Source organism: Nomascus leucogenys, chromosome 20 (genome assembly GCF_006542625.1).
Source record: "Nomascus leucogenys isolate Asia chromosome 20, Asia_NLE_v1, whole genome shotgun sequence".
Classification (NCBI taxonomy): Eukaryota; Metazoa; Chordata; class Mammalia; order Primates; family Hylobatidae; genus Nomascus; species Nomascus leucogenys.
This window is the reverse complement of record NC_044400.1, coordinates 47,726,682-47,798,770: the sequence shown is the minus strand read 5'-3', so window position 1 is coordinate 47,798,770 and position 72,089 is coordinate 47,726,682. Positions and strand designations below refer to the sequence as shown.

At 41.5% G+C, this 72,089-nt stretch overlaps 1 long non-coding RNA gene across 1 annotated transcript; it reads left to right on the top strand.

The window, feature by feature from the left end:
• The first annotated feature begins 38,344 nt into the window (after positions 1–38,344).
• LOC115831747 lies at positions 38,345–46,615 on the top strand. The gene is made up of 3 exons (XR_004027231.1): positions 38,345–38,524; positions 45,644–45,733; positions 46,120–46,615. It is a non-coding gene; the product is annotated as an uncharacterized LOC115831747 (long non-coding RNA).
• The last annotated feature ends 25,474 nt before the right edge of the window (positions 46,616–72,089 follow it).

Here is a 72,089-nt window from a genome sequence, read left to right as displayed (position 1 = left end):
GTACATAGTGAACTGTAACTAACTGGATGTGTAGACAGATCGTAACCTACTCTTGAGCCAAACACTGAATTTCAGCCAATCAAACTGTTCAAATTGTGTTCAAATAAGGCAAATGCTGACCTGTAACCAATCTGGCTGTTTCTGTACCTCACTTCCATTTTCTGTACATCACTGTCCTTTTTCTGTTCATAAATCTTCAACCACAAGGCAGCACTGGAATCTCTATGAACTTATTCTGGTTTGGGGGCTGCCCAATTCATGAATCATTCTTTGCTCAATTAAATTCTTTCAATTTGATTTGTCTGAGGTTTTTCTTTTAACACACTCAATCCATTGTGTGTAAGAGACAAGCCAGGCACCCACCAATCCATTTTCCTCTTCCTCCTGGACACACAACTAGACTACATTTCCCAGACTTCCTTGCAGTTAGCTTTATTTAGCCTTGTGCCTAAGTTCTGGTAATGGGATGTGAGTCAGAAGCCATGTTCACCAACTCCACGCCTGGCCAGGTGCCTCTCATGCAATCCACCATGACTTTTCTCTCTTTTCTCACCTACTAGCTAAATGCTGAGAATCCAGCAGAGGACTTCGAGGCTTAAGAGTATGGTGGAGGCCAGGTGCGGTGGCTCACACCTGTTAAACCCAGCACTTAGGGAGGCCGAGGTGGGTGGATCACCTGAGGTCAGGAGTTTAAAACAAGCCTGGCCAACATGGTGAAAACCTGTCTCTACTAAAAATACAAAAATTTAGCCAACCATGGTGGTGGGTCCCTGTAATCCCAGCTACTCAGGAGGCTGAGGCGGGAGAATCACCTGAACCTGGGAGGCAGAGGTTGCAGTGAGCCAAGATCGCTCCCAATCCAGCCTGGGCAACAAGAGCAAAACTCTGTCTCAAAAAAGTGGAGCTGCTAGGTAAAGGAGAAGACCCTCTGTCATATTGGACTGCAAGGTGAACAAGAGATAACTACTGGGCCAAGCCACTGAGATATGGGGCTAACACACACTGATCTCTTAGATTGCAAGTACAAGACACATCCAAAGCAAATTGATAGGCTATGTACACCAGGGCAGAACTCTGTTACCATCGATGTTACAAGATTGCTTCACCTCTTATATTTATTTAGGGACAAATTTAAGTTGTTCTTTCAAAGATTTCATTATTAGACTCTTTAATATCTTAGACTTGAAAAGTAAGAGTCTTTATGATGTTTAGAATAAACTATTATAAACAAACATGTCATCATATTATGAATAACAGTTACATATAGTAAACATAATTATAGTGTTGTTAAAGTCCAAAGAAAACATTTTATCTAATATCATGTAAGACAAAAGCACTAAATTTTATTGTACATCATCTTCTCTCAAACCTCTACACTTTCTCCTATGGGAATTTTCTGACTATCCATGACTTCAATTACAATCTATGTGTTGGTGACACTCAGATCTATATCTGCAGTCCAGATCTGTATCTCTAACCCAGATTTTTCTCAAGATTTGAACCATGTATCCAGTTGCTTCCTGGAAATTTTCACTTGGGTGCCCAGCGTAACAAGAATCCAAATGCATAAGTCATTGAACTACAAAGGACTAGTAGAAATTACCTTTATTGGATACTGTAGGTTATCTCCTTAGTACTAATTTCCCTTCACTTTTCCATTTTCTTCCTTCCAAAGAGAACACAGATTTGGTTCATGTATGTATGCCTCTCCACCCAACAATGTCCCTAGGGGAAGCTGACCCCACTCTCAACTCCAGGGGTGATCTGTTTAGGCTAAGGATAGTCTACTTGGTTCAGGACTGAACCAAATGTGCCAATGACATTTGTAGAGGGGTCTGCTGGAAGGGCTCTGGGAAAAGTTTCCTTACTCCTTAGAAAGAACTACAAGAAAAGACAGGAAAGTGGGGCAGGTGAAAGTGAAGAGGGGAAGCAACAAGGAAAAGCAGGCATAGAGTAGCGCCCAGAGATTCAGTGCACGTGTTCTTATGCTAGATTGCCTGGGTTTGAATCTACCACTTACAAATTATGTACCTTCAGCAAATTACTTAGTCTTTCAATGCCTCAGTTTTTTTCATTTGTAAAATGAGTTTTGAGGGAGAAAACAAATGAGTTAATGTATGCAATGTATATAAACTCACATAGTAAGCACCATATGACTCTTGCTAATTATTATGTTGCTCTGAATGTTGTTTGCTTACAACTGCTAGCATCATCTTGCTCTAAGCCTGAGGATTACATGAACTCCAAGGATGCAAGGAAATTTGAAGCAACGTTCTTAAAAAACCCACTGAAGCAAAAAAAAAAAAAAAAAAAAGACAAAAAGAAAAGAAAGAACCTGAGTTTTCAGTGACGTGGCTGTCAGGATCATTCAACCCTCTACCCTGCTATGCAGCCTGTCATATGGGATTAGAAACTCCCTTACTGTTTAAGCCTTACTGTTTAAGCCTTACTGTTTGGATTAAGTTTTCTGTTACTTGCAGCCAAATTCATCAACTTGACACATTAAAACTGGTACAGGGCTGTCAAAACTTTCTGAAACCATGGAATCTTTTTTTAAAAATTATTAATAACATGAGTAAAAAACTGAATTTTTCCTATTAAAGAATGAAAACATTTTAGATAAGGTTAAAGTCCTTTCTGATTAACCATCTCCAATTCTCATCCACTTCTTTCCCCATCCCCAGAGGTAACCGCAGTGTACATCTTTTGTGTGTGTTCTTCTTTTTTTTTTTTTTTTTTTTGAGACGGAGTCTTGCTCTGTCGCCCAGGCTGGAGTGCAGTGGCATGATCTCGGCTCACTGCAAGCTCCGCCTCCCGGGTTCATGCCATTCTCCTGCCTCAGCCTCCCGCGTAGCTGGGACTACAGGCGCCCGCCATCACACCCGGCTAATTTTTTGTATTTTTTAGTAGAGATGGGGTTTCACCATGTTAGCCAGGATGGTCTCAATCTCCTGACCTTGTGATCCGCCCGCCTCGGCCTCCCAAAGTGCTGGGATTACAGGCTTGAGCCACCGCGCCCGGCCTGTATGTGTTCTTTTATAATTTTTAATTTACATATATAGATATCTGTATCCAAGGAAAATACATAGCATTGTTTGTATGTGTGTTAATGTAAGTGGTTTTATATTGTTGTCAAGTTGCTTCTTCAGTCAACAATGCATTTTAGAGAGGTAGTTATATTAGTATATAGATCAACTTTGTTTTTTGTAACTGTTACAAAGTATTTCAAAGTGTTAGTATTCAACAGCTTATTTTAGCCAACCACCAACTGATGGGCTATTGTGTTTTTTCAGTTTTATCTTATCTTTTTTGTTTGTTTGCTTTTGTTTTGTTTTGTTTTGTTTTGTTTTGAGATGGAGTCTCGCTCTGCTGCCCAGGCTGGAGTGCAATAGCACAATCTCGGCTTACTGCAACCACTGCCTCCCAGATTCAAGCAATTTTCTTATCTCAGCCTCCTGAGTAGCTGGGACTACAGGTGTGCACCACCATGCCTGGCTAATTTTTTGTATTTTTGGTAGAGACGAGGTTTCACCATGTTGACTAGGCTGGTCTTGAACTTCTGACCTCAAGTGATCCTCCCCACTCAGCCTCCCAAAGTGCTGGGATTACAGGCATGAGCCACCATGCTCAGCCATATCTTTATGTTTTTTAATCCAATCTGACTGTATCTGATTTTCAATGCAGTTGTGTATCTTTTTAAAATATATTTTCTCCCAATTGTATGGCCTTGGTATAAGAAGAGGAGAGATACAGCAGGCACTCAATTCACCATCTTGAAACCAGAAGTTGTGTCAACCATGAAATCTTTGTATATTTAAATGTTTTAAGTTGTAATAATATGTGTGTGTATTAAAATGGTGCTAGAATACTCCAAAGTAAATGAATTATTCATGAAGCTAAACAGATAAGAACATTGGGGTGATAGCCTTGGAGGTTATAATAAGCTTTTCTCTTTTCTACAAAGATTTAATTTAAGGGTTAATAAAGCAAACTGCTAATTTCATTGACCATTAATGAAATTAAACCACTAATGAAATAAAACTATTCATCTAATTTACTAAACTTCATTCAGGTAAACTTACTAAAGTTGAAAAAAGTTTATTAAATTCAAATTGATGAGGTTAGGTTATTTCTGAACTCAGGTTCTATTTTCTTGTGTACTGTCAAATAGCATTCTTATATTCATTTGTTGCTAAGTCTACCCAAGTATAAGAAAAGCAATGATTAACATTTGTTTATCTTTTGGTAAATTCATTTGTCTAATTTACTATTTATTAGTAAATGATGAATAGTAAATTATTCATCTAATTTACTAAACTTCATTCAAGTTTAGTAAATTACTTCAATTTAGCAAATTCAGTAAATTCATCTAATTTACTAAATTTTATTCAAGTTTAGTAAATTTACTTGAATGAAGTTTAGTAAATTAGATGATTAGTTTACTATTCATCATTTACAAATGAATAGTAAATTAGATAAATGAATTTACCAAAAGATAAATAAATATTAGTCATTGCTTTTCCTATACTTGGATAGACTTAGTAACAAATGTACTACTAACAAATATAAGAGTGCTATTTGACAATACACAAGAAAATAGAACCTAAGTTCAGAAATAACCTAATCTCATCAATTTGAACCATGAAAAGAATTCAGCAATTTTACAAAATTTTCAAGGCCTAGATGTAATTTGGTAAAAGCCTCCAAGCACCCACAGCTTGTACAAAACAGTTAGGAAACTCACTCTCAGTTTTAATGATTTTCAAACTATTTTTAGCAGGGTCTCTGTGGCTCCTACAGTGACTTTGGAGCCACTTGAGAAGATAAGGAATGGAAAAGAGAAGAAATGTGGCTTCAGCCATGCCCTCAGCTCAACCAAACAACGTCACTTTTCATGAGTTCTATATAAGGTTTCACTTGAAAAACTAATTCGGCTACCAAAAAAAAAAAAAAAAAAAAAGAGATGATCTGTTCTACCATTTCTATCTCCAGTAAAGCTAATCCTAAATCCTTCACAGGCACATAACACCTATCTTCTTTCAAATGGCTTCAGAAAAGGGAATTTTTTCACATCTCAGAAATGCCCATATCTTCATTAGGAAATTCTTCAGTGTTTCCAGCCCAATTCCTTTAAGCTCAGCTTTCTCCAGTCATGCATCAATTTCATAGCAACCCTCATGTATTCGAAGATGATTATTTGGCTGCCCCTCAGCCTTCCCTGCTTCAGGCCAAATCAATCGTACTTCTTTTACTCCCTCTGTACAGATCCTACTTCCCAACATTTTTTGATCATCTCTGTGGGGTCCTCTTCTCTCTGAAACTTCTCCAAATGTCTTATATCTCTCTCCAATTACTGAAGCAAAAACCACATACTGTAAAGTTGAGCACAGTGGAAAAGAAAAGTCATCCTTCCACATAGCTCCTTTGGGCTTTAATTTGGTTCTTCTCCTGCCCTTCAAGATCGCTTTGATAACGGTGGTGAATTCAAGATGGCAACAAAGTCTTTGGCAATTCCCATCAAGAGATATGGTTAATTTCACCTGCTCTTCAATCATGGCTGGTCTGTGACCAACACACAATGGCAGAAGTAATACTATGCAAGATTTGGCCTTCACCTTTAACAGGACCGGCAACTTCCACCTTGGGTTCTTAGAACACTTGCTCTGGCAGAGGCCAGCCCGCATGTAAAAAAATCAGACCACCCTGAGATCTCCATGTTGTAAGAAAGCCCAAGCTAGCCATGTGGAGAGGCCACTATGGAGAGTGATGATCCACTAGCCTTCAGGTCTTCCAGCCATGTCAATCTTCAGAATCATGGGAGAATACTGAATGCTGTGTTATACCACTATGTTTTCAGGTGGTTTATTACACAAAACAACCAGAATGATGGGCCTTTTTGTTTTTCAGCTTTATGATTTGTTTTCCCTTCCCCCTTCCAGAGATCTTCCTGGACATTGGCCTTAAGGGTCCTAAAACTAAACAGGGGCAGCCTAAGTGTTCTACCATGAATTTAACCCTATCTTATCTACCAACAAAAGTGATGATTTCTCCTGTTTGCCCTCTAGTTTTTTTGCTTTGTGTCTTTTAAAAAATACTTTTACAAGAATATCTCAACAAATAGTTCCCATCAATGAGAATTTCTCTTGTATATATATTCTGCTTTCCTTAAAACAGTGTTTCTAAGATGGCCAAATAGGAACAGCTCCAGTCTACAGCCCCCAGTGTGAGCAATGCAGAAGACAGGTGATTTCTGCATTTCCAACTGAGGTAAAGGGTTCATCTCACTGGAGCTTGTCAGACAGTGGGTGCAGAGCAGTGAGTGCAGTGCACCAAGTGTGAGCCGAAGCAGGGTGAGGCATCGCCTCACCCGGGAAGCACAAGGGGTCAGGGAATTCCCTTTCATAGCCAAGCAAAGCTGTGACAGACGGCAGCTGGAAAATCGGGTCTCTCCCACTCTAATACTGCGCTTTTCCAATGGTCTTAGCAAACGGCACACCAGGAGATTATATTTCGTGCCTGGCTTAGAGGGTCCCCCTCCCACGGAGCCTCGCTCATTGCTAGCACAGCAATCTGAGATTGAACTCCAAGGTGGCAGCAAGGCTGGGGGAGGGGTGCCCACCATTGCTGAGGCTTCAGTAGGTAAACAAAGCATCCAGGAAGCTCGAACTGGGTGGAGCCCACCGCAGCTCAAGGAGGCCTGCCTGCCTCTGTAGACTCCACCTCTGGGGACAGGGCATAGCTGAACAAAAGGCAGCAGAAACCTCTGCAAACTTAAATGTCTCTGTCTGACAGCTTTGAAGAGAGTGGTGGTTCTTCCAGCACGGAGTTTGAGATCTGAGAACGGACAGACTGCCCCCTTAAGTGGGTCCCTGACCCCCGAGTAGCCTATCTGGGAGGCACCCCCCAGTAGGGGCAGACTGACACCTCACACGGCCGGGTACCCCTCTGAGACGAAACCTCCAGAGGAACAATCAGACAGCAACATTTGCTGTCCAGCAATATTCGCTGTTCTGCAGCCTCTGCTGCTGATACCCAGGCAAACAGGGTCTGGAGTGGACATCCAGCAAATGCCAACAAACCTGCAGCTGAGGGTCCTGACTGTTAGAAGGAAAACTAACAAACAGAAAGGACATCCACACCAAAACCTCATCCATACATCATCATCATCAAAGACCAAAGGTAGATAAAACCACAAAGATGGGGAAAAAACAGAGCAGAAAAACTGAAAATCCTAAAAATCAGAGCACCTCTCCTCCAAAGGAATGCAGCTCCTCACCAGCAATGGAACAAAGATGGACGGAGAATGACTTTGATAAGCTGAGGGAAGAAGGCTTCAGATGATCAAACTTCTCTGAGCTAAAGGAGGAAGTTCGAACCCATTGCAAAGATGGGATAAAAACCTTGAAAAAAGATTAGATGAATGGCTAACTAGAATAACCAATGCACAGAAGTCCTTCAAAGACCTGATGGAGCTGAAAACCATGGCATGAGAACTATGTGACAAATGCACAAGTTTTGGTAGCCAATTCGATCAACTGGAAGAAAGGGTATCAGTGATTGAAGATCAAATAAATGAAATTAAGCGAGAAGAGAAGTTTAGACAAAAAACAATAAAAAGAAATAAAAAAAGCCTCCAAGAAATATGGGACTATGTGAAAAGACCAAATCTACATCTGATTGGTGTACCTGAAAGTGACAGGGAGAATGGAACCAAGTTGGAAAACACTCTGCAGGATATTATCCAGGAGAACTTCCCCAATCTAGCAAGGCAGGCCAACATTCAAATTCAGGAAATAGAGAGACCACTACAAAGATACTTCTTGAGAAGAGCAACTCCAAGACACATAATTGTCAGATTCACCAAAGTTGAAATGAAGGAAAAAATGTTAAGAGCAGCCAGAGAGAAAGGTCAGGTTACCCACAAATGGAAGCCCATCAGACTAACAGCTGATCTCTCTGCAGAAACTCTACAAACCAGAAGAGAGTGGGGGCCAATATTCAACATTCTTAAAGAAAAGAATTTTCAACCTGGAACTTCATATCCAGCCAAACTAAGCTTCATAAGTGAAGGAGAAATAAAATACTTTACAGACAAGCAAATGCTGAGAGATTTTGTCACCACCAGGCCTGCCCTAAAAGAGCTCCTGAAGGAAGCACTAAACATGGAAAGGAACAACTGGTATCAGCCACTGCAAAAACATGCCAAATTGTAAAGACCATTGATGCTAGGAAGAAACTGCATCAACTAACGGGCAAAATAACCAGCTAACATCATAATGACACGATCAAATTCACACATAACAATATTAACCTTAAATGTAAATGGGCTAAATTCTCCAACTAAAAGACACAGACTGGCAAATTGGATAAAGAGTCAAGAACCATCTGTGTGCTGTATTCAGGAAACCCATCTCACCTGCAGAGACACACATAGGCTCAAAATAAAGGGATGGAGGAAGATCTACCAAGCAAATGGAAAACAAAAAAAGGCAGGGGTTGCAATCCGAGTCCCTGATAAAACAGACTTTAAACCAACAAAGATCAAAAGAGACAAAGAAGGCCATTGCATAATAGTAAAGGGATCAATTCAACAAGAAGAGCTAACTATCCTAAATATATATGCACCCAATACAGGAGCACCCAGATTCATAAAGCAAGTCCTTAGAGACCTACAAAGAGACTTAGACTCCCACACAATAATAATGGGAGACTTTAACACCCCACTGTCAACATTAGACAGATCAATGGGACACAAAGTTAACAAGGATATCCAGGAATTGAATTCAGCTCTGCACCAAGTGGACCTAATAGACATCTACAGAACTCTCCACCCCATATCAACAGAATATACATTATTCTCAGCACCACACTGCACTTATTCCAAAACTGATCACATAGTTGGAAGTAAAGCACTCCTCAGCAAATGTAAAAGAATAGAAATTATACAAAACTGTCTCTCAGACCACAGTGCAATCAAACTAGAACTCAGGATTAAGAAACTCACTCAAAACTGCTCAACTACATGGAAACTGAACAACCTGCTCGTGAATGACTACTGGGTACATAACAAAATGAAGGCAGAAATAAAGATGTTCTTTGAAACCAACGAGAACAAAGACACAACATACCAGAATCTCTGGGACACATTTAAAGCAGTGTGTCGAGGGAAATTTATAGAACTAAATGCCCACAAGAGAAAGCAGGAAAGATCTAAAATTGACACCTTAACATCACAATTAAAAGAACTAGAGAAGCAAGAGCAAACACATTCAAAAGCTAGCAGAAGGCAAGAAACAACTAAGATCAGAGCAGAACTGAAGGAGATAGAGATACAAAAAACCCTTCAAAAAATCAATGAATCCAGGAGCTGGTTTTTTGAAAGGATCAACAAAATTGATAGACCACTAGCAAGATTAATGAAGAAGAAAAGAGAGAAGAATCAAATAGATGCAATAAAAAGTGGTAAAGGGGATATCATCACCAATCCCACAGAAATACAAACTACCATCAGAGAATACTATAGACACCTCTACGCAAATAAACTAGAAAAACTAGAAGAAACGGATAAATTCCTCGACACATACACCCTCCCAAGACTAAACCAGGAAGAAGCTGAATCTCTGAATAGACCAATAACAGGCTCTGAAATTGAGGCAATAATTAATAGCTTACCAACCAAAAACAGTCCAGGACCAGAAGGATTCAGAGCCGAGTTCTACCAGAGGTACAACAAGGAGCTGGAACCATTCCTTCTGAAACTATTCCAACCAATAGAAAAAGAGGGAATCCTCCCTAACTCATTTTATGAGGCCAGCATCATCCTGATACCAAAGCCTGGCAGAGACACAATAAAAAAAGAGAATTTTAGACCAATATCCCTGATGAACATAGATGCAAAAATCCTCAATAAAATACTGGCAAACCGAATCCAGCAGCACAACAAAAAGCTTATCCACCATGATCAAGTGGGCTTCATCCCTGGGATGCAAGGCTGGTTCAACATGCTAAAATCAATAAACATAATCCAGCATATAAACCACATGATTATCTCAATAGATGCAGAAAAGGCCTTTGACAAAATTCAACAATGCTTCATGCTAAAAACTCTCAATAAATTAGGTATTAATGGGACGTATCTAAAAATAATAAGAGCTATTTATGACAAACCCACAGCCAATATCATATTGAATGGGCAAAAACTGGAAGCATTCCCTTTGAAAACTGGCACAAGACAGGGATGCCCTCTCTCACCACTCCTATTCAACATAGTGTTGGAAGTTCTAGCCAGGGCAATCAGGCAAGAGAAAGAAATAAAGGATATTCAATTAGGAAAAGAGGAAGTCAAATTGTCCCTGTTCGCAGATGACATGATTGTATATCTAGAGAACCCCATCGTCTCACCCCAAAATCTCCTCAAGCTGATAAGCAACTTCAACAAAGTCTCAGGATACAAAATCAATGTGTAAAAATCACAAGCATTCTTGTACACCAATCACAGACAAACAGAGAGCCAAATCATGAGTGAACTCCCATTCACAATTGTTTCAAAGAGAATAAAATACCTAGGAATCCAACTTACAAGGGATGTGAAGGACCTCTTCAAGGAGAACTACAAACCACTGCTCTGTGAAATAAAAGAGGACACAAACAAATGGAAGAACATTCCATGCTCATGGATAGGAAGAATCAATATTGTGAAAATGGCCATACTGCCCAAGGTAATTTATAGATTCAATGCCATCCCCATTAAGCTACCAATGACTTTCTTCACAGAATTGGAAAAAAACTACTTTAAAGTTCATATGGAGCCAAAAAAGAGCCCACATTGCCAAGTCAATCCTAATCCAAAAGAACAAAGCTGGAGGCATCACGCTACCTGACTTCAAACTATACTACAAGGCTACACTAACCAAAACAGCATGGTACTGGTACCAAAACAGAGATATAGACCAATGGAACAGAACAGAGCCCTCAGAAATAATACCACATATCTACAACCATCTGATCTTTGACAAACCTGACAAAAATAAGAAATGGGGAAAGGATTCCCTATGTAATAAATAGTGCTGGGAAAACCGGCTAGCCATATGTAGAAAGCTGAAACTGGATCCCTTCCTTACACCTTATACAAAAATTAATTCAAGATGGATTAAAGACTTAAATGTTAGACCTAAAACCATAAAAACCCTAGAAGAAAACCTATGCAATACCATTCAGGACATAGGCATGAGCAAGGACTTCATGTCTAAAACACCAAAAGCTATGGCAACAGAAGCCAAAATTGACAAATGAGATCTAATTAAACTAAAGAGCTTCTGCACAGCAAAAGAAACTACCATCAGAGTGAACAGGCAACCTACAGAATGGGAGAAAATTTTTGCAATCTATTCATCTGACAAAGGGCTAATATCCAGAATATACAAAGAACTCAAACAAATTTACAAGAAAAAAAACAAACAACCCCATCAAAAAGTGGGCAAAGGATATGAACAGACACTTCTGAAAAGAAGACATTTATGCAGCCAAAAAACACATGAAAAAATGCTCATCATCACTGGCCATCAGAGAAATGCAAATCAAAACCACAATGAGATACCATCTCACACCAGTTAGAATGGCCATCATTAAAGTCAGGAAACAACAGGTGCTGGAGAGGATGTGGAGAAATAGGAACACTTTTACACTGTTGGTGGGACTGTAAACTAGTTCAACCATTGTGGAAGTCAGTGTGGCGATTCCTCAGGGATCTAGAACTAGAAATACCATTTGACCCAACCATCCCATTACTGGGTATATACCCAAAGGACTATAAATCATGCTGCTATAAAGACACATGCACTCGTATGTTTATTGCGGCACTACTCACAATAGCAAATACTTGGAACCAACCCAAATGTCCAACAATGATAGACTGGATTATGAAAATGTGGCACATATACACCATGGAATACTATGCAGCCATACAAAAGGATGAGTTCATGTCCTTTGTAGGGACATGGATGAAGCTGGAAACCATCATTCTCAGCAAACTATTGCAAGGAGAATAAACCAAACACTGCATGTTCTCACTCATAGATGGGAACTGAACAATGAGAACACTTGGACATAGGAAGGGGAACATCACACACTGGAGCCTGTTGTGGGGTGGGGGGAAGGGGGAGGGATAGCATTAGGAGATATACCTAATGTAAATGACGAGTTAATGCGTGCAGCACACCAACATGGCACATGTATACATATGTAACAAACCTGCACTCTGTGCATATGTACCCTAGAACTTAAAGTATAATACAAAATAGATATATATATAAAAAATAAAATTAAAAAACAGTGGGAGGAAGGTTAAATAAACATGATACATCCACATGATCACATATTAAAAAAAAACAGTGTTTCTGTCTTCCGATTATAGCTTATTTCCTAAAGCTGACGAAGTACTGTGATGTAGACGAAGTCACAAATTCTAGCACATTTTTTAAGTAGAGCAACATACTTGTACTATTCAATATTAACAAGGATTTTTAATTCTATGAAGTACATCTATAACTTAGGGGCTTTCCTGGGTCATAAAGGAAATTATAGCTGGGGAATGATGTCGCCAGTTTAAAACCCAGGTGTTTTAATTAATTCACAGGTTAGAAGATAGTATCAACAACAGGGAATGTGGGCAATTTCTTTGAACTGAGTTCATTTAAACTACATATTTGTAGAGAATCATTCATTTGTGCAAGGAAGTATAATCATCCTTCCAACGGTGTGACCGGGAGCCAGGGACACACAGGAGATGAGGTCATCCTTCCCCACCAGGCAGTGGAGTTTTGTTGTTGTGCCCCAAGAATCACAAACAATAGAAAACAAATTTGTGTTTCAAAGTTCCCCTCACTATACATTACCTGAGAGTCCAATTTGACAATAACATATCATAGAAATAAGAAAAAGTTCAAAAACCAAGCACTTAACTTCCCCCAGCAGTCTTAAATCAGTCTAAATCAGCAGTCTAAAACAGACTGATTTAGGGGGTTGGTTGCTCAGATGGAGTAGGACATAAGACCCATGGGTTAATTGGTTCCCTGTCGCCTCATGGAAAAGGTTGTTTGGATCTGCCTACCTGAATAAAGTAACCGCAGAAAGAAAATAAATAAATGAGACATAGTGTTAGTATCAGCTATAGTGAGCAGCATCAAAAATATCTATTGTAAGTAATTGTTAAAAATATTGTAACTTTTAGGTTCAGAGGTACATATGTAGGTTTGTTATATGGGTAAACTCATGACTCAGGGGTTTGCTGTATAGATTAATTTATCACGTGGTTACTAAGCATAGTACCCAACAGGGGTGTTTGTTTGTTTGTTTTGTCTAAACCTCTCCCTCCTCCCACCTCCCACCCTCAAGGAGGACTCAGTGTCTGTTATTCCCCTCTTTCTGTCCATGTGTTCTCATCATTTAGCTTCCACTTATAAGTGAGAACATGTGGTATTTGGTTTTCTGTTCCTGAATTAGTTTGCTAAGGATAATGGCCTTCAGTTCCATCCAGGTTCCTGCAGAGGACGTGATCTTATTTTTTTTATGGCTGCATAGTATTCCATGGTATATATGCACCACATTTTCTTTATTCAGTCTACTGTTGTAGGGCATTTGGGTTAATTCCATGTTTATGCTATTGTAAATAGTGCTGCAGTGAATATATGCATGCATGTGTCTTTATGGTAGAATAATTTCTATTGTTTTGGATTTATATGCAGTAGTGGGATTGCTAGGTCAAATGGTAGTTCTGGTTTTAGTTCTTTGAGGAATCACCACGCTGCTTACCACAATGGTTGAACTAATTTACACTCCCATTAGCAGTGAATAAGCATTCCCTTTTCTCTGCAACCTCACCACCATCTGTTATTGTTTTGACTTTTGTAAAAATAGCCATTCTGACTGGTGTGAGATTGTATCTCATTGTGGTTTTTACTCGCATTTCTGTAATGATTAGTGATATTGAGCATTTTTCATATGTTTGTTGGCCACATGTAGGTCTTCTTTTGAAAAGTGTCTGTTTGTGTCATTTGCCCATTTTTTAATGGGGTTGTTTGGTTTTTGCTTCTATGTTTAAGTTCCTTGTAGATTCTGGATATTAGACCTTCATCAGATGTATATTTTACAAATATCTTCTCCCATTCTGTAGGTTGCCTTTTTTACTCTGTTGAAAGTTACTCTTGCTGTGCAGAAGCACTTTAGTTTAATTTGTCAATTTTTTCTTTTGTTGCAATTGCTTTTGGCATTTTCATCATGAAATCTTTGCCAGTTTCTATGTCCAAAATGGTATTTCCTAGGTTATCTTCCAGGTTTTTATAGTCTCAGGTTTTACATTTAGGTCTTTAATCCATCTTGAGTTGATTTTTGTATACTGTGAAAGGAAGAGGTCCAGCTTCAATCTTCTGCATATGGCCAGCCAGTTATCCCAGCACCATTTACTGAATAGAGAGTCCTTTCCCCATGCTTATTTTCGTCAGCTTTGTCAAAGATCAGATTGTTGTAGGTGTGTGGCTTTATTTCTGGGCTCTCACAGAATGAGAAAAAACTATTCTAAAATTCATATGGAACCAAAAAAGAGCCCAAACAGCCAAGGCAATCCTAAGCAAAAAGACCCAAGCTGGGGGAATCACACTGCCCAACTTCAAACTGCACTGCAAGGCTACTGTAACCAAAACAGCATGGTACTGATACAAAAACAGACATGTAGACCAATGTAAGTACTTTTTAAAGCCTATCATTTGCCTTATAATTTAGTTATTATACTTATATTTATTTATATATTGTATATTATTTATTATATGGTATATTAATATGTACATATATTTATATTTACAATTATTTTTTAACTTACGGAAGTTTTATTTATTCAGATACATAGATCCATCTTCTCCTTTAGGGTTTCCATCTTTGATATTGTTTAGACAGACAGTCACCAAATAAAAAGCCACCTTCCATAAAGTGCTTGTAGCCATGGTCTCTCTTCCTGGAGAAAGTCCATCCTTAAGGTGAGTAGATCTCACCCTAGGCTTCTCGGTTGACATTATCTGGGGCAGTGGGGACTACCTTAAAACCTCACTTATTTTATTGGCCAAGACAGGTATACATTCTCCTTTAATTTGGTTGCCTTTGGCAGACATGCCTTGTGCTTGGCCCTGGGCCCTCCCAGCCCCATTATTATTGTTATTATTATTATTTTATTTACTTATTTTTTGAGACAAAGTCTCGCTGTGTCGCCCAGGCTGGAGTGCAGTGGCGCGATCTGGGCTCACTGCAAGCTCCGCCTCCTGGGTTCACACCATTCTCCTGCCTCAGCCTCCCGAGTAGCTGGGACTGCAGGTGCCCGCTGCCATGCCCGGCTAATTTTTTTTGCATTTTCAGTAGAGACGGGGTTTCACCGTCTTAGCCAGGATGGTCTCGATCTCCTAACCTCATGATCCACCTGCCTCGGCCTCCCAAAGTGCTGGGATTACAGGCGTGAGCCACCGCACCCCGCCCCCAGCCCCGTTACTTTTGCACCTGGTCACTTCCCACTGAAGTTACCCACCTGGCCCTTGCAGGCATGTGCATAGGAAGCCTGGCTGCACAGGACCTCCTGACCAGAGAAGAAACAGAACTCAATCAGAAAAATCTGAGGGAAGTACTCTGACCCAGCTTAGGTAGCTACGGCTAGAAGGTTGGGGTCTGTTTCCAGAAGAAAGGGGAGAGAGAGAGGAAAAGGAGTGAGGCAAAGGAGAGCTATTGTATTGCTCCTGCTGATGGACCCTCCAAGTATGTCATGAGTCCAGCTCTGTAAGAGAGGACCTGATTGAGTGGACTAGCCACTATTATTCCAGAGAGGCAGAGACAGGTATAACTACATAAGCTATTGACCAGCTAAAGAATGAATATTCTTAGGTCCAATGCCCTCCCTCAGTCTAATCCTCAGAAGTCAACAGGGCAGGGCCTTGGAATACAAGCATGATGGCCTACACATGAGGAAGTGCTCAGAAGGGGCTGTGGGTATGGTAAGCATCCTTTGGCTTCGTCTGAGTGAGCATTGTAACTGGCATGCACCTGCTTAACAGGTCCAATATGTCACTTACAATCTGCCAAGAACTATACTAATCATACTGTTTTACTTAATTGTCTTAATAGCTTTTGAGGCGAGGCTCATTGTTCTCATCTTCTAAGACATATGAGAGCAAATATATATTTTAAACTATTAGGACAAGACTTTAGAATCTGGCTGGTATTGTAAGATCACAATAAGTACTGTTATCAACTCAATTCAGTGAGACAGAGTGATCTTAACTTTCTAGCAATGCACAATATTTTAACATTCAACCAACCCTAAACAAGGTCATAGCTAACAGCAGCACAAACACCCAGCAGATTCAGTACCAAAAGCAACATTGTGAGATTAAGTATCAAAGAGTTCCTAAGGGTGTCCTCTTAGTCCATTCAGGCTGCTAAAACAAAATGCCATAAACTAGGTGGCTTACAAACAACAGAAATTCATTTCTCACAGTTCTGGAAGCTGAAAAGTCCAAGATCGAGGTACTAGCAGATTCAGTGAAGGTCAATTTCTCACTGTGTTCTCAAATGATGGAAAGGAAGAACTCTGGTCTCTTCAGCCCCTTATAATATAAAGGTCCATCCTCATGACCTAATCATGTTCAAAAGGCCCCGCCTCCTAATACCATCACCTGGGGAGTTAGGATTTCAACATATGAATTTTTGTGAGGGAGACACAAACATTTAGACCATAACAGATTTTATGTTTAAAAATCCAAAAATTTGCAGTAGGAAGTATGGATTTTATTTTGAGGTAGTAGATTACCTTCATTAGGTAAAAATCTTTGTAAAATAAGTAATTCACTACCAAGTCCCCTACATTCGTCTCATCAGTAAAATGAGAATAATCAGTTATCGCCTCCTATAAACCCATTGTGTCATAAACCCTACAGCTTGGCCAGCCCCATGATTTAGCAAACTAAGGAGTCCATTTAATTTTGATAGTGTTATGGTTCATAACTAGTTCTAAAACTAGAAGACTGGAGAAAGACACATGACAAGAAGGAGGTTCCATGAAACTACTAAATATGGTAGAAATTGGTTATACCCTAAGGAGAACACAGAAATGCAGGAGCCAAAAAGCTGCTGTCTCTGAAAACATCTCATAAGCTTTTAGAAAAGCGGAGCCAGGGAGATTCATAGACAGTCTGAATTTCTTCTCTTTTTTTAAGAGACAGGGTCTCACTCTGTCACCGAGACTGTAGTGCAGTGGTGTGATCATGGCTCACTGCAGCCTCAAACTCCTAGGCTCAAATGACTTTCCCACTTCAGCCTCTGGAGTAGCTGCAGCTGTACGAGTGTACCACCATGGCTGGCTATTTTTAATTTTTTTTTTTTTTTTTTTTTGTAGAGATGTGGGTCTCACTGTGTTGCCCAGGCTAGTCTCGAACTCTTGGGCTCAAGTGATTCTCCTGCCTTGGCCCTCCAAATCCCTGGGATTACAGGCATGAGCCACCATGCCCGACCACAGTCTGAATCTCATAGAGGAAATATTTCTATCCAGAATAGGGCTTCTGGGACCTCTAACAACTTATGCAGCAAAATGTAGCCTCTCTAGACTGCAAGCCCACCCACACTAGTCAAAAAGTTAGCATCTGTCAGTTCTCTGCTGTCCATTCTGGGGAAGAATTATGCCACAGCAAATTCTTTTTTTAGTGTGTTCACCTTTTACATTATGAAAATGGTTCAAGTTACTGTAAGAAAATTTAGAAAATAATAGTAGAGAGAAGAATAAAAGAAATCACCTATAGTCCCACTACCCAGATAACTACTTTTTTTTTTTTTTTTTTTTTTCAGAGAAGGAGTTTCACCATGTTGCCCAGGCTGGTCTCAAACTCCTGAGCTCAGGCAATGTGCCTGCCTCAGCCTCTCAAAGTTCCAGGATTACAGGCATGAGCCACCGCACCTGGCCTCCACTACCCAGATAACTACTATTAAACTTTTTAATACAGGTTAAACATCCAAAATTCAAAAACCCAAAATGCAAATGCTCCCAAATCTGAAACTTTTGAAGCACTGATGTGGCACTCAAAGGAAATTCTCATTCTGAGTTTTTTGGATTTTGGATTTTTCCGTGATGCTCAGCGGGTCAGTATAATGTAAATATTCCAAAATTAAAAAAAAAATCCAAACTCCAAAACAGTTCTGATCCAAGCATTTGGATAAGGGTATTCAATCTGTAATACGGTCCTTTCTGATCTTTCTTCCACGTATATAAAGTTTTGGTTTATTGGTTTTGTTTGTTTTATACGTTGCAGTATCTAGCCAAAATATTCACTTAGCATGCTTCTTTATTTTTTCACTTAAAATCATATCACACGTGTCCCCCTATGTGGTTATATAAGCTTCCTAAACATTGTCTTGAATGGCTGCATAAATTCCTAATCCTGCTTCAGCTCCTCCCTGCAACCCCAGCCTTCCCAGGCCAGCTCCACCCAGAGTCAGCTGGTATGTGCTTAGAAAAGGCAAGCTCATTTTATCATAAAACAGCCCTGTCTGGGAAGGGAAATCTGCTGCCCCCAAACTCCTAATGCATTTCATTACCTTTGAATTATCAGTTTGGAATTATTCACATCACTGCCCTTAATTATCCACCTCACTGCCTTCTTCATTAGCATGGAGGGTGGATCCCTGGCTGGGCTGTATTCTCTTCAGAGCTTCAGTCACTTCTGATTAGTGAGTTGCTTAGAAAATGGCCTTAGCTCCAGCAGGCCACTGCCAGTTAGTGTCCTGCACCGGCAAAGTGTTTCATTTATATTCTGTCTCTGGGTCAGCAAGGATGCGATGGGTTAGTGGGGTGGGGGATGGGGGCAGGAAGGGACGGCCAGGCCTAGGGCTGCTCCCGCCCTTACCTTCCGCCTCTCCTTCTTCTACTCTGTTCTCCTTCCCTCTCCTCCCTGCCCCCAGAGCTAGTTCCTGCTTATGCGTTCTCTCTCTCTCTCTCTCTCTCTCTCTCTCTCTCTCTCTGTCCTGTCTCCCTCTCCAGCTTTCCCCTCAACAGAAGAAAATAGTTGGGCTCTGGAAGCTTAGAGTGTGATACAAAAGCAACCTACAATCCTATAATATTTGTCACTCCTCCACCTCCCTGGCCCTCTTGCCACTCAAGATGGCCCTGAACAAAAGGCCCCAATCTGACCCCCAAGACAGGCCAAAGCGGATTCAAAGCAGGGATTTGAATGCATTTAAGCTAAGCAAACCCAATGACCACAAACCAGCCACACTCAATTTACTAAGGTCTAAGTCAAGCAGAAACCTGAGTTTTCTTTTCCTTCTTTTTTTTAATAGGAGTCAAGTAAACTGGTTTCTCAGATGTATAGACAGTATTTCTAAAGGCTTGAAGCAGGACATAAACACAGCCTCCAAAGTAAAACAGAACCATAACAACACTCTACTATCATTCAGCATGAGTTCCTGTCAAAAGCACTTTATTTAGAAATGATACACCTTTGCAAACTCTCTACCACTTAAAAGGAATCCCTGATGGATAGACATGTTTTATTTTCTTAAACATTAGCCTGTAAATGCTATTGCTGAGTGTTGCTTTTTAAAAGGCTGGCAATCTCATAACTGATTGGTTGGTTCCCATCTATTGCTCAAAAATCTGTACGTGAAATATCCTGTCCCAGGACCAGGGCTTGTTGCTCACCAGCTGGGACAGTCAGAGGCTGTTTGCTCCCCAGTCCCAAGGCGAACAGAGGCTCCTTGTCTGGAAGGAGCCAGCCAGGAAGTGCCTGCTGCTCTAGTGTAAACGTGGACGTTCACTTAAGAAGTCAGGCTGTCTAGAGGATGAACGCTGATCAGACAGGATGGAATAATTAGGACAGAGAGCTGTGACAGTGACAAATAGGAAAGTTTGGGTCATATCTGAGCTGTAGGCTGCTTCTGGGGCCACCATTTGCCTAAAACTTCAGCCGGATTATTTTAGGGAATTTAAAGAAGTGACTGATTTGTACAATAGAATATTTTATCTTCAGGAAAAATGTTCTCAACTTTTCTGAGTCACCCCCTACTAATAGAAACTACTGAAAAACTGCTCAGTGGTCATTTCATAGACTAGCTTCCATTGATCCCACCAGTCAATGCACTTTTCCAATTGTCTCATTTATAGATTTACATACTTGCTTATTCATTTTTGTAATGAGATATTTATTAAGTATGAACTACATGCTAGGCATCTTAAGTGGGAAATAACTTGGGAAGATGCCCACTGGTCCTGGCACAGCCTTGGCATTCTCTTATCCTCTCTCTCTCTCTCCCTTTCTCTCTCTCACACATGCGCGCACACACACACACACACACACTATATGTTCTATCACTTTATCAAGCACTTACTAGGTAGCATGCATGCTGCCAAGTGCTTTATATACATTATCCTTTTATATACATTATCTTTTTTAATCCTCATGGCAACAACATGCAGTAGAAATTGTTTTCCTAATTTTCCTGTTGAGAAAATTCAAGTTCCGAGAGGTTACGTAGTTTGCCCAAGATTACACAACTCACAGGTGGCAAAGTTAGGATGCAAAACAAAGTCTGACTGATTCCAAAGTCTGTGCTTTTTGATCCGCTGCATGATAATAGCCTCTCTGTGCTCAGTAAACACAGGGTTGACCCCAGCAGCCAAAGATCTGGCTTCCGGTAATCTCCCACATGCTCACAAGGTGTGCCTTGAAAAAGTGGACACCCGAGACAGTGGGAAAGGCCAAAGGTGTTGATACAAAACTTCTTCAGAAAAATCATATTTTCATGCCAGATCCTAGAAAGTTCAAACTGGAGGGGACCTTGAAATTTCTCCATCCTGAACAACCTCAGACTCACCAGCAGAAGAACGGGCTACATCAAATGGTATATTCATTTAATGGAACATTATACAGAACAAACCAGAGCCACATGCATCAACATGAATTAACCTCAAAAATGTGATAGGAAGTTTTTAAAAGGTAAATTGAAGAATAATGTGAATAGTCATAACACTCATTTCAAGTGTAAAAACCAGTAAAATGGTGCTATACATTGTTTGTAAACAGGTATAGATATAACATAAAATATACACGGGAATGATAAACTCCGGTAATGATTAATGGATAATGATTATTTCTAGGGGTGAAGGAAAGAGAATAAAGTTAGGGAGGGGATTCAGAAGAGGCTTCCAAATTATCTTCAAATATATAAAGAAGCAATCATGGAAAAGTAATAGGATTTATTAGAGTGAGTGGTAGGTAAAATGTAATTGTTATATTATTCGCTATGATTTTTTCGGCTAGAAATATTTCAAAATTTTTAAACTAGTTTTACAAGAAAAGAAACAGAGGTGCAGAGAGGTTGTAAACTACTGGCCCAAGGTCACACAGCTAATGATGGAGGTAGCATTAAGACACAGGCCTCCCATGTTCTCCGTGGCTTCTGCTGTCAGTACCTAGTGCACTCCCTGGGGTTCCTGATCAAGCTCCACAATTTAAGACTTGTGAAGCCACTGCGTGTCTAATGGACTGGCCTGCTCTCTTCATGATTCATGTTTCTGGGCTCCCAGTTCTCAGTCCCCATGACCTAAGAACTACAGACATTTTAATACCTGGCGACCTTGAAACTGGAAGTTCAGAGAACCAAAAAGCCACCAGCCAAACGGGTAGAAGGATCATGAACCACAATTCTAACAGTTTGGTTAGCTGCTTCCCTAGATATTCTAAACATCATTAGACATTTCCAACTAGAATACAGGAGAGGAAGAGAGAGGACAAACAGCTCTCAGAGACAGGACAGCTGATAGGGACGACAGAGAAAGAAAAAAATTAAATAACAAATAAAAGCCTTATAGTCCTGGCTGTTCAGAAGTGGCGATCAATTCATTAAAAATAACTTAAATTTAAAATGTTTGGGGGCTGTGGATCTCAAACCTGGGTGTGCAGGAGAATCACTGGAGACGCTTTTTCCAAAAACATTCCTATCTGAGTCCCATTCTACCAAATTTCACTCAATTGTTGTGAGATTGAGCGAAGGAAAGTTCCAGCAATGTATACTTTTTTTAATTCATTTATTTGACAAATAAGTTAACTGTAATGACTCCAAGTTATCTTGATCAACAGCATTATTAGACATTAAGAATGACCAATTTAAGATTTGTGAATGATATACAAAATGAATTGGCCAGCTGTCTTATCCACAACCCATGAGTCTCGGCTTCTGGTTTTCAATCCTCTTGGCATAAAATCTACACACATTTCAAAGTCTGAAGTCCTGAAATGGAAGTTAACAGGCATGAGGATTCACTAGCCAAATAGCAAAAATCAAAAGCTATAGAACTTCTAAAACTATGACTGTGGACTATGAATTCCATAAACTTTTTCCTGAGCCTATTAAGTTAAAAAGCATAATAATAATAATAATTGTTATTATAACCAAAGTTGCCATTTATTGAGCACCTCCTCTGTGTGCTAGTACCATATACTGCGCTAAACAGATAAGATTACACCCATGTTACAGGAGAGAAAGCTGAGGTCATCTAACTTGCATCAAAACACTTACTTAATAATGCTGGAGTTAGAATTTTAGCTGTGCCTATCTGATTCACAAATCTATATTTTGCCTGTTATGTAGCAGCAATGCTCATTCATCATACCTATACAATTACACACACACACACACACACACACACACACACACACACAGAGACAGAGACAGAGACAGAGACATAGACTGCTATCTTCCTTCTTGATCATCTTTTCCAGGTCAATTTCACTGAATTTTTAAAATCCCAGAAAACAAGAGGTTCATTAAAGCTAGAAGAATAATACAAGGACACCTACCTTACTTTAAAAGGAAAAAAAAAGTTCCTGAAAAAACTGTAAAATCAATTTCTGCAAAACAAGTTAAATTTTTCCATTTGTGATTCCAGAGATGTATGCTTACAAAATGTTTTGACTTCAAGAAAAACTATGTAGTTTAAAATTGAAACATCCTTCGTCTCTGATAGGGAGTGAGAAGCTTGCCCCGTGTCATCGAGACACCATGCTCAGCCTGCCAAAATCTGAAGCATTCTTAACATCCTGTGTCCCACCCAACCCACCCCAGCTCTGCCCAGATCTGAAGGAGTCCTGGCACCTAAATCCATTTCTTCAACCAAGGTGATTACCTATAGCCCTTGCTGGTTTACTCTAAGGAACAAAACAGCAGATCTGTCAAAGATGGAGGATATTTATGATGTTTCCAGTCCTTCAGGGTGTTGGAGTCACACTCTAGCCCAGACCCCTTTCTTGCTGGAGTGATATCTTTGTGCAGTTCTAGCACTTGCAGATCAATCCGGCATCCGGTTGACTGACAGAAAGTCAACTGCATGGATGCTCTGATACAAATAACTTTCAAGACCTCAGGGGTTCTGGAGTCAGGGACTGTTCTCCCTGAGAAGAAAAGCAAATGAATCAGACTCTTCTTCTTATGTTCAAATCCTTTTAAGTCGGCCTTGTACAGTGGGACTTTCTCTACCAAATAAAATATGAAATCTATAGACATGCTTTTGGGTTTTTAACATAAACTATTAAGAAACACTTCCAAGCCTGGGCGCAGTGGCTCATGCCTGTAATCCCAACACTTTGGGATGCCGTGGCAGGCAGATCACGAGGTCAGGAGTTCGAGACCAGCCTGGCCAACATGGTGAAACCCCGTCTCTACCAAAAAATACAAAAATTAGCCAGGCATGGTGGTGCACGCCTGTAGTCCCAGGCTGGGCAACAGAGCAAGACTCCATCTCAAAAAAAAAAAAAAAAAGAAAAAGAAACACTTCCTTACACAAATAAAAGATCCTAATTAGTACTCTTATGTCATCTGAATAAAGTCCTCCTCTGATAAACAAAATTTTGAGTCTTCATTAAGTTGTAAAGTTGTATTAAAAGAAAGTGTTTGCAGTACTCCTCCATTGACCTTCCCTTAGCCCTGGAAGCACGTTGTGTCTGCCCAATCACAAGTATAGACAATAAATAAAATGCGACAGGGACCATAGAGATCTAGAACATGACAGGTATTTAATAAGTGTTTTGTGATTGATTGATTGATTATTCGAATTCCACATTCTGCCTTCTTTGATTCCGCCTCTGTGTTGGGTTTTTATGGCATTTACATCTCCCACAACTGTGCACATCCCCAAGACACCCACTGTCCCTATCTCCTCAGTTATTGTGACTTGTCTAGATGTGATTTGGAGGGTGTTTTTTGTTTTTGAGACGGAGTCTCACTCTGTTGCGCAGGTGCTATCTCAGCTCGCTGTAGCCTCCACCTCCCAGGTTCAAGCAATTCTTGTGCCTCAGCCTCCTGAGTAGCTGGGACCACAGGCGCATAACACCATGCCCAGCTAATTTTTGTATTTTCAGTAGAGACAGGGTTTCACCTTGTTGGCCAGGCTGGTCTCGAACTCCTGACCTCAAGTGATTTGCCTGCCTTGGCCTCCCACTGAATGCAGTTTTGGTGAACCTGTTCATTTCTGAACTAGATAATGAATCAGTTAAAGACCAAAAAAACTATAAAAAAAAATAACAAAAGCAACAATAACAAAAGACTCCAGGAATAAGCAAGACTTCAACAAAACAGTCCACTAACACTTGAAAGAGACAAGCAGGGTCTAACTCCACTCCCTCCCACCCCAGAATCACTGCAGCTCACAGTAGTCACTCAAAAGGACCACATGATCACTAACATTGAACTGCAATGGTCTCTGGCTTTGTATACCCACCTCCTGTGGGTATAACAGCATCATCTTTGAACCAGCGAGGTACCAGTGTGGGGTTACTTCTGAGTCATACCCCTGGAAAAGTGCCTCCAGTTCAGCCCTTGTGGTGGCCAGAGGGGAGAATCATTGCCTCCTCCACACTAAAGTCCGGTGAAGCCTCAGAAAAATGTGGAAACAGTTGCCAGATACCTGGAGCTGCGTGGCGACTGACAGCTCTGGAATTGCCAGGCTTTCATGGAAAGAGCCCCTTTGTTTTCATCAGCATGATTGGAATTCTAACCTAGTGCAGACCTAGCCCCACAGACTCAGCATTTCAGTTAGAGGAGCAGAACCCAACCTGGTTCCTCCCCACTGGAATGTGTTTTTGTAACCTGAGCGATCTGAGCACATGCACCCATTTTAAATTTTTCTGATGTTATTAAACAGAAAACTGAAAGATAATGTGATAATGTATATTTTTTAATTTTCTGGAAAATGTGGAATAATAGAATAGAGCAGGGGTTGGCAAACTATGGCCTGAGGTCCAAATCTGGCCTATGATGTGTTTTTATATGATTGATAAGCTATAAATGGTTTTCACATTTTTAAATAATGGGGAAAAAAGTCAAAAGAAGAATAATATTTCACAATATGTGAAATTATATATATTCAAATTTGTATTAATAAATAAAATTGTATTGGAACACAATACCCATTCATTATGTATGATCTAACTACTTTTTCATTGCAGTGGCAGAGCGGAATTGTTGCAACAGTCATTGTACGAACCACAAAGCACAAAATACTTGGCCCTTTACAGAAAAAGTTTGCTGACCTCTGGAATAAAGAAAGGAAAAAAAAAAAAGAAACCAAAGTTTGACTTTCCCAAAACAACATTATTTTCTACTTTTTTCTGGCTTGATTTCTACTGATAGAGAAGACCTTGCATTATTTTAATTTGTGTTTTTTAAAAAATAATGTATTTCTCTTAAAAAGAATATAACCTAATCACTGTAGAAATGGAAAGTAGCATAAAAGAATAAAGAACGTAAGCATTGACAATAATTAATCCTAACATTCAGAGAAACAAATGCTCACATTCTAGTATGTATCCTTTCAATTTTTTATATGTATTTTTCCAGCTTTTATAACATTTATTTTGTATTTTGTATTTTGCTTTCACTTAAATTTAAATTATGAGCATTTCTCGCAAACTTCTTGATATTAAAATCAATGAAAGTAAAACGTTTCTCACCATTCCTTGAATGATGCTGCTTTACTATTATTATTTTGCCACATCATATGGTCTTCTTTTTTTTCAAAATTACAAAGAAAATAGTTAAAGCCAATTTCTGTGAGCTTAGAAATTTTGCAGTTTTTTCAAGTTACCAGAACCTTTATGTTCTGCTCTGTACTTCTTTAAAGAAATATGACATTTTTTTCTTAATAAGCAAACGATTAAAAATGCATAGTGCCATAGTTCTCTAGGCTTTTGTTTTTTCAGTCTAACAGGAGAATGAGAGGCTTTCCAATTGGGGCTTTATTGGTTTCTATGTTATTAAGTGTAATGTTTCTGCATGTCTTGTTAAGTATAATATTTCTGCATATCTGTAATATCTTCCCTGTATCTATGTACAAATACTAATATGAAACATAATCACACTTGCAAAATTATGCCAATTTCTTCTACGAGAGTAATTGTTGAAAAGCATTACTAATTACTAGAGGGGTCATTTTATTCTATTATCAAAGGGCATATATGGGAAATAAAAACTGTTTTGAAACCCTACCTAGCAACAGGCTATGGTAACGCATAACTATTATATTTAACCCAATTTATTTCCTTAGGTTTCAGTGGCAAAGATTCAACATAAAAAGATTAAAGGATTTGAGTGGTTGGCAGGGGAACCTATGCTTCCTTGTGCTAACTTTTCTTGTTATCACAAAAGGAGACTCCCAAAGCTGTTGTTGGAAACAAGCTACATTGAAAACTAATGCCTTCAGTTCCACACATGGCTCTTGTTCTATGCAGAAACTGGAGTTGTCTTTGTTTTACATTACAACTTCTACTCCCCAGATGGAATTGAGGAACATTGAATCAATTTGAAAAACCAAAGTTTTTACTGTAAGTGATGCATGTCAAGGCACAGGACCTCATTGTGGATAACCAGAGTGTGGAGTTGAATTCATTTTGGTTCCCTTAACTGCGCAGAGGGCAACAAGTAAGTTTATTGTAGTAAGGACAAACTAGTGATTAGCTGTGATCTGTAAATCTTAGTTCACTGAAACCCTAAAACCTTTAGGCTGTTTATTGCAATCACAGTGGTTTACATCATCCAAAGACAGAAGGGAAGGAAAGAAAAATGGGGAGAAGGGAGGGAGGGAAGGAGGGAGGAAGAAGGAAGGGAGGGAGGGAGAGAGGGAGAGAGGGAGGGAAGAAGGAAGGGAGGGAGCAAAGGAGGGAAGCAACAAAGTAGAAAGGGAAAACGAAGGAGAGAAGGAAATAAGAGAAAGCTGTTGGTATATAAGAGCTTTTATTAGCATCTTTCTGTGTTAATAATGGAACCCTTGCAGCTGAGGAATTCTTTGATGATTTACAGCCAAAAACAAGAGTATCAAACTCCTGTTGATTTAAAATATATGCCTGTTTTCAACTACCATGGGCTTTCTCTTTTTGCTGCCAGATATAGTGATGAAGTTACAGATATAATTCTTTCCATGAGGAGGAATCAGGGCAAGAAAACACATCTTGAAATGCAGTAAGAATCACCCCAGAACTCTGAGGTTGAACTGTGCTACATGTCAGTTTGCTCATCCACAAAGCAGGCAGATAATGCCACTCTGAGAAGGTGGGAGAGCTAAGGGGTTTGGCACACAGTAGGCCTTCAACGAATGATTTCTGACTTTGAGTAGATGGTATTCAGCAAATCTGTGGCTCCCTGAAACAAAAGAATGTCTTTCAGGCCACACATAAGGAAAGAGCTGGTATTTTATAAACCACAGCATGAATTACCTCTCAGAGAGGCTAAGGTAACTTATGTTAATGGCAGATATTTTACAGGGTCTTTTAAAATGGATTGGCCACTTCATAGTGCAAATACATTCTTAACAAGTTCCTGAGACCTATGTATTTCTGGAAGGAAGAAGCGTCCTCTCATCTGACTTAGTACCTGCATTATTACCCAGCATCTGAAAACAAATCCAGCAAAAAGAAAACAGGGCAATTGTAAAAATTATTTTCTAATAATCATTCATTGCTAACTTCCATCTAAATGTGACTGGCTCCCGGGGTGGACTGGACAGGGGCCAGGCTGTGGAGAATGGAGACAGGCACCAGTGAAGAGCTGGCATACTTCAGCCTGAAACTGGAGCCCTGGGTTTTGGGGATGAAAGGTAAGCCTTGGGCATACCTGGGCAGCAAGAGATAAAGGCAAACTCTGCTCCTCATCTTCAACTGCCACCTCTATCCTTCATGAGCTGGTGGCTGGGGAAAGGAGTCATAGTCACTGCCAACTCTTTTTCTCTTGGGGACTATGTGGAATGGACCTTTTGCTTTCCGTTATTGGTAGGTAATTTTTTGGTAGCTAAATCCTAACCACAAAGGCCTTTAGAGCAAGCTTGTCTAACCCGCAGCCTGTGGGCCACACGTGACCCAGGACGGCTTTGAATGCAGCCCAACACAAATTTGCAAACTTTCTTAAAACATTATAAGATATTTTTGCAACTTGTTTTTTAGCTCATCAGCTATCATTAGTGTATTTTATGTGTGGCCCAAGACAATTTTTCTTCTTCCAATGTGCCCCAAGGAAGCCAAAATATTGGACAACTCTGCTTGAGAAGATTCAAACATGAGCCTACATAGAAGAGGAGTGACAAGCTTAGGGTCCTGGCATGCTGGGTAGATGGTTCTGGAAATGCTCCCAACCTCAATAAACCAATAATGATCGCAGCTGTCTCTGCTGAGTGTTTAGTAAGTACTTTGAATATTTTCCTCTTTAATCATCACACCAACACTGTGAGGTAGACTTTTATTATCCCATGTTACAGGGGCAGAAACTGAGACACAGAAGTTAATTAACCCAAAGTCACTCATCAGATCCCATAGTGATAGAACGTCTGATTTTGGATTAGGCACATGGCCCCTCGGAATAAAGACTACATTTCCCAGCTTCCCTTGCAGCCAGGTACAGACATGAGACTAAGATCTGGCCAATGGGATATAAAGTGAAATGGTAGAAAACTTTACATAGATTATTTGCAGTTAACATTCGGTGGCTTGCCAACTGCTACACCCTCCTATCCCTCCCAGAGGTAATCTCTCCCCTTGTCCTGGCACCCTGGCCCTTTCCTACTGACTCATCTTCTGCCAAAATAGAAAAGAATCTGACATCTGGAAACCATCATGATCTGTGACATCCCAGCTTCCTTTTTCCTATACCCTTTTTGCCTAGTCTGACTGTGCCAAGGAAGGTCCTCCTATTCCTAGGAGATGCCTCGGGTGGAAGTAACAATTTTCATTCCTTCATGAGGTATGCAGTAAAATCCAGGCTCTGCCACTTAATTAGCAGTGCTTACCAGCTGTGTAACTGCAGTCGAGTCTGTAAAAAACTAAAATAAGAATAATAACAGATATCACAGAGCGTTGGTTGAATAACACAAGATGACACCTGCAAATTGATCTGGCTTATAATGGACATTCAATAAATGGTCCTTCTCTGCATTTAATTGACTCTCCCCTTCCTTTCTTGCCCTTTTTCTTCTGAGCACATAAAGCACCATCTCTACATTCTAAGTCATAATTCCTCTTATTTCCCTACCCTCAACAACCTAGATAGGTTTTAGAAAATACCTTATGTCCCGTAATTGTATCTTACATTTTAAACATCTTAGCACATTAGTGATTCATTGGCCTGAAGGGATGTGGGGAATAGTGGTTATAGGCACCCAGAAAGTACTGTAACTATTGTTGTAGGAGAGACTGCCTCCAGAATTACAGGTCAGGGATGCTCGGCCTGTCAATGGAATACTACAGCATCCTCAGCCTTTTGTAGCTGTCTGGTGCAGATGGAACAGTAAACACTCCATAAATATGTGTTAAATAAGTAAATAAACTAAATAATAAATTGTACCCTTTTCCTACATTGATCACCATCACCCCCTGTAATTGCATCCAAAAATAAGTAGCCTAGTTCAGATTGTAGACTACAAAAACATACGCAGCTCAGATACCCTTAACCTCCCCATTCTTTAACAATTCCCAAATAGTCTGAATCATCACGTTGCTTAAACATTGGGGATGCCAGATTCTCTTCCCTGTGTCTTACCCTTGACCACTTCTTTCTGGGAGTCCCTGGAATTCCATATTCCACAGGCCTGTCCTGGTTGATGTTTGTCCCTTTGAGTGGCACATCCCTGTCTACCCTGGTATAAATCATTTAAAAGGGAATCACAATGTTGGGAACATGGACTTTGGCATCAGACAACTTAGGTTTGAAAGTGTATTTCATATTCCTGTGCCTCAGCCTTCTCATCAACAAGATAGGAATACCACATCATAGGGCCATTTGAGGAGTCTATGAATGCACATTGGTAAGGCACTTAGAAGGGTGCCTGGCAAATGGTGAGCACCACCTAAACGCTAGTCATCATTATTGTTGGTATCTGGTTCTGCCAAGTAGTCACACAAAGTAGCTCCTCCCCAACCAGTCTGTACCAAAAATAGATCACAGGCTCATCAGAAAGGCAGAAAGTACTTCTCAATCCTCCACAGGGCAGCTTTTCAGGTTGCAAAAAGTTAAGATCTTCTCCCCATCAGGCACCCTACTCTATCATAAAAACAAGAACACAGTTCAAGAGGCTTACTGATTTTAGTGAATGATTAACATTTAGAGAACTTTAAAGAAAAAAAATTTAGAGAATTTTAAAAGAGTAAAGGAAGACATTGGCCATCTGGCAACACTACTTCCCTTGATGTATCTATCAAAACCACTCTCCTTGACTCAACTAAAGTGTAGCAATGATTAGCAAATCATAGATGGAGTCCATGTAGATATTAGGGTTTTCATCCTCTAGCTTATTTATTTAACTAATGTCTCTCCTTCAGAGCAACTGAGAGAACATTAAAAGAGCAATTGTTGATCATGATAAAGTTTGCCAACATTTGTTCTATTCTTCCTGAGTCAAATTCATATAAGGTTTACTTTTTTCTTAGTGGCTTTTAGAAAACAGCACCCTTTTCAATAGGCAAACTATGATTGCAAACAGACATGTCAATGGGCGTAATCCCTTATAATACCAAAAACCAACTCACATTGGGCAGTTTACGGATGTACACTATCATACCTCCACCCAACTGCAACCAGCAGAGCATTGTACCATTAACATGGCATAGTGCACTAAAATAAAACCTTTCGCTGAGTTGAAAGCAAAGATGAACTTTGAAACTAGGACAGAAAACTAGTAGAAAACAACCTGTTTTATTACAATTGTGTTGGGTATTTTGTATGGAAAGAGAACAAATGGAGAATCATTTGTTAAAATGTGTCTTGTCTGGGCAATATAGTAAGACCTCATCTCTAAAAAAAAAAAAAATTAGCTGGGCATAGTGGCATGTGCCTGTGGTCCCAGCTACTCTCTGGAGGCTGAGGTGGGAGAATTGCTTGAGCCCAGGAGTTCCAGGCTGCAGTCAGCCATGATCACACCACTGCACTCCAGCCTGGGCAACAGAGTGAGCCCTCATCTCAATAAAAAGAAAATGATATGGTCACATCCTGTTTGGTTCAGAGAAAATAATATGAAATTAACACATATATTCCAATAGCTAATAAAATTTTATCCTTTCAAGCAGCAAGTCACTGTTAGCATTATTTTTTGTACCTCCAGAATCTTCAAACATCATATCACTGTTTGATATTGACAGAAAAACATTTTTTTTTTTTTTTGAGATGGATTTCCACTCTTGTTGCCCAGGCTGGAGTGCAATGGCATGATCTCGGCTTACCACAACCTCCGCCTCCCGGGTTCAAGTGATTCTCCTGCCTCAGCTTCCCTAGTAGCTGGGATTACAGGCATGTGCCACCATGACCAGCTAATTTATTTTTTTCTTTATTTTTAGTAGAGACAGGGTTTCTCCATGTTGGTCAGGCTGGTCTCAAACTCCCGATCTCGGGTCATCCGCCTGTCTTGGCCTCCCAAAGTGCTGGGATTACAGGCGTGAGCCACCATGTCCAGCCGACAGAAAAACTTTCTATCCCTGCAGTTGTCAATTATGTGACACATCTTCCAGAGGGAAGCCTGCCAAATAAAACCCAAGCTGAAGATGTCAATGGAGACACAGAAATCATGCTTGATTCACTCCATTGCTAGGTGTGAGGATCTCGATGCCTGGGTCTTCAAGAACTTTTAGCACAATGAATTTCAAAATGGACACTCCCAAGTTAATATAGTCACTAAAGATTTCACATTTAGTCAATTTCCCTTTGCTCTTAAAACCATATTTCCTTTCTGTACTTTTTTCTTATGTTACTCAAATCAGGAAGTATTCAGGTCACACAAAAACTTCCCCATCATTTCACTAAGAGGATAGGGTAGTAAGGAGAAATTGAAAGTAGGGAGGGGGAAATTGCCCCCGTTATGGTGGGGGCACCTCACCTGTCCCCTGGGGGGACAACCACAGTTTCAGTTTTTTATTTGCTATTTTACTTCTAGGAAGTCTCCATCTATAAATACCTCCTCTTTAATCCCCCAAATTCCAATGTCTCTGAACAGTTTCTTTCTTTCTTTCTTTCTTTCTTTCTTTCTTTCTTTCTTTCTTTCTTTCTTTCTTTCTTTCTTTCTTTCTTTTTCTTTCTCTCTCACCTTCTTCTTTGCTTTGAATGAATTTGTTACTTGTAAAACAAAATTATTCAAAGACAGTTTCTACAATTACTCTTTTTTTTCCTTAAGAAACAGCAGTAGCTGTCAGCAAACCACGTTGGCTTGATCTTCCAAGCAGACCTGAGACAAAAGGGTAGTTCCGTTTCTCTTACTAAGATTAGGAACCGAGGTGTCAAGGGTAGCAAGCAGTGATGTTCCCTCTGAAAGCATTTCAGCTCTTCTTAGACCACCTCACCATCTAATGCAAATTTAAACGGTCTTCATTAGGAAGTATTAGTTCCCTTTTTAACCTCAAGCATCAATGCCATTTTTCATAGGCAATTGCTGTAACTGGATCCTAGGCTGACAATACACCAATAAAGTAGGCAGTTGTTTCATGGGTGTAGTTATAAGGGGTATCCACCTCCTGAAAATCCCACTGATGAGGTACTTTCCTTGAATTAAGACATAGTTTTTCTTTAAATATGCAAATATGTATGTCAGAAAGCTTTATTAACCCATTATTTATCTACTGGATCTTCTTCAGTTCCTTTAACTAATTATGATTGAAATGAAGACACTTGAAGCTTCTATCTCCAACTCCAATTGCCCCAGTGAGGCCTCATCAGCCCTCACCACCGCAATGGATACCTCAATGATCTGCCAGCACTCAGGTCCTCAGGTCCTACTTGGTTTTTTTTTTTTTTTAGACAGAGTCTCACTCTGTCACCTGTTACCCAGGCTAAAGGGCAGTGGCATAATCTCTGCTCACTGCAACCTCCAGCTCCAGGTTCAATCAATTCTCCTGCCTCAGCCTCCCGAGTAGCTGGGACTACAAGTGTGCATCACCATGCCCAGCTAATTTTTTGTATTTTTAGTAGAGACAGCATTTCACCATGTTGGCCAGGCTGGTCTCGAACTCCTGGCCTCAAGTTATCTGCCCACCTCAGCCTCCCAAAGTGCTTGGATTACATGCCTAAGCCACCACACCTGGCCTAGGTTCTACTTCTTAAAGTTAGAGTTATTGCTCAAAGTAAAAAATGTGATCGTATCACTGCAGTATAATACCCAGGTTCCATATGTTTCCATTCAAGGCCTTCGTAACCCGCCTCTTACCTTTGCAGCCTTTACCTGCATCACACGTACCTACACTGGGATTATAGAAAACCATTTAACCCAAATCCCTTTGCTTTCATTTGCTTATGTGATTTCTTTCCCCAAGAATTTCCTTCACTACATTCTAACACTACAGCCAATCTTCCACTAGTCAAAATCCAACTGATTCTTCAGGACCAAGTCTAAATGCCATTTCCTTAATAAATCTGTCAGAGCCCCCTTTTTCCCCTCTCTCCCCATCATTTACTGATGAATCTGTTTTTAATCCAATAATACTGGATGATGTCCCCCTCCAAAGGACATTCAGCCGTGTCTAGGGACCTGTTTGGCTATTACAACTGGGGGTGGGAGCTACTGGCAGCTAGTGAGTAGAGTTCCAGATGCTGCTAAACATCCTACAATGCACAGAACAGCACCCCTTGACCCCCCAACAAAGAACCATCATCCCAAAATGTCAACAGTACCACAGTTGAGAAACACTGGGTTAAACAAATGCATTTACTACTGCTCCACCTCCAAGGCCCACTAAACTGAAAGGTATTAAAAAGGATCAAAATTTGAAAAAGACCAAAGTATAGGAGAAGAGACATCAGTGAGCCAGAGATGCACAAATTTTTGCATATGGAAAGCGATGGTGAAATTGATAACTGACTTAGAGTGAAGAAACCATTTAACCTAAATCACTTTGATTCCTATCTGTTCATGCTGTTTCTTTGACCTAGAATTTCCCTCTACATTCTAATATTCCAGCCAGTCTTTCAATAATCAAAATCCAAGGGGTTCTTCAAGACCAGTCAAAATATCAATTCCCTTGTAAATCTTTCAAAGCCCCCTTTTCTCCCTTCTCTCTATCATCCACTGATAAATTTATTTTTCTAGACATCCAATAAAAAATGACGAAGAAAATGAAAGTGAAAAGGTAAAGTGGGATCTTAGGGCAAGGAGAAGGTGTCAAAAAAGCAAGCCAACTCAGACGGCAGCACCCTGGAAAAGCTCCGAAACTGGAAGCCCCCCTTGGCAATTATGTAGTGAGGGTAGGACTGAATATCAGGATTGGTTCAAATTGTAATGAACAGTAGTCAGATCCTCAGATGCCTACCTTCACTCTAAAGAGTCAGGAAGCTCCCCCACTGGGTTTATTCTCCAGAGTAGCCAAACCAGAGGGTTCTGTGGAGGACAGAAGAAGGGAAGCAGGAGCACCTTGTTGAAGTCAAAAGGGTACCAAGTGCATACTGAACAATGAGACCCACAACTGCCTTCCCCCACTTCACAGAACTTACCATTTAAAAAAATAAATGTAGAAATACTGGCACTCAGGGTCCCATCTAGCCACATTTTGGTCCATCCCACAAATCAATAAATCCTGTGCAGATAGATACACAGAGCTTGTTTAGCTTTTTAGTGCCTCACTTTTAACTCTAAAAGGACAACCAGGCATTTGAGAAGCAAACATGAAAAATAGAGAACAAAAAACCAAGGAAACAAAGAAATGGGAAAGGAACTCAGAAAAGATAGACAATGTAGGTAGAAGGGACAAAAGAAAACTTGAAAATGACTCCAAGTTATATTCTCAAAGAGAATTTGTTTCCATTAAGAAAGGTTTATGTTTTCAAAGGAAGGAAGAAAAATGGAGAACAGCCAAAAAGAACTCTTAGAAATTATATACAAATATATGAACATTTAAAATGTAAGTGATTGGAAAATAACGTTGAAAAAATCTTCCAAGAAAGTAGCATAAAAAGATATAGTGGAAGAGAGAAAAGCTAAGAGACCCACAGGATCAAGAAAGGCGGTTCAACACCCAAGTAATATGAGTTCTAGCAAAAAAAGAACAGCAAAAAGAGGGGGAAGAAAATTATTAAGGCAATACTACAAGAATATTTTGCAGAACTAATATATTTAAAGAGGCTACTCAGTGCCTAACACAATAAATAACAACAACAACAAAAAAAACCCTACGAACATACATATCATTGTGAAATTTCAGTTTTGCGGGTAGAAAAAAAGATGTTAGAAATTATCAGAAAGGAAAACTTGGTCACATACAAAAGATAAAAAATTACTTTAGGGAGTTTCACTTCCTGTTAGAATGTAGTAAGTGGCAACACATGGTTACTCTTATACCAACAATGAGAAAAAGACAGGAAAACTACAAGACGATCATTTATTAGACCCACCCTAGAGCTGAGAATGCAAAGAAACCTAAATGAACTAAATTCCAGAAAGCAGTAAGTTTTTCATAATTTGCTTACATCCCAGGAGATCTGTCTTAGTCTGTTTGGGCTGCCATGACAAAATATCTTAGACTGGATAATTTGTGAACAACAGTATTTTTTTGTTTACAGTTCTGAAGGCTGGAAAGTCCAAGATCAAGATGCCAGCAGATATGGTGTCTGGTGAGGGCACCATCTGTTCTTCACATGATGGAAGGGCAAGAAGGGGCTAACATGCTCCTTCCAGTCTCTTTCATAAGGGCGCTAATGCCATTAGTAGAGCTCTGCGTTCATTACTTAATCACCTCCCAAAAACCTACCTCTTAATACATTGCCTTGGGAGTTAGGCTTCGATATATGAATTCTGAGGGGTTACGAGCATTCAGACCATTGTGGGATTGGTGAGAGGAGGAAGAATGTGCCATAGGCAGGAATGAGAAGAAATTAGCTGAATTGTCAGCAAACCTTGAACAGCTGCATATGGACTGTCAAGACAGCAGCATCCCCAGGATCTCAGCCTTACAGCAGAGCTGCACCTACCTGCCAGCTCCTTCCACATGAAGTGCATGGGGTTAGCACATCGACGTCTGGGGACAGGGCAGGAGAGCCGAGAGAGATTGTTCCTGTGGAGAAGCAGGGCAGGTGAACTGAAATAGACCTCTCCAAAGCCCTCTGAGCCTTCACCAATCTCTAAGCCTTCACCATCCTGTCTGCAGCAGGCTGAGATGGGACCAAAGAAATCTCTTCAGGGCACTGCTATACTCTCCCAAGTGCACCACAGCAACCCTCAGGGGCTGGGACAAGACGAAAGGTCTGAGAGAGACAGGTGTTTGAAGGCATGAACATCCAGGGGTAAGACTGACCAGCAAAGAGAATTCCGCAGCAGCCCCCAAAGCTGGCAGTCAGGTTATAAAGCAGAAAGAGGTCACTTGCAGTTTAGAAAGCTGACCAGTTAACTACAGAGCATAAAGGGATCCCTAGAGTCTCGTTGGCACTTAGAGATCTGCTGAAGGGGAAGTCCTCGTATTGTCTTAATGATATCGGAGGCCAGTGGCGACTTATATCTAACTGAAGTTACAAACGAGCCCAGACCCAGAACAACTACACATAAGATTGACCTCACCCCCAAACACACACACACACACACACACACACACACACACACACACACACGATCAGCATGACAGAAGGTGGTGCCCCTCGTAGGAGAGGTGCTAAACGGAAGTACATGGATTGTAAGTACATGATTGTAAAATCCGTGCATTGTTTGAGAAGTAACAGAATATTTGAATGTAGACCATAACAACTTAAAGATGCATGTCTAAATCCTAGAGCAACCACCAAAAAATAGCACAAAGATATGACTAAAACAAAAATATAATAAAAGAAAGGAAACGACCAGTTAAAAAGTAGTTGGTTCACTCAACAGAAGGCAGGAAATAAAGACAACAAAGAACAAAGGAGACAAATATTAGGATGACAGACTGAAACCCAAACATATCAATAATTAGGTTAAATGTAAATAGATTAAACAATTCAAGTAAAAGGCAGAAATAGTCAATCTGGATAACACAGCAGAGCCCACCTGTATACTGTTTACAAGATAAATATTTTAAGTATAAAGACTCAGACGTGTCACATATAAAGTAAAAGAGCACATGCAAATGCTAGTTATAAGAAAGCTGGCTTGCTATATTCATATCAAGGTAGACTCCAAGGCAAAGAGTAATACCAGAGATGAAGAGAGACATTTCATAATAATCAAAGAATTCATTCACCAAGAAGGTCTAACATCTTAAACATGTATGCAACCTAATCACAAAGCGTCAAAATACGTGGAGAAAACATTGACGAATCCCATTCATCCATAAAGGCAGAAATTGATTAATCACAGTCATAGTTGGAGATTTTAACACTTCTAGATAAAACTGGTAGACAATGAAAAATCAGAAAGGCTGTAGAAGATTCGAACAGCACTACCAACAAATTTGACCTTATTAACATGCGTGAAATACTAACTACATTAAACATCTGCAGACCACATATGTTCTGAGAAAGGGTTCGGAGAGGAGAAGGAACGCTGGAGGAGGGAAGACCAAGCAGGTGATGGCTGAAGAAGAAATTTAATTGGCAGGAGGTGTGGAAAACCAAAGTGTTGAATAGAGAGCGTGATGTAAGCCCTTTTCTCCTTCTCCTCATTAAATGTCTACATTACTCGATGCACTTTATGAGATAGATTTTGTTTTGGAGATATGAAAAGGTATTGACTCCTATTTTGTGGTTGTTGTGGGGTGAAACTAGAGGCTTCCTGTGAGAAGTCAACCATATTGGGCTACCATTCTGAGTCCCACCCAGGATGTTTAAGGCAGAAGAGCCACCTTCAGCTCAGATGCAAGACAGGTGAATGCCTTCATCATGACTGCTAGAGAGGGAGGAGGCCAACCTGGCACCACCATGTAGGTCCTCAAATCTAACACCCTGGCAGAGGTGAGCTGTGACATGGCCCTGGCTTTGGTGGGACCACCTTTCGAAGGTCGTCTGGAACTGGATGAGAAGTGCTCACAGATATAAGGTTAGGAGCAGTTTCTCCAAGAAACTGCCTCATAAAACTACGGGAGGATGGCATTTGAGCTAGTCTTGATGGAGACACTTAAGCTCTTGAGAAATCGGATTATTTCCTGGAAGGGGAAACAGGACCACTGCAGAGATGCTTGGGTGAATTTCACTCCCTGGCTCCAGCCTCATCTGCTGCTACAGGTTGACCTGGAGCCTGGAGTCCTTCTGTGGGGCTTACAGTGCAGCCAGCACTGCCCAAAACTGTAGACACTTAGGGAAGGGGTGGGTACTACCAAGGTGAGGACTACTTAGGCGGCCTTGTGTTGTGAGTAGACTAAGCAGCAGAAATGCTACAGAATGGGCCAGCCCCAGGGGTGAAGAAGCAACAAATCAGTGGAATGTTTGCAATGTTTTGGTCTTAGGAATTATACCAGGCCTCAAAGTCACAAGGCCTCACTGTGGTCAAATGCCAGCCAGCCCTCACACAGGCATATGGCGGTATGGGGAGATCCTGGGATCCGTGTGGCAAGCTCCTGACCACACATCAACAGAAGGGTCAAAGACCCTCTGTGTCAGATTTGAGGAACTTGTAGAGAGTCATAAGCTGGGTAAATACAATTTTGAAAATCAGGCCTAGGGGAGTGTTTACAGCAAAATAGCAAGAAGAAAAATTTAGGCTTCACCAGCAACCGGGAAGGCTCCCAGATTCTCCTTGACTGTGGAGGAAAAGGTTGAAAGGAAGACCAAGGTAAGGAGACCCAAAGGGAACAGAAATCTTGAAGGGTTATTGGTTAAGTTGCTCACTGTCTGGTACATGGTGGAGCCACCCTGTGCCATCTCCCTCTTACAAGCCTCAGGAAAGTCTAGAAGGTTCCTTTGGCTGGAGGAGAAAATGGGAGGCTGAGCCCTGTGGGCTTCAAGGCTGCCACAGTGGAGCTACACATGGATTACACAGATCACAGGGATCCACCTTGTGGAAGGAAATCCACTTTCTCCATTTTTTAACATTGACAGAATCCTAAGAATTAAATAGATCCATCTATGAAGTATGCGGCTCATTTGGAGCTCATGACAGACAAGTGAAAATGCAAGGGCAAAGAAAATACACCAAATGCTGTCAGAAGCTGAGCCAACCATATTCTCTTGTCCTGTGTGTTTGTTTGCTAAGGTTGCCTCGTAACTAAGTACCACAGACTGGGTGGCTCAAACCACAGAAATTTATTCTTCTCACAATTCTAGAGGCTGGAAGTCCAAGATTCAGATGTCAGGAGGGCTGATTTCTTCTGACGCCCCTCTCTTTGGCTTGCAGATAGCTGTCTTCTCCCTGTGTCCTCACATGGTCTTCCTTCTGTGTGGAAGGAAGACATGTCTATGTCTGTGCCCAAATTTCCTCTTCTTATAAGGACACTACCCTAATGATCTCATTTTCACTTAATTACTTTTCTTTTCTTTTTAGACGGAGTCTAGTTCTGTCGCCAGGCTGGAGTGCAGTAGCGCGATCTCAGCTTACTGCAACCTCCACCTCCTGGGTTCAAGTGATTCTCCTGCCTCAGCCTCCCAAATAGCCGGGATTACAGGCATGTGCCACCACACCCAGCTAATTTTTGTATTTTTAGTAGAGATGAGATTTCACCATGTTGGCCAGGATGGTCTCGATCTCCTGATCTTGTGATCTGCCCACCTCGGCCTCCCAAAGTGCTGGGATTACAGGCATGAACCACCGCGCCCGGCCACTCAGTTACTTCTTTAAAGGTTCCATCTCCAAATTCCAAGGTACTGGGAGCTAGGGCTTCAGGATTTGAATTTTGGGAGACACAGTTCAACCCATAACATCCTCCATGCACAGCATCTTCTTTCTGCTAAGTTCCTGGAAAACACTGTTCTCTAGGTCATAAACACTGCATCTGTTTTCATTCCTGATATTTTTTCCAGATATTTTCTCCCTTGTATCCTCTGTTTCTATGAATGTAAAAAACATGTTCTTCTAAATGTTATCTGACCTCTCCAGACTGTCTTTTCAGAGACAGACTTCCTGAGAAATGCATGCCTCCCCTACGTGCTACAGGTTGTTTTATTGTGATTTCATTTAGTCCTCTAGAAAAAGCCAAGAAACCTGAAACCTACATCGGCAAAAAAAAAAAAAAAAAAAAAAGGACTGTCTTTTATGTCTTTCAGACATTCTAATCTGTCATGACCTTCTTTCAGCCCCTGCCCCACCTCCAATCCAGCCCATCCAGTAATACTTTGGGAACTTATCTGAGAACACCCTGGAAGGGTTAGAACACACAACTGTGTAGCACCATGTCCAGCACATGGCATAAAGAAGGATGAAGATGGCCAGGCGCGGTGGCTCATGCCTGTAATCCCAGCACTTTGGGAGGCAGAGGCGGGCGGATCACCTGAGGTCGGGAGTTCAAGACCAGCCTGACCAACATGGAGAAACCCCGTCTCTACTAAAAATACAAAATTAGCCGGGCATGGTGGCCTATGTCTGTAATCCCAGCTACTTGGGAGGCTGAGGCAGGGGAATCACTTGAACCCGGGAGGCTGAGGTCACAGTGAGCTGAGATTGCGCCATTGCACTCCAGCCTGGGCAACAGGAGCGAAACTCTGTCTCACAAAAAAAAAAAAAAAAAAAAAAAGAAGAAGGATGAAGATGACAGAGCCATTCACAGGGCTGAGAAGAGTAGCCCCAGGAAGTAGTAAGTCGATGTGAGAGCCCAGAAGAGACAAGACAGCCAGAGCAGCCCCTATGGAGCAAAGGTTGGAAGAAAGCCTTCTAGAAACATCGCCTGAGTTGTGAGGATCTTGCTTCTTTTCAGCCGTATCTCCACCAATCTCCTTCCAAAAAAAACCTACACTCTAACCAATAGTAGTTATCATTCCCCAAACTCACTGTGCTTTCCTCTTTGCCTCAGCTGAAATCCCGACCTCTGTGTGGAATATTTTTTCTGCCCCAACCTCAACCTATTGAAAGTCTATCCTTTCAGGAAGATCAAGTTCTACTGTTGCACGAGGCCTTTAGTCATCATCACAGTTGGGAAGTCTTCCCCCAGTCAGAGCTCTCAATGTATTTCACTGATGCCTCTTTCCCTGAAAGATTTGCATAGAAATGGAAGAGGCCACCTGCTAAAGGGGAACTACAATGGGTTTTGGTGTGATGGCAATGATGAGGATTATTTGCTGAGCATTTACTACACATCAAGCACTCACTCAATGCATTTCTCATTTATCCTTCATAACCCTCGAAAGTGGCTATTATTATTTGTCCCCTTTTACAGAGGAGGAAATAGCAGCTCACGGACACTTGTCAAGTAACAAGACAGTGGAAGAGTCAGGATTCAAACGCAGATTTGCATGACTCCAGAACCCATGTTCTCAGCCACTACAGACTTGGGTCCTAAGATCAATTATAGCAGTTACTTGCTTTGCGACTTTATATAGCTCCATCTCTCTGAATCTCGCTTTCGTCATCTGTAAAATGGAATGATAGTACCTTGTTGGGGTTAGTATGAGGATTAAATGAGATTACTTCTCTAAAATACCTTGCCAAGTGTGAGCTGTCTTGATAATTCATGGTGCATATAACTGGTGGTCTCCCTTTCTAGAATGTAAGCTTCTACAGAACAGAAAATGAGTCTTATTCATCTGGTATTTCCCTCAGCCCGTAGCAGAGCGATTGGTGCACAATACTTACCAATGGAACACATTATTTATTTTCTTCCCTAACAGGCTTTAAAAACAGAGTCTTTCTGAGATGGATTTCAGGCCATCCTGGGCTAGGCTGAAGCATGGGACACAAAATCTCTTCTAACCTAAGATTCTTTTTTTTTTTTTTTCTTGAGATGGACTCTCACTCTGTCACCCAGGCTGGAGTGCGGTGGCACGATCTCGGCTCACTGCAACCTTTGCCTCCCGGGTTCAAGCAATTCTCTACCTCAGCCTCTCGAGTAGCTGGGATTACAGGGGCCTGCCACCATGCCTGGCTGATTTTTGTATTTTTTGTAGTGACCGGGTTTCACCATCTTGGCCAGGCTGGTCTTGAACTTCCGACCACTCGCCTCAGCCTTCCAAAGTGGCCTTTGACATTCTAATCTAGAAACTATTCGTGGAGAATTTTCTCTCTTCCAATTACTTCCTAAATCCCAAGAGAATTTTGTGCAATAGTGTTAATATTTTGTCTTGCCCAGAGCTAGAGTCAAATAGGGTAGCAAACCACCTTGGTTGGCCTGGGTCTGCCTCAGTTTTAGAACTGAAAATCGTCAGCTGGGCATGGTTGCTCACGCCTGTAATCCCAGCACTTTAGGAGGCTGAGGCAGGCAGATCACCTGAGGTCAGGAGTTCGAGACCAGCCTGGCCAACATGGTGAAACCCTGTCTCCACTAAAAATAGAAAAAAAAATTAGCTGGGCGTGGTGGCACATGCCTTTAATACCAGCTAGTTGGGAGGCTCAGGCAGGAGAATCACTTGAACCCAGGAAGCGGAGATTGCAGTGAGCCAAGATTGCACCACTGCACCCCAGCTCGGGCTCTGTCTCCAAAAAAAAAAAAAAAAAAATTCAGCCCAGGAAACCCCTGAGATGGATTTCAGGCTCAGACAAACTGGGAGACAGTTGGTCACCCTACAGTTGAACAAAAAGATTCATGATCATATAATGATAATTGAATGAATACTTACTACATATCAAGTATGATGCATATACTTTATAGGTGTACTTTCAACCCAATTCTGCCTGCAACTCTAGAAGCTGATGATTCTGTGGAAGCAGATGTAACAATTCACAGCACAGATCTTAAAGAAATTCTTAGGAGAGGATTAACCTTCAGAAAGAATTGAAATAGTTTTCCATAGGTTCCTCTCACATGTGGCTTTGGAGGGGCACAGGTGTTCGTATTTGCCTTCCCCAGAAGTGGCAGAGGGAGGAGCCAAGCTTCCTGTTGACTGTCTTTAACCTCACTTACTCAACTACGGGTTCTCCTTTATACATCTTCATAAATCCTACATCACCCTTCATATAGGCAGTCCTTGATTTGCACAGCAGCACGGGACCATCAAAATGACCATGCAAGCTGAAACCACGCTAAGCAGTCTTACTCATTAATGAGAAAAGTTACATTTCTTTTATGATATTTAAACTTTTTTTTTCAGACTGGACATGGTAGCTTATGCCTTTCCTTTGGGAGGCCAAGGCAGGAAGATCATTCGAGCCAGGAGTTTGAGGCCAGCCTAGGCAATATAGCGAGACCCTGTCTTTACAAAATAATTTAAAAATTAGCTGGATGTGGTGGCATGCGCCTGTCATCCGCTGCTAGGGAGGCTGAGGCAGGAGAATCACTTGAGCCCAGGAGTCTGAGGCTGCAGCGAGCCATGATCATGCCACTGCTCTCTAACCTGGATGACAAAGCAAAACCCAGTCTCTAAAATAATGAAAATTAAGAGTTTTTTTTTCAACATGTTAAAAACTCTCTTACTGTCAATTATAAATGTATAGGGAAATGAAAAAAAGAGTAAAACTAGTATTTATATAGTAGATGGTAATTTAAAACATTAGAAACATTGAGAATTGAAGTATTTTATTTCCTTGTAAAAAATGCATCATGAGTGGTGTGAATAATGCTTGCTTCTCATCATACAACTTACGATATAGAGCAAGCATTTTTTCTACATCTTGGCAAATTGTCATGCTCCTTTCTAAGTTTGGATCAGCTTCCAACATTTTCTCCTTTGCATTTTCAATGTTGTAAAATATACCCAAGAATACCTTTGATGTGAAGTTTTTTGCCAGTATTATTTTCTCTAGGGCATCTTCATTCATCTTTTTAATCACAACCACTTTCCTCATTTTTGTCAATAATTTTACCTTCATTAAGTTTCTCTGGCTTCATAGCTGGAAACTCTCACACTCAGGTGTTTCTTCTATTGACGTTCAATTAGAAATCACTTCTAGGACTGGGCACAGTGGCCCATGCCTGTAATCCCAGCACTTTTGGGAAGCTGAGGCTGGAGGATCAATTGAGGCCAGGAGTTCAAGGCCAGCCTTGGCAACATAGTGAGACACCCCTCCCCAACACCCCCCCCCACACACACACACACAAAGTGAAAGCCCGTAGTCCTAGCTACTCAAGAGACTGAGGTGGAAGAATTGGTAGTTTGAGGCCACAGTGAGGTATGATTGCACCACTGTACTCCAGCCTGGGTTACAGAATGAGACCCTGTCTCTAAAAAATTAAAATTTTTTTTACAGAAAAAAATCACTTTTAACATTCTTCCTTTTTGTTTTCTTGCTTCACTTTTATTTTTATTGGCCAGTTCCTTTTGATTTTCTGTTTATGTAAAATGTCACATGGATTTATCACCAGGAGACAAGGAAGCAACACAACTACAGGCTTTGCAGTCTGCATATGAACTTAACAACAGATGCACAGGACAGACATTGAAAGAAGTGACGTGATTAGTCATGGTCGTATTGCACATCTATTATTTGTGTAGGGATTTGTGGACTGAAGAGCTAGCAGCAATGTCTGTGATTGGTTGTATTTATCCAATTGCTCACGATTAATATATCATAACTGGAATATAAACTGTGATCCCAATTGTTCCTTAAGGTTTTATCAACATCTCAGAAGGAACCTGTTACAATATTTCCAAAATATCAGAGAAGAGATTACAATTAAAATCTACTGTAGTATTTCCCAACATTTATTTAGATTTGCCTTTATATTTGAGGTCAGGTGCAATAAAAGTCTAGTGCTAATTAACTAAATTGTGCCAAACAAAAATTTGTACATATCAGAACCAGACAAAAGGAGGACTGATGGTAGTATAAATGTTTCACCTCTACTTGGTCTCCTCTGCTAAGTTCTTCCTTAAAAAGTATCCATTTCCTGTCCCATGGATATTTTACCTCTCTTAAAGTTATGGAATGCAAATAAGGGGAAATCAATATTTGAATTCTGTGTATACGACCAATAGCTGGGTAATGGATTTTTTTCCATCTTTGATATGGAAAGATCAGATAGCATTTGCTGAATGCCTACTAGGTGCCAACAACTGTTAGGTGCTTTAAATAAAAATGTCAACAATCAATAGAACATACATATGAGATAGGCAATATTGTGCTCGTTTCACGCTACAGATGAGGAAACAGCCTTAAAAAGATGAAGTAATTTGACAAAGGTATAGACAAAACGGTGGAGCCAATATTTGAACACGAGTCTGTCTAAAGGTAAGCCCCTGGCTTTCACCCTTCACTCTTTTACCTCCCATATGTCCTAAAGCATTGTCCCTTTATTTCCTACATGAGCTGAGCACCTGGAATTTCATACCTCAGTGCTACTTTAGCCCCTAGTATTGTCACCAACACAGCATCTACAAGATAGTTCTATGGACTTGTCACAGAGTTCTGCAAAACAAATCTCTTTTGATAAAGAAGTTTTAAACATAAAGTTTTAAATTAGAAAAATAAATGTTTTAAGCCTCCACAGGGATTCCAGTTGTTCCCTAAGGTTGTATTGACTGCTCAAATGAACCTGTTACAATATCTCCAAAATATCACAGAAGAGATTACAATAAAAAGCTACAGTAGTACTTCCCAGTTTTTCTTCTTGACAGTGGCCATATATGAAAAGCAGGTTCCCCTGATCTGCCTGGGCAGTTTCATCCCTGTGTAGCTGGGATGAATGACAAATTCAAAACCTCTCTTTACACGTGGATTTGAACAAGAAATCTCCAGGAAGCAGGCTTGAAGAGATGGGATCCAGACACCTCCTAAGCCTCTTGTTTTCAAATTTGTCTGCATGTTGGAATCCCCTGGCCATCTTTTTTAAAACTCCTGATGCCTGTGTGTGCCCCTCCTCCCAAGATTCTGATTTCATTGGCTCAGGGTGAAGCCTCAGCATCTTATTTTTTTTTTTTTTTTTTTTGAATAGAGTCTTGCCCTGTTGCCCAGGCTGGAGTGCAGTGGCACAATCTCGGCTCACTGCAACCTCCGCCTCCCAGGTTCAGGCAATTCTCGTGCCCCAGCCTCCTGAGTAGCTGGAAATGCAGGCGCACACCACCACACCCAGCTAATTTTTTTGTATTTTTAGTGGAGATGGGGTTTCACCATGTTGACCAGGCTGATCTCGATCTCCTGAGCTCAGGCAATCCACCTGCCTCGGCCTCCCAAAGTGCTGGGATTACAGGCATAGCCACCATGCCCAGCCAGCATCATAATTTTTAAAGGCTTCCCAGATGAGTCTGATATGTGGCAAAGTCTGAGAACCACTGACCTAGGCAATCTAATCAGAAAAGATTTCCACAGATGTATTAATGATATGAACTATTAGTACTTGGGGTGTGTTTTAATTAAGTTATAGCTGTGAATGATAATGGCTAACATGTGAATCACTTAAATCACTATGAAAGATATTTTTTTAAACAAAGACTATAGACTGAAAAATAAAAAGGTACGCAAATTGTGCAAAAGCAAACACAAAACAATGTTATGGTGTGTGTGTATGTGTGCACATGTGCACGTGACTGTGTAATTGCACACTATAAGCACTCTGAGATTGGGCTGGTTGTCAATGAAGACTTCAGCATTACATGTAAGAGAATATATTGATGTGTTACTTTGTAGTTATAAATAAAGTAGATTTTAAAATTCATTGTTTTGGGTTCGTTTCTAAAAGAGATTATTCCTTTTGGGCTATAACCTCCAGGTGGAGAAAGGAGGCTGTACTAAGAATGGACTGAGTCATCAGACAGCTGAAGATAATATAGGAAAATGGAAATAAACAAGGAGTAACTTAATTTTATCCCAGACTTTAGCATACGCCCAAAACAAGAAGTCATTCTCTCTCCTAAAAGAAAGGGCACTATTTGTACCTTTAGAGACTGTCTTGTTCTGAATCATTTTTCCCATCTGTTTTGTGGGAGAGATACAAGCTGATTTTTCCCCCAACCATCATGGAGATTTTATTTTAATTCGGGCACAATTGAAGTGATTAAACAAAGTGCAGGAAAACTTCTTGAGGTTGCAAGAGTGAGCAAAAATGTGGCAAAGGGACCTTAATATATATACACAGGTAAGATCATAAATTATAAGGAAGTTTTCTAAAATGATTGCACAGAATGATGGGTTCTGGGATATTTGTTATTGCCAAGAAAGAGTACCTTGAAGCCGTTGTAGACTACAGAACTGGAAGTGGCCCAAAGATGCATAAGAAAAATAATAATAATAACAAAATCACTTATTGAGTGGTTATAATATTCCAGCTTACCATTTTAAGCACCTTGCTTTAATTATTTTATTTTATCCTTATAAGGCAATATACTATGATCAGCCTGATTTTAAAAATGAATATGAGATTAAATAATTTATCCAAGGTCACATGTCTCATAAGAGACAGCGTGGTGCCCTATCAAGGCACTTAACCTGTGGGCTAACCACTTTTCTTAGCAGTAAGGGTGATGTTTCCCCAAGTAGGCGCTAGAAACAACAGGCATGATACCAGCAACAATGGCAAAAAGATTCCATGGTCAGATTTACAGAGTAAAACTCTTTTATTAAGGACATGTCTGTAATATGCTAATGTAAATGAAGAAAATAAAAGAGATGGCGATCACATGATTTGACTTTAGAGTTTTATTTTTACAGATGATGGTGTGAAATATGCTGTGGAAAATGCTGTTTCAGGTTGGTTTCCTTATGGAGACGATAAAATGAATTTTCATGGGGAGGGATGATGATTGAGAGGATCTGGTGGTGATGGACCTGCATGACCCTAAAGAGACTCAGCTGGAGGGAGGTCTGAGGCTGAATTTGGGGAGCGTGAGCAGCTGACAAAGAAAGACAGCACAGAAATGGGGAACAGAGAGGAGGCCAAACTGGAAAAATCAAAGCAGAACTGTGACCAACACAAGGAAGTGGCTCAGCAGTCAGCAGATGGGATGTAAGTAGATACAAGGAGGGAATTAAGGACTAAGGCAGAAATGAGTTTCTCGAACAATGACAAAAGGTGGGGCGGGGCATCAGGAACAGGTTCGAAGTTTACACATAAAAATTGGGCTCAGAATCAGGACTGATAAGAGGCAAGCTTGGCATCTCAGAGTTCCAGAAAGAAAGGAAGTACTAAAAGCAAAAAACAAAAAAACCCTACATTGACAGTGATATGTCAAAAGGCCACAGGAACCAACTGAAAGAGCTCCCAATGGCCAAAGCTGGAACAATTTGAGCAACAAAACAAAGTAGTACTGAATTATAACCCAAAGTGTAAACTAAATATCCATATATCCACACTGATATTAATAAGTGATTAGATAAATTAATAAATGGGGAGGAGAGACAAATCTCCCATGTAGAAGAATTCTGAAGAATTTATGTAGATACTCCACGCTCAAGGTAGGAGAACATAAATCCTCACTCCTTTAGTGTAAGTTGCACATGGTAAATTCCCTGCAAAGAGTACAGAAGGGAAAGGGTCAGGGGAGAGTCAATTTACAGTCAAGAAACCTGACAAACATTACTTCAGCAGGGTGATTGATATGGTTTTGCTGTTTCCTTACTCAAATCTCATCTTGAATTCCCACATGTTGTGGGAGGGACCTGGTGGGAAGTAATTGAATCATGAGAGCAGGTCTTTCCCATGCCATCCTCGTGATAGTGAATAAGTTTCATGAGATCTGATAGTTTTAAAAAGGGGAGTGTCCCTGCACACGCTCTCTTTTCTTGTCTGCCAACCTGTGAGATGTGCCTTTCACCTACCGCCATGATTGTGAGGCCTCCCCGGCCACATGGAACTGTGAGTTCATTAAAGCTCTTTCTTTTGTAAATTGCCCACTCTCGGGTATGTCTTTATTAGCAGCATGAAAACAGACTAATATGGTGATCAAAGCCAATATCAACAGTGATGAATTATGTTGAGAACACAGACCCTCAATACACAGTAACAGGAATGGTACTTTATCACTCTGATCTTCCTTCCAAAATCCCATAACCCCAGTCTAATCATGAGAAAACCATCAGATAAATTCCAGTAGGGGGGTATCCTACAGAATGCTTGATCAGTACTCCTCAAAACTGTCAAAGTCACCAAAAACAAGAAAAGTCTGAGAAACAGTCACAGCCAACTAGGAGCCTAAGGAGACATGGCAAATAAGTGCCACGTGGAACCCTGGATGAGATCCAGACGGAGAAAAACGACATTAAGTAGAAACTAAGGAAATCTGAGCAAACTATGGACTTTGGTTCACAATAATGTATCAATACTGGTTTATTTGTCATAACAAACCCACCATAAGGAAGGTGATATTAGCAATGGGGAAAACTGGGTGACAGTGTACTGTAGAGGGGAACTCTATACTATCTTCTCAATTTTCCTGTGAATCTGGCACTGTTCTAAAAAGTAAAGTTTATTAAAAAAACAAAAAAAAGTTTGAGCTCTCGCTTTCCCCTCCCCCCCACCTTATGTTTAGGGCCTGTTATGGGTTGAATTATTTACCAATTATTTACCAATAATTATGCAATTATTTACCAATATGCATATGTTCAAGTCCTAATACCTGGGACCTCAGTATGACTTTATTTGGAGGTGAGGTCTTTACAGAGGTAATCAAGTGAAAGTGGGGTCATTAGAGTGAGCCCTAATCCATTATGACTAGTGTCCTTATAAAAAAGAGCTATGCACAGAGGGAAGACACAGAGAGAAGATGGACATCTACAAAGCCAAAGAGAGAGGCCTAGAACAAATCTTTCCTTCACAACCTGCAGAAGGACTCTGACAACACTTTGATCTGGTCTTCCAGACACCAGAACTGGGAGATGATAAATTTCTGTTGTTTAAGCCACCTGGTTTGTGGTATTTTGTTATGGCAGTCTTTGCAAACTAATAAAGGGGCCAAAGAAGAGGGATTCAACTTGATTGCCCCAGAGCAGAAGGATATAGGAGCTGGTGATTTGAGTTGGAAGGGGCAAAGACCTAAACCCTGGAGGTTGATTTCTCAGTGTTACAAAGCGGGGTGGAGGCTTGGAGTTTCTTTGAAATCCTTGCCCCGTTTACACAGGGCTTCCCAGACATTGGAGTGTTGTCATGGTTAGATTCTGCAAGCCACAGCCTCAAACCCTGGAAGAATGTCTGTGGCAAAGCTTGCAGATAGTAAATCAGGCCACCAGGAAGGGAGATCCCCTGGACTTCGGTGTCCCAAAGGCACCAAGAAGGATGATGACCACAAGTGATGGAGAAGGGGCCAGCCAGACACGGTGGCTCACACCTGTAATCCCAGCACTTTGGAGGCCGAGGTGAGCAGATCACAAGGTCAGGAGTTCGAGACCATCCTGGCTAACACGGTGAAACCCTGTCTCTACTAAAAATACAAAAAATTAGCCTGGCGTGGTGGCAGGCGCCTGTAGTACCAGCTATTCGGGAGGCTGACGCAGGAGAATGGCGTGAACCTGGGAGGCGGAGCTTGCAGTGAGCTGAGATTGCACCACTGCACTCCAGCCTGGGTGACAGAGTGAGATTCCATGTCAAAAAAAGAAAAAAAAAGGGCGTCCTCTCTCATTTTTTAAGCACCACATAAGCCCCAAGGATCGTATTATTATAACCTTATGAAACAGAATGGTTTCCCTAAAATGTAATTTTGATAAGATTTTTCAACCCTTAAAAGCAAAGGCTCAGATCCACAGTTAATTGAGAAATGTAACTTTTTTTATTTTTTATTTTTATTTATTTATTTATAGAGACAGGGACTTGTTATGTTGCCCAGGCTGGTCTTGAACTCCTGGCCTCAAGCAATCTTCCCACCTTGGCCTTGCAAAGTGTTGGGATTATAGGAGTGAGCCAACACATCTAGCCAGAAATGTGACATTTTTGATCCAATGGTTGGGGTTCAAATTCAAGCTTGTTAAACAAATTAAGAAAATCAAAATCACCTATAACCCATCATCTTATACCCATAACTTTCCAGAACACAGGTTGGCTCCTACAGATAATTTTACAATAGGCAGAATGCTAGCAACATTTTATGAGCTATGGTATGCTTTCTCTAGGCTGTCTGTGATAGGTTGCCTTCATGGAGAGTCCAAAATTAAGAGTGGGACGAGGGGGCTGTTGCTTAAGTCTTGAGCCAGATGTTGGATCTCCCCAGCAAGAGCATAGGTCATTTCTGGGACCTTCCCTTTTATCCTCACCAGAGTTCAACATCCACTCTGACAGGGAAAATGCAGAGGACCTACCATGAGCACATGAAATTCTGAAGCATAATCCATCAGACTTCTCCTCAGCCTGGCCCTCAAGACAACTGGGTCATCACTGATTCCAGATTCTCCTTATTCCAGACTCCACCCCCTGCAGTGTTCTACGTCTTCTGAAAGGGCCGGTGCAGGGCGCCCATGCCTCATCATTTTTCCTAGGTCAGCACATCCTTGTTCTCACCACTGGAAGTCAAGGCTGAAAAATCTGATTTGGTTACACCTGGCTTACTGGCACTATTTACTGGTGTGCACAGCAGATTTGATTTATGATAAGTCTGTTGAAAATGTCACTTTGGGGCTTTGAGGGGTGGTGGGGGTCAGGGGGTGGATGCTGCATTTTCTTTTGGAAAAGAGGGTATGACTTTTGCCTACGCTTTTCAAATAGGAGAAAAAATTAAGTTCATGGTTTGATTCCTAAAGAATCAAAAAGTGGAGCTAGATAAAAATCATACCAATAGGCATTTGGGAGATCCCAAGCCTTTTTCTTTTCCAGGAGAAACTTGAGTTTGAGTTTTCAAAAAGAACGAAATATTTCCAAGGAAGTAAAAGTGGGCCTCCTTTGCCGGCCATCCCTCTTCCCCCATACCCTCTTCCTCTTTTCTCCTCCCTTCCTTCCCCTTTTCTTTTTTCATCTGCCCTCCAGTCACCATCTGTACTACTGTAGGAAATGGGAAAAAGACCTACGCTAAATCAGCATCCTACTCTACCTCTTACAAAGTCAGGAAAATATCTTTTTTAAAAAATGTTTGAAATTAATGCGCACCTATCCAGATCTCTGTCTGAACAAGGGCTGTTCATTTCTGATAAAGGCACAGTTTTCCGAGATCGTGGAGAGCCCAAGTGAGGAGCTTTGAAAACCCTGACAACCACCAGTCTTGTTTCGGGTCATGAGTGCACCATTGGTTACCCTGATGTTGAGTCAGCATTCTCCAGACCACATAAAGGTCAGGTCTATCTTCACAAAGTGAAAGTGCTGAATTATATCGAAACCATAGAAAAAAAAAATAAGCCAACCCTGCCTCGAGTCTCTAAGTCTCCACTCCAACAGTTTTGTTTTTATCTGGAATTACAGTAAACTCATTTCGGCATGGTTGCGGCATGTGGTATTCTGAGTAACTGACTCTTCTACCTAATTGCAAGTTGCCACATACTCTCTACAGCCCTTCTTCCTTTCCCTGTGCCAGCTCCTCTATCAGTTTCACTCGCTTGCCCGGGTCCAGCCTTGTCTCCTTTTCTGGGTGGCGCAATAGATCAGTGGCCTGGGATACACCATGGTAGGCGGGACTTCAGAATTCAGGCACAGGCCGGGCACAGTGGCTTACACCTGTAATTCCAGCACTTTGGGAGGCCAAGGCTGGCAGATCACTTGAGGTCAGGAGTTCGAGACCAGCCTGGCCAACATGGTGATACCTCATATTACTAAAAATTCAAAAATTAGCCAGGCATGGTGGCGGGTGCCTGTAATCCCAGCTACCCGAAAGGCTGAGGCAGAAGAATCGCTTGACTCCAGGAGATGGTGGTTGCAGTAAGCCACGATCGTGCCACTGCACTCCAGCCTGGGTGACAGGTCGACTCTGTCTCAAAAAAAAAAGAGAAGAGTTTAGGCACAAAGTCAACCAGAGTTGGACTGTGTGCACCCTGGGAGTCCCGGAGCCCCTTGGGGAACTCCTGCCCACCCTGTGTTGGGGGCAGAGAGTCAGGAAGGTTTGTGCTCAGATTCTGCCTCTGCTATGGCCTCTGATTACTCTATGACTGCTGGCAAATTGTGACCTTACCTGTAAAGTGGGGACACTAATACCCCCTCACAGGACTGTTGAAAGAACTGGAGATGATGCATGTAAAATCATTTGGCACAGAGTAGATCAGTGAATGTTGGTTCTTTTCTTGTGTCCTCATCCCCCACATCACAACCTGCTCAATAATCCGGAGCCATGTCCCAATCTCTCTTCCTCCTTCTAGGATGGTCTTTCCCTGCCTTGGTGCCTATCTCCTCTGCAGAAGGGTGAGCTTCTCCTCCCACTGGGCTGTACAGCTCACCTGGCTGCACTGGCTGCTGAGCTTGGGGCCACAGATTAGTATCCTGGCTGGTTCCCAATGGCTGAATTACACTCACTAATGCCAACTGGTGCCGATGCTGGTCTTAACTTTGCCTGAGTATGCACTGTCCTTTGACCACTATGCCTCAGGCCACTGGGCCTCCTTCCCCAGCCTGGCCTCTGCAGCCAGAGCAGAGCCTCAGGTCACTCCCCATGCTCAGAGGAGCCCTGCATCTCATCTCCCTCCCTCCCTCCCTACCCACCTCCCTGCTGCCCTTTCTGCCTTTGTGCCAAGACCTGCTCCCATTATGTCACATGCCCTCCATGGATGGCTAATTTGCAAAGAATCAAAACTAAAAAAACGCATTTATAACTTAACCATATTGAGTTTAACTGTCTCTTTGATCATTTCAAAGGCAACTCAGGACCTTAAAAAGCCTTAGAATTGGCTTCCTAAGCACCAAGCCTTCTGGAAAATGGAAAATACAGGAGTAGGGCTAGCAGAATAATCTGAATGGTACTGGTCCCAAGACACCCCTGAAAATTGGGTGACTTTAAGCAAATTGCTTAATGTCTCTAAGCCTCGGTTTTCTTATCTGAAAGGAAGACAATTATACTTGACTCATGAGGTCTAAGGATCATAAAAATAAAAGGACTTGGTTAATTTTAAAATTCCTGATCTCAGCTTGATGTTTCTATTTTCATAAAAGCAGGGATTTGGGCTTCTTTAGCTGTTTAGACCTTGAGTGGGGAAAAAGGGTTACCTAATTATAATTTCACTATAATATTCTGTTCATGGTCCGGCTCTCTGAATAGACTATTAGCTTCTTGAGGCTACTCTATAACCAGCTAGCACCAGCTGAATGTCCAGCTCAAAGCAGGCACTCAATGAACATTCACTGGATACATGACTTCACCATGTACGTCACTGTCCTGGCCAAGCCTGGTGATCATGTCTCTATCATATTCTATCTGCAGGAAGAATCCTGCCAGCCTGGCAGAAGGTACATCAAGTGAGGAGAATTACTCCCCTCCCCTACTTCCTACTGCCAAGACACGGTGAGGACATCCCAGCAAATGCACAGGAGATCAATAAAATCCAAGGAGCTCCCTGATGCCTTCTGGTGCTACTGCCCACAGGGCACTGTGAACTGGGCCAGCTGGGCTTAGGCCATGCAGAATGGCCAGCTGAGAGCAGAGACAGCCTTTCTCCCACCAGTCAGGCAGCTTCTACCACTTGACCTTCCCTATTCCCCCAGGAGGCTTTCTAAAAGATAACTGGTGAAAATGAGGCCTTCATTCACTCCTTGCTTGCTTCATTCATTCTACAAACATGAATTGGACAACTATTATGTCCCAGTGACTGTGTTAGATGTTGAAGAGGCAGAGTCCAGGCCTGCAAAGAACCCTGGGACTCCTGAGGGAAACAAACAAGGAAATAGACAATGACAATACAATGTGATGAGAGCCAGGACAGAAGCAAGCACGTGCTGTGGGAGTCTCCGTGCATGATCTTGCAGAACGTGGGGTAGGGGGTGCCACTCCAGAGAGCTTTGGGTAGGGTGGAATTTAACCTCTTGAAGGATGAGAGGCATTAGGTAGGGAAATCGAGGAAGCATGGAAAGTGAAGGGAGAGTGTTCAGTAGGACACGCAGACAAAGATAACAGCATGTACAAGAAAGAATGGGTTCAGGAGGCCGGGCACAGTGGCTCACACCTGTAATCCCAGCACTTTGGGAGGCCGAGGCGGGCAGATCATGAGGTCAGGAGATCGAGACCATCCTGGCTAACACTGTGAAACTCCATCTCTTCTAAAAAAAATACAAAAAAATTAGCCGGACATGGTGGCGGGCACCTGTAGTCCCAGCTACTTGGGAGACTGAGGCAGGAGAATGGCATGAGCCCGGGAGGTGGAGCTTGCAGTGAGCTGAGATCATGCCACTGCACGCCAGCCTGGGCAACAGAGCGAGACCGTGTCTCAAAAAAAAAAAAAAAAAAAAAAAATTAATAATAATAATAATAATAATGGCTTCAGGAAGTGGCAAATGGGGACCTGGTGAGGATAATTCCAGAGGATGAGATCAGGATGTGGGTTCCACATGCCCAGGTACAAGGAAAGACATGTCCTTTGGTGGAGACTTGGGTACTCGAAAGACAGGTGGGAGGTGATATATAAAGCCTTTATCTACCCTGTTTTATGGATGAGAAAGCTGAGAGCTTAAGAGCGGAATCACACAGCAAGTGATCAGCATAGATAGATCATCATAGTTAGAGGAGCTGGTCCTCCTGACCCATACGAATGAGAAGTAAATCAGCTTCTCAAATAGTATAGAGGCTCTGGGCCCAGCTGTGTTGGAATTTACCTTCCCACCCTCCCCTGTGCAATGAGCCGCCTTCCTTATAATCCATCAGAGAAGGTGAAGACAGCCATTGCTTCCTGCCAGAGATGGTAGTGGTGGCTCAGAGAAACCCTTAAAAAATTATTAGATGACCCTTGCTGTGATCTGAATGTTTGTGTCCCTCCAAAATTCACATGTTGAAATCCTAACCCCACCCACCCCACCCCCCACCCCACAGTGATGGTATTAGAAGGTGAGGTCTTTGGGGGGTGATTAAGTCATGAGGGTGGAACTGTCATGAATAGAGCTAATGCCCTTAGAAAAGAGACCTGAGGAAGTTCCATCACCCCTTCTACCACATGAGGACACAGTGAGAAGGCACCATCTGTGAGGAGACAGGCCCTCACCAATCACCAAATCTGCTAGTGCCTTGGTCTTGGACTTCCCAGCCTCCAGAACTGTGAGAAGCAAATTTCTACCACTTTAAAGTCTATGGTACTTTGTTACAGCAGCTTGAACTAACTAAGACACTCCTTGGCTGCCTTCACAATGCTTACCAGGAGGTTCTCTGCAGGCCTTAAAAGTTCAAAGCCCAGAAATGGCCTCTCTTGAATGACATCCTTGGGTTTATGAATGGAATAGCCATATCTTGCATCTTTCTCCTTTGAGATTCATTCTTTTCTAATATTGCATTTACTACCCAAACAGATATTTCTGCTGATATTCATTCAATCTTACAGAGATAGACATCTAGGTAACATTATTTGCAAAATTTTTCCTGCTTCTTTTTCTTTCTTAAGAAGTTGTAACTTTCTTTCCAATTACAATGAATAAGACAAAGCAAGTCATTCTGGACTTCTTTTTTCTCTTTTTTAAATTCATAATGGTTGTAGTTGAATAAAATATAATTTTTAATGGATATACATCTCACAGAACAGACAATACATATCTTTCAGGTAAAGCTTCTCTTTTCTCATATGAACAAATAGTATGTGAAAAGTAGCAAAATAGATCATAAAGCCATCAGCATAATACATTGCAACTTTTCCTAAATTATTCTATCTTGTTCGAAATGAGGCCTTCAGAAGCTTTAATTTCCTTGGCCCAATATATTGTAAGGATTAATACATATCCATTGATTTATTTATTCATCCACGTAGTATCAGTTTCATAATATGTGAGGCTCAGTGCAAAATGAAAATATGGGGCCTCTTGTTCAAAAATTAAGACTTTTCTAGATGGCAGCCAGGCACAGTGGCTCACGCCAGTAATCTGAGCACTTTGGGAGGCCGAGGTGGGCGGATCACTCGAGGTCAGGAGTTTAAGACCAGCCTGGCCAACATAGTGAAACCCCGTCTCTACTAAAAATACAAAAAATTAGCCAGGCCTGGTGGTGGGCGCCTGTAATCCCAACTACTCAAGAGACTGAGGCAAGAGAATCACTTGAACTCGGGAGGCAGATGTTGCAGTGAGCTGAGATTGTGCCACTGCACTCCAGACTGGGCGACAGAGCTAGACCCTGTCTCAAAAAAAAAAAAAAAGAAAAAGAAAAAAGAACTTTCTAGATGGCAGCAGCATTAAGCCAAGCATTAAAGCCACCTCTCTAAGCATGAGTCCCTGTGTGACTCCACAGGTCCCCCACCCAGGAAGCTGGACCTGAATCCACCAAATTATAGGCCAGGCCCTGGAAATACAAGGGTGAGCCAGTCAGATGTGGTCTGTGCCCTCCCCTGCAGCTTGGAGAAGAAAGGTCACCATGAGGTTTAATAAGGACTCAGATAAGGGAAGTGCTGGGTCATCTAGGAGCTACCTCATCGTAGAGGTCAGCAAAGACCTTCCTGAGGAAATGACATGCACGCTGAGGCCTGAAGCTTGATGAGGCTTCAGCAGGCCAAGAGTAGGAGGGAAATTATTTTCGGCCAAAGGAAGAGCTTGTAAAAGAGATTGGAGAAAAGGCTGAATAGTGTGGCATGTCTGAAGAACCACAAGGAGTGTGGCATGGCTGCAGCAGAGAGAACATAATGGGGCCTGGCTGAGGGCAAGATGGAGAGGTGAATGAGACCCAGCCCTGAAGCGAGGTTACATGGTATCCTGAAGGCAGTGGGAAGCTCTTAATGAGTTTCTTGGGCCTCTCTCAGCTGCACAATGGGCCAAAGAAGAGAAGAAATCAATGGTGTTGTCAATGGAAGAAAACCAAGCTCCCCTGCCTGGTTCCTGATGAAAAAAGAAAAACAGCAAAAACAAAAACAGGAAGTTAGCCTGCAGAGTTGCATTGGCAGGAAGTCCTGGTTTGACAAGTCATTCAGCCTGTGCTCTGGGCCATGGACCTACCACCTTGAAGCTGGTGCTACTCCACACCTGATCAGCAAATCAGAAGAGCAGGACAGACAGATCCTTCCTCTTCTACTGCCAGAGCTCAGTCGGTGGGAAATGTGCTCCGGGCTTCCTGGTTTGTCACTTAGCAACACCACGTACTTGGTGCATAGGTGACCAGCACTCTCCATGAAGCCTTCCTGAGTGACTCTGCACCCACTGTGCCTGCTGGCAGTCATGTCTTTACCGGTTTGCCTCACCTTGCTTGCGAGCAGGAGATAGGTCTTACTCGCTTTTGAATTCCAGTTTCTCACAAAGTAAACCATAAATGCATTGGTAAATTGAATTAACTTATACTAAATCTAGTTATATCTGAGGTATAGTATACATTCAGTCATTTTGGGGAGACAACTTATATTAAAGTTATAAAATTTTTATAAGAGAAAAGTCTTTTGAGTTCTGTGACACTGGCTTTAAGATATGCTTTTGACATCCAAGATTTTTCTAATTTGGGACTTTTCAGAAATGATCAAGGCAATGTCCATTTGATACAGTATCCCTGGAAGACAAGGATTATGAGTTTTTAGCATTGAGTTTCCACATGGCATGGTGTATAGTAAGTGGTTCATTATTTAATGAATGTATAGATCACATACATCCATGTACACCAATTCACATATACACTTTGCATTACTAAAGGGTTGTACAGGTACATATTCAGGTAGTTTTTTTAAATGTATAAGAAAAGTATAAATAGGAAAGTGTACCATAGTATATATGATACATATCTAAGATGTGAAGATTATGTTATTATGCATCACAAATCCAAAGGTGGATGATTATTTTGATTATTCAGCAGAAGCATTTCTCCATGCAATGTTTAATAGAAAAATATATAAGGAAGGCAAAGGCTTAAAATGCTATCTATCTTCAAACTTTTAAAAGAAATAGGCCTGGCCCAGTGGCTCACACCTGTGATCTCCGCACTTTGAGAGGCCAAGGCAGGAAGATCACTTGAGGCCAGGAGTTTGAGTCCAGCCTGGGCAACATAGAGAGGCCCTTCTCTACAAAAAAAAGTTAAAAAGCAGCTGGGCATGGTGGTGCATGCCTGCAGTCCCAGCTACTTGGGAGGCTGAGGCAGGAGGATCACTTGAGCCCAGGGGTTAGAGGCTGCAGTGAGTATGATTGTGCCACTACACTCCAGCTGTAGCCTGGTTGACAGAGAGAGACCCTGTCTCTAAAAAAAGAAAGAAAGAAATGTGAAATGATTTAGATAAAATGCTGTAACTGTAAAATCAATTCAGAGAAGAAATGTTCAAGAATAAGTGATTTTCAAGAAGTATAATTTTATGATCTGACATCTGAGAAATAGTTGAACAAATGGAAGAATTGTCTTACTCCAGAGTATTAGAAACAAGCCAATGGGAGGGTGTTCAGTGAGCCACTTGTAACTAGAGAGCCTTCTGGAAAAAGAGGGGGTGGAGTTTCTGAGGAACTAGACAGAGCTGGGATTTTTCTCAGCTGTGTTTGCAGTTTCACTTAGATACTGTTCAAAGTCATTTCTAACATCTAATAAAAACAGATGCACTTTTTCTTATAGCCCCTGAGTGTCTGGAATACAAATTTCCCATCTTGTCACTGACCAGCTTCTCTGTCCTTGGAATCCCTCTACCTCTGTTCCTTTGTCCCCGGAATCCATGGCTGTGACCAGACTGCAGACCCTCGCTACCTGATAACCCGCCCCTGTCTTTCTATCTCCTATGAACAACCTGCTCCACTTGAAAACAAACATATCCATCTCTTTTTTTTTTTTTAATTTATAACTGAAAGAGGTTTAATTGCCTCACAGTTCTGTAGACTATACAGGAAGCATAGCGGCTTCTGGCTTCTGTTTCTGGGAAAGCATCAGGAAGCTTCCAATCATGGCAGAAGGAAAACGGAGTGAGGCACCTCCACACGGTGGGAGCAGGAGCGTGAGAGAGGGTGAGAGGTGCTACACACTTTTTTTTGTTATTGTTTTACTCTAAGTTCTGGGATACATGTGCAGAACGTGCAGGTTTTTTACATAGGTATACATGTGCCACGGTGGTTTCCTGCACCCATCAACCCATCATCTAGGTTTTAAGTCCCTCATGTATTAATTAGTTGTCCTAATGCTCTCCCTCCCCTTGCTCCCCACCCCCTGACAGCACCCAGTGTGTGATGTTCCCCTCCCTGTGAGTGAGAACATGCAGGAACATACTCATTTCTTTACATTGAAAGAGACCTTAGAGATCATCTGACAAAAGGGGCCGGGAGAGTTAGTGTGACTCCCACGAGATCACAGAGCTATTTTAGTCACAAAGCCAGCACAAGAACCTTACTCCATCCCCTGATGCTTCCTCTACCACTTCTCAATGTCCATCCCAGCAGCCTCAGCTACAATTGGCGTCCTGAAGAAAGTTTTCAAAAACGTTATGTATTAGTCATTGAACCCTAGACTATGCTAAAAGGTAACTTGTAAATCCACCTGACGCATTGATCTCCCTGGTGGAAATAATTTGAATGCTTCCTGGCCTTGACTAATCTTTATGTATGCATGTATGTAATTTGTATGTTGGTACATGTGCTGCCTTTCATGCTACTTTTTGCTTCATGTGAACAGCAGCCACATGTAAACACTTTCCCAGCTTTCTAGAGCAGGGCCATCCAATAGAACTTTCTGCGATAATGAAAATGCTTGTTACCTATGACAGTAGTCACATGCTGCTTTTGAGCATTTGAAATAAGGCTAGTGTAACTGAGGAACGGAATCTTTTGTTTTATTTCATTGTAATTCATTCAAACACAAATTTCAATGCCACTTGGCTAACATGGTTCTAGAGAATCATTGTGTTTCTTACAATGGATACATAAAATTTCAATTGTATTGATATTTTGGTTTATTTATTGTTCGTCTGTCCTCATTCAAAATACTTTTTGCTTTGGCTATTATAGCAAATACAATATTATGTACAGATATATATATACACTCCCATAAAAAAAATTGCATGTATGGTTTTCTTCTTTTGATTTATTTGCTTAACTTCCTGCAAATGAAACTCCAACTGCGTAGTGTTTTGACTGAAATATTCCTTAAAATCCTCAAAGAGCCTCCATCTGGCTCTCTTCCCCTCTTATTCTCCCATTATATACCCTCTGGAGCAGGAACTCTGTCAAGAATCTGGGCCTTCTGTTGCTAAGTCCTCCGCTGGGGCCGCTCTCAGACCTTTTTCTGTGCTTCCTCATCCTCCCTGAGTCATGTTTTAGGGCTCCTTTCCCAAGCCAACTTTATCCTTTTGTATTGTCCTTTGGAAGCAAAGACACAGGTCATTTTGATTTAAGGGATTTGCTACTAATCCAGACAAACTAGAAAGCACAGGGATGTTCTAAAAGTTCAGAATCTGGACATAATCCACAGCTCCGTTCGCAGTTCCTCACTCCTGGCCGAAGACGTAGAGGGACTGCAAACACAGTGTTTGAAGCCAGAAGATCTGGTGTTACTTGTTCCCCTGAGCAACATCGGCTCACTCTGGCGCTTTCCTTGTTTCCCTACACCTCAGCCTTACACATCACAGTCATCTCCACAAAAAGGATGCCCAAAAAATGCTGCCGAGGCAATATAGACTCAACCCCATCCATCAGAAAAGATAAACAGAGCACTCTCCAGGTCACTTGGATGGTGAATGCAGTTTTGAGCAAGTCCACTCAAGTTTTCAGGTTAGACAATGTGATGGTTACTACTGTCAACTTGATTGGATTGAAGGATGCAAAGTATTGTTCTTGCGTGTGTCCCTGAGGGCATTGCCAAAGGAGATTAACATTTGAGTCAGTGGACTGGGAGAGGCAGACCCACCCCCAGTCTGGGTGGGCACCATCCAATCAGCTGCCAGTAGCTAGAATAAAGCAGGCAGAAGAAAGTGGAATGAACAGACTCTCTGAGTCTTCCAGCCTGCATCTTTCTCCCGTGCTGGATGCTTCCTGCCCTTGAACATCAGACTCCAATTTCTTCAGCTTTTGGACTCTTGGACTTAAACCAGTGATTTGCCAGGGCCCTCGGGCCTTTGGCCACAGACTGAAGGCTGCACCACTGGCTTCCCCACTTTTGAGGTTTTGGGACCCGGACTGGCTTCCTTGCTCCTCAGCTTGCAGATGGCCTATTGTGGGACCTCACCTTGTGATTGTGTGAGTCAGTACTCCTTAATAAACCTCCCCTTCATAAATATACATCTGTCCTATTAGTTCTGTCCCTCTAGGCAACCCTGACCAATACAGACAAGGTCAAAAATTAAGCCAGCACTGAAGGGGCATAACATGGAACTCTAGAATCACACAGCAGTAGGAAGAAACACTTCAGGTTATGGTTCCCCAGAAAAAACAGATGGGGAAAAATCAGGAAATTAATCACTAGATCACATGAGATAATTCAGTTAGAGAGATACTTTTGAAACTGTGAATAACCACAGGTAAGACAAAGAGAATATTAGGCAGGCAACAAGAACCCATGACAGTTGTCCTTAGAAACAAAGACGGCTTGCTGTAGTTATCAGTTCATAGATATGCCAGTCAGAACAAAGGTCAGGATTATTTCAGGATTTTAGGATTCCCATGCTTGTCCCCACAGGCAACTAGGGAAACCTGTATGAATTAGCCTGTAGAAGAGAACAGAGCTTACAGAATAAGAACCCTGATCAAGCCAAACCTGAAGCCTATCTATGTCTGGAATTTTCATTTGTATTATGTCCTTTTGCTCGAGGCTGTGGCTTAAAGCCCTGTGGCATTTCTACTGTGAGGCTCCTGGATGGTGAGCTATTCCAGAGAAATCTATTCTTACAGAGATGAACATTTGACAGAAACTCCCTCTCTCATTATCTGTAAAAACTGAGCATTCATTGTTAGGTATAATAACAATATAGTGGGAACAGGAAGGGAGGTACTGGGAACTAAGTTGAGTCTGCCACTTAATCATTTGATCATTTGAATTTTGCTGGGTGTCAGCTTCCTTATTTATAAAATAAGGATGTTAGAACAGATACATGGTTTTAAAATTTAATTTTGACTTAACAAATTTTGAATTTAATTTGACAACATAAACCTTCCCCATAGTTTTCTCCTGAATTAATTGTTACAAATGTGTATTAGTCTGTTCTCATGCTGCTAATAAAGACATACCCACGACTGGGCAATTTACAAAGGAAAGAGGTTTAATGGACTCCCAGTTCCATATGACTGGGGAAGCCTCGCAATCATGGCGGAAGGCAAAGGAGAAGCAAAGGCACATCTTACATGGCTGCAGGCAAGAGAGCTTGTGCAGGGGAACTCCAATTTATAAAACCATCAGATCTCATGAGGCTTATTCACTACCATGAGAACAGTATGGGGGAACTACCCCCATGATTCAATTATCTCCACCTGGCCCCACCCTTGACACCTGGGGATTATTACAATTCAAGGTGAGATTTGGGTGGGGACACAGCCAACCCATGTCAAAGAGTAACAAGCTCAGTAGAGAGTGCAGATAAAAGTGCAGGTGTTCTGGTTGAACAGGGGTGGGGCCAGAGCCCCTCCACTCAGCTTCCCTACAGCCCCCTAGGGCAGCCTAAAAACACCTCTAGGGAGGTCCAAGGCACTGAGTAACAGAGTCTGAGAACCTCTGAACTAGAAGCTCCCTGAGTTCCTAGCTTGGGTGGTTAGGAATAGTTAGTGCTGGATATACAGGTTTGTCCTTCAAATTGTTCTCAGTCTTCTAGCCCATTGATCTGCCACTTCCATTTGACCTTTAAGCTATATTAATACATGTTTGAGAAAACGAAAATTAAATAATTTTAACCACAAAAACATTAATTTGCCTTAGACATCAGAATATGTTGAGCAAAATATTTGTCTCCAAAAGAATATTTCAAAAATTAAGTATAGCACCTGATAATGAAAATGTAATATTCCTGGGTTCTGATACGCCACAAGGATCACACGCTTTGGGGATCTTTGGGACACTGGTCCAGGTGCCGTCTGGGCTCTCCATGATGTCATCAGGGACAATGTCATCAGGGATCCAAGTGCTTTCCAGCTCTGCTTCATGTTGTTGGCAGGAAGCCCCTCCTTCTCATACTTATATCAGCTGCCTTCTCATCACAAGATGGCTATGTCCCTCTGGGCCCCATCCTCCCCTTCCCACCCACCCTGCCCCAGGCTTGAAGAGGAAAGAAGAGCGCAGGGTCAAAAAAACTTTGTCCTTTAGAAAGGATCTACCTTTTAGGCTGAGAATGGCACTCTCCCCAGAAACATCCACATACATCTCAGTATCCTAGACCAAAAATGCCCACAGCCCCCTCTCAGGGAAAGGCAGTCAGGGAGAACGGTGGTGCCAAGATACTGATAATCTGACTGCAGGGACAGTCACAGAGATGATATATGGAAGGCAAAAGAGGGGACTTCAGCCTCAAGGAAGCCTTTGCCTCTACCAGAGGAGCAGGAGGTTGGTGAAGGGAAAAGCTGGAAAGACCAAAAGTTGAGTTTCTCTGCAGATCAAGGGGAGCATACTCTGATGTTTCTGGTCTGATCTCTTTGGGGGCAGAGACAGGTCCGGGGAGGACACTATGGCTCACTCCTGAGGTCTCCTTCCATGGGAAGGCACAGCCCTCAGTTTAGCCTCAGCTTTCCCCTAGGAAATTTCTCTCAGTCCTTCCCTCCTCCCTTTTCAACCACTGCTTGGTTCCTCCATGCCCCAGGTTTTACCGGGGCAGGCCCCGTGTTGACCACCTGCAATGGACTGAATGTGCCCCCCAGAATTGATATGCTGAAATCGAACCTCCAATGTGATGGTATTAGGAGGTGGAATATTTGGGGTGTGATTAGATCATGAGGGTGGAACCCTCATGAATGGAATTAGTGCCCTAATAAAAGGGACCCCAGAGAGCTCTCTTGCCTTCTTTCTATCATGTAAGGATACAGCAAGAAGCCTGCAAACCAGAAGAGGGCCCTCACCAGACCTCAACCATGCTGCCACTCTATCTCAGACTTCCAGCCTCCAGAACTGCAAGAAATAAATTTCTGTGGTTTATAAGCCACCCAGTCTATGGCACCTTGTGATAGCAGCCCAAACTGACACCAACCTATGGTCATTAACACTGCCTGAGGCTAAATGAGAGGCCTGCCAAACTCAAGCCTTCAGTATTAGGAAGCCCACCGTGGCCCACACCCAAGCCACGCCTTCACACAACCGGTATCAAAAATAAAGATGCTTTTCCTTTATCATCTGCCCCCCTCCTTTATTTTATCTGTAAATTGATTCTGAACTTGGGCAGAGAAAAGAGAGATGTTGTTTATTGGATCTCTCCTCTTCACATCTAAACAGTGCCTAAAATAGAGTGAGAGCCTGATACTTTGTCAAATGAAAAATATACCCGATCCTTCCCCTAGGACTTCTGTGACTATGTAAATGTATATTCCCAGAGATAAGAATCAAAGCAGATGGCAGGCATATGAAACCTTTGACCAGTAAACAAGAACAGTGAATTATCTTAGTATTTGTGTTACTAATGAGACGCCTAGCACAGCACCTGGAATTTGTAATTGAATGATACCCATTCCAGCTGAGATTTTGGCACAGTATAAAGGAGAGAAGTCAGCAGCTAGAAAAGTTTTTCTCTCATGGTTTCTGGTCAAAACAGTGAGGTAGGAAAATAATTACCAAGAACATAAAAGCCTGGCTGTGAGAATATTCCTCAATGGCAGAAGCACCTTCTTGTGTTCATATTAAAAGGCAGGACTGAAAAAAGGCCGAATAGGAACAGCTCCTGTCTACAGCTCCCAGAGTGAGCGACGCAGAAGACAGGCGATTTCTGCATTTCCATCTGAGGTACTGGGTTCATCTCACTAGGGAGTGCCAAACAGTGGGTGCAGGACAGTCGGTGCAGTGCAAAGTGCGCAAGCCGAAGCAGGGCGAGGAATTGCCTTACTCTGGAAGCACAAGGGGTCAGGGAGTTCCCTTTCCTAGTCAAAGAAAGGGGTGACAGATGGCACCTGGAAAATTGGGTCACTCCCACCCTAATACTGCACTTTTCCAACGGGCTTGGAAAACGGCACACCAGGAGATTGTGTCCCACACCTGGCTTAGAGGGTCCTACACCCATGGAGTCTCGCTGATTGCTAGCACAGCAGTCTGAGATCAAACTGCAAGGTGGCAGCAAGGCTGGGGGAGGGGCGCCCGCCATTGCCCAGGCTTGCTTAGGTAAATAAAGCAGCCAGGAAGCTCAAACTGGGTGGAGCCCACCACAGCTCAAGGAGGCCTGCCTGCCTCTGTAAGCTCCACCTCCTGGGGCAGGGCACAGACAAACAAAAAGTCAGCAGTAACCTCTGCAGACTTAAATGTCCCTGTCTGACAGCTTTGAAGAGAGTAGTGGTTCTCCCAGCACGCGGCTGGAGATCTGAGAAGGGGCAGACTGCCTCCTAAAGTGGGACCCTGACCCCCGAGCAGCCTAACTGGGAGGCACCCCCCAGTAGGGACAGACTGACACCTCACTCGGCTGGGTACTCCTCTGAGACAAAACTTCCAGAGGAATGATCAGACAGCTGAATTTGCGGTTCACAAAAATCCACTGTTCTGCAGCCACCACTGCTGACACCCAGACAAACAGGGTCTGGAGGGGACCTCTGGCAAACTCCAACAGACCTGCAGCTGAGGGTCCTGTCTGTTAGAAGGAAAACTAACAAACAGAAAGGACACCTACACCAAAAACCCATCTGTACATCACCATCATCGAAGACCAAAAGTAGAAAAAACTACAAAGCTGGGGAGAAAACAGAGCAGAAAAACTGGAAACTCAAAATCAGAGCACCTCTCCTCCTCCAAAGGAATGCAGTTCCTCACCAGCAATGGAGCAAAGCTGGACGGAGAATAACTTTGACAAGTTGAGAGAAGAAGGCTTCAGATGATCAAACTACTCCGAGCTACAGGAGGAAATTCAAACCAATGGCAAAGAAGTTAAAAACTTTGAAAAAAAATTAGATGAATGTTTAACTAAAATAACCAATGCAGAAAAGTGCTTAAAGGAGCTGATGGAGCTGAAAGCCAAGTTTCGAGAACTACGTGAAGACTGCAGAAGCCTCAGTAGCCAATGCAATCAACTGGAAGAAAGGGTACCAGTGATGGAAGATGAAATGAATGAAATGAAGGGAGAAAGGAAGTTTAGAGAAAAAAGAATAAAAAGAAACTAACAAAGCCTCCAAGAAATATGGGACTATGTGAAAAGACCAAACCTACATCTGATTGGTGTACCTGAAAGTGACGGGGAGAATGGAACCAAGTTGGAAAACACTCTGCAAGATATTATCCAGGAGAACTTCCCCAATCTAGCAAGGCAGGACAACATTCAGATTCAGGAAATACAGAGAACACCACAAAGATACTCCTCGAGTAGAGTAACTCCAAGACACATAATTGTCAGATTCACCAAAGTTGAAATGAAGGAAAAAATGTCAAGGGCAGTCAGAGAGAAAGGTTGGGTTACCCACAAAGGGAAGCCCATCAGACTAACAGCTGATCTCTCTGCAGAAACTCTACAAGCCAGAAGAGAGTGGGGGCCGATATTCAACATTCCTAAAGAAAAGAATTTTCAACCCAGAATTTCATATCCAGCCAAACTAAGCTTCATAAATGAAGGAGAAATAAAATACTTTACAGACAAGCAAATGCTGAGTGATTTTGTCACCACCAGGCCTGCCCTAAAATAGCTCCTGAAGGAAGCACTAAACATGGAAAGGAACAACCGTTACCAGCCCCTGCAAAAACATGCCAAATTGTAAAGACCATCAAGGCTAGGAAGAAATTGCATCAACTAACGAGCAAAATAACCAGCTAACATCATAATGACAGGATCAAATTCACACATAACAATATTAACTTTAAATGTAAATGGGCTAAATGCTCCAATTAAAAGACACAGACTGGCAAATTGGATAAGGAGTCAAGACCCATCAGTGTGCTGTATTCAGGAAACCCATCTCATGTGCAGAGACACACATAGACTCAAAATAAAGGGATGGAGGAAGATCTACCAAGCAAATGGAAAACAAGAAAAGGCAGGGATTGCAATCCTAGTCTCTGATAAAATAGACTTTAAACGAACAAAGATCAAAAGAGACAAAGAAGGCCATTACATAATGGTAAAGGGATCAATTCAACAAGAAGAGCTAACTATCCTAAATATATATGCATCCAATAGAGGAGCACCCAGATTCATAAAGCAAGTCCTGAGTGACCTACAAAGAGACTTAGACTCCCACACAATGATAATGGGAGATTTTAACACCCCACTGTCAACATTAGACAGATCAATGAGACAGAAAGTTAACAAGGATATCCAGGAATTGAACTCAGCTCTGCACCAAGCAGACCTAATAGACATCTACAGAACTCTCCACCCCAAATCAACAGAATATACATTTTTTTCAGCACCACACCACACCTATTCCAAAATTGACCGCATAGTTGGAAGTAAAGCACTCCCCAGCAAATGTAAAAGAACAGAAATTATACAAAACTGTCTCTCAGACCACAGTGCAATCAAACTAGAACTCAGGATTAAGAAACTCACTCAAAACCGCTCAACTACATGGAAACTGAACAACCTGCTGCTGAATGACTACTGGATACATAACAAAATGAAAGCAGAAATAAAGATGTTCTTTGAAACCAACAAGAACAAAGACACAACATACCAGAATCTCTGGGACACATTCAAAGCAGTGTGTAGAGGGAAATTTACAGCACTAAATGCCCACAAGAGAAAGCAGGAAAGATCCAAAATTGACACCCTAACATCACAATTAAAAGAACTAGAAAAGCAAGAGCAAACACTTTCAAAAGCTAGCAGAAGGCAAGAAATAACTAAAATCAGAGCAGAACTGAAGGAAATAGAGACACAAAAAACCCTTCAAAAAATTAATGAATCCAGGAGCTGGTTTTTGGAAAAGATCAACAAAATTGATAGACTGCTAGCAAGACTAATAAAGAAGAAAAGAGAGAAGAATCAAATAGATGCAATAAAAAATGATAAAGGGGATATCACCACCAATCCCACAGAAATACAATCTACCATCAGAGAATACTACAAACACCTCTACGCAAATAAACTAGAAAATCTAGAAGAAATGGATAAATTCCTCGACACATACACCCTCCCAAGACTAAACCAGGAAGAAGTTGAATCTCTGAATAGACCAATAACAGGCTCTGAAATTGTGGCAATAATCAATAGCTTACCAACCAAAAAGAGTCCAGGACCTGATGGATTCACAGCTGAATTCTACCAGAGGTACAAGGAGGAACTGGTACCATTCCTTCTGAAACTATTCCAATCAATAGAAAAAGAGGGAATCCTCCCTAACTCATTTTATGAGGCCAGCATCATCCTGATACCAAAGCCTGGCAGAGACACAACCAAAAAAGAGAATTTCAGACCAATATCCTTGATGAACTTTGATGCAAAAATCCTCAATGAAATACTGGCAAACTGAATCCAGCAGCACATCAAAAAGCTTATCCACCGTGGTCAAGTGGGCTTCATCCCTGGGATGCAAAGCTGGTTCAACATACGCAAATCAATAAACATAATCCAGCATATAAACAGAACCAAAGACAAAAACCACATGTTATCTCAATGGATGCAGAAAAGGCCTTTGACAAAATTCAACAGCCCTCCATGCTAAAAACTCTCAATAAATTAGGTATTGATGGGACGTATCTCAAAATAATAAGAGCTATCTATGACAAACCCACAGCCAATATCATACTGAATGGGCAAAAACTGGAAGCATTCCCTTTGAAAACTGGCACAAGACAGGGATGCCCTCTCTCATCATGCCTATTCAACATAGTGTTGGAAGTTCTGGCCAGGGCAATCAGGCAAGAGAAGGAAATAAAAGGTATTCAATTAGGAAAAGAGGAAGTCAAACTGTCCCTGTTTGCAGATGACATGATTGTATATCTAGAAAACCCCATCATCTCAGCCCAAAATCTCCTCAAGCTGATAAGCAACTTCAGCAAAGGCTCAGGATACAAAATCAATGTACAAAAATCACAAGCATTCTTGTACACAATAACAGACAAACAGAGAGCCAAATCATGAGTGAACTCCCATTCACAATTGCTTCAAAGAGAATAAAATACCTAGGAATCCAACTTATAAGGGATGTGAAGGACCTCTTCAAGGAGAACTACAAACAACTGCTCAGTGAAATAAAAGAGAATACAAACAAATGGAAGAACATACTGTGCTCATGGGTTGGAAGAATCAATATCGTGAAAATGGCCATACTGCCCAAGGTAATTTATAGATTCAATGCCATCCCCATCAAGCTACCAATGACTTTCCTCACATAATTGGAAAAAACTACTTTAAAGTTCATATGGAACCAAAAAAGAGCCCACTTCGCCAAGTCAATCCTAAGCCAAAAGAACAAAGCTGGAGGCATCACACTATCTGACTTCAAACTGTACTACAAGGCTACAGTAACCAAAACAGCATGGTACTGGTACCAAAACAGAGACATCGATCAATAGAACAGAACAGAGCCCTCATAAATAATGCCACATATCTACAACTATCTGATCTTTGACAAACCTGACAAAAACAAGCAATGGGGAAAGGATTCCCTATTTAATAAATGGTGCTGGGAAAACTGGCTAGCCATATGTAGAAAGCTGAAACTGGATCCCTTCTTTACACCTGATACAAAAATTAATTCAAGATGGGTTAAAGACTTACATGTTGGACCTAAAACCATAAAAACCCTAGAAGAAAACCTAGGCAATACCATTCAGGACGTAGGCATGGGCAAGGACTTCATGTCTAAAACACCAAAAGCTATGGCAACAAAAGCCAAAATTGACAAATGGGATCTAATTAAACTAAAGAGCTTCTGCACAAAGAAACTACCATCAAAGTGAACAGGCAATCTACAGAATGGGAGAAAATTTTTGCAATCTACTCATCTGACAAAGGGCTAATATCCAGAATCTACAAAGAACTCAAACAAATTTACAAGAAAAAAACAAACAACCCCATCAAAAAGTGGGTGAAGGATATGAACAGACACTTCTCAAAAGAAGACATTTATGCAGCCAAAAGACACATGAAAAAAATGCTCATCATCACTGGCCATCAGAGAAATGCAAATCAAAACCACAATGAGATACCATCTCACACCAGTTAGAATGGCCATCATTAAAAAGTCAGGAAACAACAGGTGCTGGAGAGGATGTGGAGAAATAGGAACACTTTTACACTGTTGGTGGGACTGTAAACTAGTTCAACCATTGTGGAAGACAGTGTGGCGATTCCTCAGGGATCTAGAACTAGAAATACCATTTGACCCAGCCATCCCATTACTGGGTATATACCCAAAGGACTATAAATCATGCTGCTATAAAGACACATGCACACGTATGTTTATTGCAGCACTATTCACAATAGCAAAGACTTGGAACCAACCCAAATGTCCAACAACGATAGACTGGATTAAGAGAATGTGGCACATATACACCATGGAATACTATGCAGCCATAAAAAACGATGAGTTCATGTCCTTTTGTAGGGACATGGATGAAACTGGAAACCATCATTCTCAGTAAACTATCGC